The sequence below is a fragment of the Lytechinus variegatus genome, chromosome 5 (assembly GCF_018143015.1).
Source record: "Lytechinus variegatus isolate NC3 chromosome 5, Lvar_3.0, whole genome shotgun sequence".
Classification (NCBI taxonomy): Eukaryota; Metazoa; Echinodermata; class Echinoidea; order Temnopleuroida; family Toxopneustidae; genus Lytechinus; species Lytechinus variegatus.
Genome location: NC_054744.1, coordinates 42,047,603 through 42,119,691, shown reverse-complemented (window position 1 = coordinate 42,119,691; position 72,089 = coordinate 42,047,603). Strand labels below are relative to the sequence as shown.

Genomic DNA, 72,089 nt, shown 5'->3' with positions numbered 1-72,089 from the left:
CCTGGATTAATCCACATTTCACTTTAAAAAAGAATGTTCCGTTGATACTGGTGATATCAGTGATAGTCTTAAAAGCTTACAAAACATATTTTAGAAATGGCAGGGGTACGCAGGACGAATATTTTTTATGATCACGTTTTCATCCATACATTGATTAGATTCAAGTTGGACGATTATCCAAATTTCCTTATCGGCAAATTGCAACTTCATTTCGATTTCTATCTTTACTATGGCCATCATACTTAGAATCACATTGTAACGAATAATCATCTCTTAAAACCCCCTTGGCCCGTATTCTGAAGTCGGGTTTAACTTAAACTCAGGTTTAAAGTTGTGGTTTAAGTATGGACAGCCAATTATTACATTTGGCTCTCAAATCATTCATAATTGTCTAGACGGTATAAATAGATGATTGTCATCACCATCGATGCATCAGGGAAGAGCACAGTAAACATAAGAAACTTACAACTTAATAAAAATTTTGACACTTTTGGCTTCCCATACTTAAACCACAACTTTAAACCTGAGTTTAAGTTAAACCCGACATCAGAATACTGGCCCTTGACTCGGTTTATGTCTGTATTTTAAATGCAATGTGCCACAGCTATCTTGAATACTGTCACTAGTCGTTAACCTTTTCATGTCGGCTATTTTTTCGTTCCCATGATGCAATTTTAATCATGTCATCTTGTGATATATGCATATTAATATGATAAACCTAAATGATGAATGATGAAATTTTTAAAAGCAAAGTGCAAAGGAACAACAAGTTCACAGTATGCTCTTAAAAATCCTTTATTATCATACATCAAATGGTAATCAATACTATTAGATTTGACTTGTCATTACCATAATCTAATGTTTTATCAAAAAGCTCCTTGTAAAATACAGGCATGACAGGTGCCTATACCTCTTTATATAAAGCCATTTGGTGGTGCATCTTTCATTGGTGGCTAATCTAATTGCAGGTAAAATTCGGTTTCGCCACAGATTAATTTAGCGTGACTGCAAACATTATACATTATATTTTGTTTATATTCACAACCGATTTAAATTAAAATACTTATTCCTTTTTACAATACATTGTAGAAAAACAGCAATAAATGCTGAATATACCTGCAGCTGGTGTTGGAAACCCTTATGTTATATTTTTCACTTTGATGACTAGTACTACTTTGTAGGCCCCTTTCCAAACGTATTGTTTTATAACTATTGTGGCAACATGTAAGTGAATGACGCAAACAATCTTTCTTCAAGACAGTCATGTGACCTGATTCTGCGTGACTGCACCTCCTTGTTTTAGGGGGCCTCGACAGATACTTTAATCTTTCTTTCACTCGAGAACTTGTCGTTAAGAGATTAAGCCCCAACAGAACTCCTTTACACAATTGCTAGCAAAAGGAAGCGCTTTCTGAAATTGACATATTTATGTATATATATATTGTACGACAATGAACCGGAAGGAGAAGAAAATTATTTAATTCCAATCACAGTCATGAGTGCGGGAAATATATCAAGTTAATCGGGGAATCGATATATTTAGAAATAATTGTCTGGATTTTTTGCACTTAAGAAGACATCAGTCCTTGTAATCGTGTTATTGCAGTCTTAATACTTCTCTAGATTAGGGGCACTAAACTGGTATAATTTCTATGAGGTTATGAATAAGAATTTGCCTAATTTTGTAAGAGTATCTCTACTTTACCTTTTGTATAGGCAAATAATCGTGATTAGCAAACTTGATTTGAAAAATGGATATGAAGTAGATATAAATGGAAGCTGTATTAGTCTATAAGATGTGTTTGTCAAGTATACGATTAGAGGAGAGTTATATGTAACGGCAAAAACGGAACGACAGAATGATATACTCACATTTTGTCAATATAATTGTTCAAGCAAAAATTGTTTATGATTGAAACATTTTGGCGATCTTCATTTGAGACAATGTTCACTAAATGTTTCCATTGCAATATTCGTTCACAATAAACAGAGAACATCAAACAGGAGCCTCATGTCTCGTTGCATTATGAAAAGTCATGTAATTTCACGAGTTATTTTTGCTAACGTCTTGTCATCAAATGTCTTTATTCCTTAGAAACCCTATTGCAGGGTAGAACCTGAATTTCGCAGGGTTAGGGTGTGACAGCAAAACTGTTAGCGCGACAGAGCTTTGCTAGAACTTTCGTAAGCGAAAAAGCGCTTGTATGACAGCCCAGTACTTTTGGTGAGGGCGTGGGGGATAAATAAGGCTTCCATTCCTCCCAGCGATAGTAAAACTAAAATTAAAGCAAACCGATTTCCAGAAGCCAAGTGTTTTATGGTAACTACGAATATCATAGCTCCTCAAAGTTCCACTGCATCTCAGAAGTTCTGACTTATAAGGGACTGAACTCTGCTCTTGCTTTTGCTAGTTTTTGGATCCACTCAATAAACCTTTTTTTCCAAACTGGGAATACGATCATGGTCCATGACTATTTACGCTCTGGAAGGGTTATCAGGGAAGAATAAATTGCGTTCCTTGCTATAATGTGTTTTACCCTTTCAAATTTAATGTCATTTACATGTCTGATAATGTTTTTAGTGTCTAGACCTATAACACAACAGAGATGGGGAGACAGAGAGAGAGGGAGAGAGAGAGATTGAAAAAAGAGATTGAAATGAAGAAAGAGAGATTCACGATCTGAAACCAAATGCGTGTTGCTCTATCTAGGTATTAGATTTGAACTTTATGTTTTTAATCACATGATCTGCAGATATCATATTTCTTAGTTAGTATCTAAACAGGGATATCAAATTATCATTAATCTTTTGTAAATACGTGATTATCAAGATAGTAGATTCGATTAAAGAAAGCCCAGTTCCCCGCGTTAAGATTAATATCAAAGCCACATTGAATAATATTCAATTCACGTCCAGAGAGTTGGATAATCACTTAACTTTTAGAAATAATATAAATACGAATAAACTCTTCGATCCTGCCCAGAACTCACCAAGAAATGCAACAGTCAGTATCCCAAAAATATACCGTCTTTTTCCCATCGTGGAGGGTGTGTTAAAACCAAAGTGTTCCAAAGATATCCACAAGAATCGGAGAGAAGAAACAAGGCGTGTTGTCCGAATGTGAAGTCACGAGCAGTGCGATTGTTCAATCACTAGCAAGCTGCGCTCGTCTGGCGTAAAACCAGCAGTTAGTGTTTCAAAGCCCGTTCAGTAGGAGACTTCAATAATGGACAGAGGTGTTGGGGAAGAAACTGAACGACCCCAATAGAAAGTTCGTAGTTCCCGTTGACACTGTCCCAACCGTTGTGCCAATCTACAAAGATGGGACCAGGGATTGTACAAAGCCACAGCCCCTATGAACGAACCCTCCCTCGATGATTAGGCAGTCGCGTAGAATGCACAGAATGATCATCCAAGTAATTACCACTTCCACAGCTGGATCGCTAGGGGTTTCCGTTTATGCGCACAGATCTATTCTAGGAAGAGGTCTTTGCTATTCTCAGCACGGTGTTTTTTCCCCCCATGATATACTTTCTTCGGTATTCCCCCTAGTAATGGTCACGGGTTAATTTATATTCTTTATCTGAGTTTAGAGAAAATTGCCGGCTTTACGCGTTGCTTAGTAATTATAAGACCAGATTGTTTTTGACATTTTGCAAATGTTGCAAATTTTGGTGCATTAATATGGGTAATCGGTCAAACAGTCAATCCTACACTTATTAGCCTTTACATAAGTTAAGCGATATGTCCCATGGGTGGAAATACAAAAAAATATAGGTTCTATGAGACTGATCATGCTAATGACAAGTTGAAGTAAACTCGAGCTATATCTCTTCATGAAAGAAAGATCATTCTAAAAAGTGCTAAATTAAACACTTTCGGAGCTTGCATAATGAGTACACTTCGGGTGTTGATTTTCAGCATATATGGTGCTAAAAATAACACTTTGGGTATTTAGTATAGTATGTCACGTGCTGTTATTTGCACCCTAGGTCATGAAAGCAGAAATGCATTAACTATATCAGTACCCAAAGTCCTGAGTTTACCACCTCATTATTTTCTTTAGATATCATTTTCTTTAGATGTGAGAGAGATCCCTCACCTGAAAAATTATACGTATGAAGATTGGCCAATTGGAGAAATATAATTCGGATCGTATACTATAACAAGTGGCAATAGGCCTGAAGTATGAAAATCAATACAAAGTAGGGGAAGAGAGGAAGATAAATTTATTAAAATTATCATGGCAAGCAGATCCCAATATCAACATTATTCAAGAATCCCTGGGACAACTCCCTGACTGGAATCAGAAGCAGGATGAAACCAAAAGTAGCCAATATGGCTTCATTGGCCTTGGAAACAAGATGCTGCTGGCTCGGCTTTCCGTGATGGCAGACATCCTGAAATCGTAGAAGGCATAACCTTATTTCTTTATTCCTTAAGTCCAGCTTTGCTAAGAATATATCGAGATAACCATCACTTAAGGATGTTATTTCGATTCGCGCCAAGGCCCAAGGGAAATCTTTTAGTACGGTTTCAATGATGAGTGGCGATAGAACCAGTTATGACTTCTTGTCGTATGAATGGAGGAAAGTAGATAATAAAGTCTTTGACATGTACTATCCTTTGACAAAGCAGAATATCATTCCTAACCTTCACTTTGATATTACCTATTGGCTAATTGGTATTTGAAGATATCAGACTGATTTTATATCTGTGTAATTATTTCTTATCTTGTATTGAGTTGAGAAATGAAATTAAAACTTGATTAAAATGAAGGCAAATTGGATTTCAGTACATTTGAATCAACTTATCTTTGTCCTATTTTTCGCATTATTTGCTCACAAAATTTATTTAATTACTTTCAGATGATAGGTATCTATCTACACGACGAAGGTTTTAATGTAGATGTTTTGAACGCCCTCTTTTTATTTTTGCTATCTATCAGTTACTTACGATAATAAACTTTAACCACGATAAGTCAAGTTTGTGCTTGTCTTTCAACTAAAATAAAATCGTGTAGAATTCCGTAGATACTACACATAAAGGGCAATTGGTATATCTCAATCGATTTCCGATATTATTCATTGTCGTTACCTTCAGGTCATCCTTTATAGGTCAATCAAAAAACTCCACGAACGTCATGAAGGATTAAAAGCCCACAGGGTAAACAAAATATAGGTTCTTCCTTTTCTTGGTTATCAAATGACAAGTATGGACACTGTCGGAACATGACGTTTAACTGAGTTTTAGAAGGTAAATAATTAGCTTTGGAAAAGAAGTAACAGGTGATGATTAAGAAACGTGAAATTTCGTTCAGATATATTACAGATATATTGATTGGTACACGAACACGGTAAATATAAAATGAGTATATTGGCAGTAGAGCCAATGAAAGCTGAAATGGCTTATTAAAGGGGTTCTTACTCTTATAACTGATGACAAGCAAGAAGAGACATTGCTGATGAAAATTACATATGTAAAACTAGCAACTTCATGTACGTCAGCTATACCAGAATATGTCTTATATATTTTTCTCATAACTCGCAGTTTGTCAGAATACTAATCATAAAAAAATATTAAAAAGTTTTCAGATTACTAGTCAAAGTCAGCAGCTTAAAAAAAATTGATCTGAGTTAGATGACTGATCTTGTAAGGTGTGACTTTAAAAAAACTTTATTTAGCAGTTATAAGGGTTTTACATTTTTCGTAAAAGGAGTCGTGAAATATCTGTCGAAATTGTTTAATCATTTGCTTTGTTAACAAAATACTTCTTCACGCCTATCATTGTGCTATCAAAATTACGTTGCTTCAAAATTAATATACAAAATTATTATTTATTTGAAGAAGAAAAAGACATACATTTTGTTTCTCCTCCTGTGACGTGCTCGAAAGTAAATCAAAGTCATTTAGCTTGATATCGTCGTTTAAAACGTCACGAATGCTCGATACTCATGAGTATACACAAAGAAATCGAAATAACATGACAGAATGCATATGAGTCTAATTCTCTAGCTAGCAACAGACTTGGCTATGACGTATCCATCCAAACAAATATGGATACATCAGAGTCCTCCTTTCTTGCCAAGGTCAAATGCAAACTTTATATAACAGATATTTTATTAACATATTAAATGTCTCAAATCCAGTTGATAGTTGTAGCAATATTGCTATTGCTATTGCTATTTATTTCATTGATTTTATACGAAACCAGATCCACGTTTCTTTTAAAATGTTTTAGACGCTTTATAAAATATACTGATGATCCTGACGCCTCCGTTAAAAGAATGAGTAAAAAATAGCCAAAAATATGAAAATGGTCGTTTTAAAGCTTGATGATAAGCTCCAAATGGTAGTTTAAAATCAAATTGTGTGGTTATGATAAACATGTGGATAATAACAATGCATAACCCTTGGTGCTTTATCTTCTTGTCATTTTTAGAAAACAGGCCATATACTCACTAAACTTAATGATATCACATAAATCTCCTGGAAATGACGGAGATGTATCAAGTAGATGAATACTTCATGAATTTCTAGATTAAAGAGTACCACATATGATGCCAGAAATATATTTGTTTATTTTCTTTTTAAATATATTTCTCTTTCTTTAGACTATTAGACAGGTTGGTATTTTCGAGAGAGCCCGGCAGGATCAATTCCTTAAATGCATGAGCGCTAAAAGGCACCTCGAGCTAAAGCCGGGGTAATAATGATAATAACAACGCGCCTCGGAATAGAATATAATAGAATAGAATGGAATAAATGGCTATATACAAATGCCTATTTCCATTATTATTATTATACATGTGTGTTAAACACTTTATTCAAACTGTGGTTGTCATGGTTGTATAATGTGTCTATTACGTGAGATAAAAAAGGTCCACAATGAAACCTGAAGAAGTAATATGTAAGGTTTATATAAAATGAGATAAAATGCTTAATCCAAATTATATAAAGTATATACAACTGCTGTCATTCCAAATGATTGAGACGTCTATTTTGTTACCAGTTAGCACTTTCCCTGTTAAAGAGAAATGCCAGTAGTTGAAGTAAACACTGATTTCATGAGAAAGTCTGTAAAACCAGGCTTAATTGTCAGTATATCATCGAGGATCTAGATCTGGTACAGTTATATGAACTGAACTTTGTGAAATCTTGAAATCTACGCTGAAAAATGGTCACACTGAAGATCACAAACACAGACAGGCACACGTGGGACAGTGTATTATTATTGCTTAAATAAAGACCCGACGGAAGTGACCGAATCCGCGCTTATTTTGCTTATTTCTCAGCAATTACACAATTTCTTCCAGAATCCTTTTGCACATATTTTTTATTCATAAAAACAGACACTTGGGTGGTCATTATATTAGATTCTGTAAAATGTAATTTTGAGATCGTTACCAATACTTGAATTTATCTTTAACTGTAACAAAAGATTATTTTCTTCACGGGAATGAAAGGGGATAAACAGAATGAGATTAAAGTTCTGAGAGAAAAATCAAAATACATATTTCGCCATTTTTGGAAGCAATAGGGTACTCGGTCCCCCTTTTCAAATTTAAGTTTAACGCATTTTTTAAGAAGATGCACTAATTAGGAAAAACACACTGCTAGAAAGAAAATTGTAAAAAAAAAACAGTAATTACTACTGGCAGGTGGGACTTAGAAACAGTATGAACTGTTAAATTACGATGGTCTGTAAAAAAAGATAACATTCATTTAACATGAAAATCGCAGATAATTACGAACACTATTCATAGATATATGCACTGCAATCAACGTAAAACACGATAGTTCGTTGGTATTCTTACAAAGATTATCACAGTTTATTAATCATTGTGTCGTCTGTTTTTTTTAAGGTATAAAACATTCTGTCAAATTTATGATTTTTCTTTGTAAAATTACGAGTATCTTTAACAGTGCATCAAAATTATATATTATTGCACCGTGAAGTAGCATGCATGCATTAGTGAACAACAAGATTTAATGATTGAAATAAGAGATAAAATATGAAAGTGACTTAAAAAATGAACTTACAATATGTTGTGTCTGTGTGTGTCTATTTTGGTCATATCCTCCTTGATTGGAACTTGCGAATTTCTATTCCTTCCTAGATCTTATCTAATTTCTCCTCTAATATTATGATCGGTCACTCGAAATTTTGGACGTCGAGCCTTGATGGGTTTCATGTTGCGTGACAATATAATCGATTAAAATCTTATCGGTAATATTCTGAGCAAAATAAATGATGTCTAGATTTTCTATATATGATTTTTAGGCTTTTCAAAGCATCGGCCCCCTCTGCAAACAGCTTTGGTTTGCTGAAGGTGGTCTTTTGTGGAAAATGAATAAATGAAAATGAAGAAATGAGAACAAATAATTGTATAGGAAGATATTAATATATTGATAAACATAGGTGGATATCCAATCAATAAGTAAAACAAAAAAATGGAACAGACACTCCACTCCCTTATTTTGTGATTAATTCTCAACCTTTTTCCTCCATGTATAACTTCCTAAATAACTTATGATAGTCTGAGAACTAAATCTTAAAACTTCACCCCACTCAACCCCCTTTGCCCTAACTGTCCTTTTATATACCTCACTCACTTCCTTCGTAGTCATAGTCAATACTTACCCAGAATCCTTTGCCACACCAGGGTGTGTCCGTTTGTATGTCACTTTTAGGTGACCCGTCAGACCCATCATGCCCATGGTGACAGCCGGAAGTACTCGTAAAGATCAAGGGTCATGCAGATCGGGCATTGATACTGTATAGATGAAAACGTCATGGACATGTAACGCTCTGTCATGCCTATTCAAATACTGAAGGGCTAGGAAGCCAACCCTTTCATTCCGAGCTGTTCTAAATAAAACATGTTAAACATCCTCGGCCTGTTCTTTGTTTTTTTTTTCTTCAACAAGGCAAATCATTTTTCCTTGTTTTGGGGGATATCATTTATTCTAGTCCAGATATTTAAAAGCATTCCCCCCTTTGTGCTAATAACGAACGATGAATGTTTCCTATTTTGTAGAAAGCATTGTTTCTGTGAAATAGACTACTATTATTAGCATATTTTCCACCCCATTCATTCCTTAATATACTCCATTATCTTGGCTTGGTAATTTCTTTCGCTGGTCGTCCTCACTTGTTCGTCAAATTGCTCTATCAATAGAATTTGACATCTTTATTTTGTTTCTTTGTATTTCCCCTCCTCAAGATTCCCCTGTCCTGTTATAGGGGAGGTCATATTAAATCTTTTCTATTGTTCCCTCAGAGATCCGATTAACTTGTATCGAACAAATAGATTCAAGCTGTTACCACGTAAGAATACTGGTCACAATGTATTGTCATTTGAAGTTTACTTATTTCATTGAAAATCTGCATATCGAATTTCATCCCCCTTCCCATATCCTCTTTTCGGGATTCTAAATTTTTTTTTTTGGCACAGGTTCATGGTTTCAAAGTGTAATTGAAATAAGTCTTGAGTATGCGTTAGCGCTTCCTCAATATTGAACGAAATAACTACCTTTGGGTTAATGCAAGCGCATTTGATATTATCCATTATCCATATTCAATTTTGTTCACACTGTCTACAGTTCATTTTGTTTTAATGAGATTGTCGTTGGCCTTTCCCAGGCCATCTGTAGCATAATTTAATGGGTTTGACTATCGCATCACACTATATATTTTGGAGTAACCACTCAACTGCTTACAATCTTCTCTCCATGATATTCTTTATTATCACTTCCTGTCTTCGCTTTCTTCAATTTTTACTCTTCTTTCTTAAATCGTATTAATATTAATATAGATATGTCTAGCCTTAACATTATGGAACAATGCAGGTCTATAAACAATGAAGAATGACTCGCAATTGAAATTAATAAAATACTTTATTTCATCATTAGTGTATGCCCAGTTGTTTTATTATATATTTGATGTTCAGCAATAGATAATTTGTGTATCTTTGTTTTAAAAACATCTTCTTAATTTTAGCCCCAAATCTTATGGTTTCCTGTTGCAGGTCACGAGCACGCAGCTGCCCGTCTCAGCTTTCAATCAAGGGCATTTCCCTCGTTTCCATGGTGACGTGTGTCAGACATCCTTAGGTTTTGCTTCTAAGGAACCCCACATTTACTCCTTAACCAAGGGGGGGGGGGTAAAAACCAACTTCTGAAGTTTCTGGTTCATCTTTATGATTTATTTCAGGAATGCCTTTTATTAGATTTCCGAGTTTGTAAATGAAGGAAACCGCACAGGCATCTTCATTGACAAGTCAGTTAAAGGAATACTCCAGATGAGAATCTGACAAACAAAACACTGAACATTTGATCAAAATCGGACAAGGAATAACAAAGCTATGACATTTTAAAGTTTTGCATTATTCTGGTGAAATAGTTCTAGGCTTGTCTTCATGAATATTCAATGAGCAAATTTATGATGCAATATACCCACTTGTTCCTATGAATCTTATTGAGGTTTATTTTTTTCCTTCAAAAACTGAAAACATTTGATTGAAAACTGATCAAGTGCATTAGATATTCATTGCTGCAACTTATTTCATTATAAAGGAGACATATCACTCACACATTATGATTTATTGTAATAACATAAGAAAAGGGAAGGTGTAGATGTGAAATCATCAGCCCACCTTATGAATATTCATGGCGATGTGCATATCACTGTTTTCACAAAATAGTGCTTAACTTCAAATAATCAATAACATCACTATTTGATGAAATTTTCAGCATTTTGCTTTGTGAATTTTACTCTACTTAATTAGGTATAAATATCTTTAGCCCGGAGCATCCCTTTAGTACGTATTTCCACATTCTCTTAATAATTCAGTTGTAAAATTACATTGTACCATCGTTATTAGAATATGTCAAGCATTCTTTATAAGGGATTAAGCAAAAAATGAAAGAGGGGCTAACTCATTTCACCACTCTTTTGAGGCAAGTCTGAAATAAGAGGCACGTCATTTGAATTTCAAAATCAAAAGCACCATTTTAAAGTTTTCTGCAGTATTCATGAATTTGAATAATTGACATTCATTGACATAATTCTTTCGAATTGTCAATATGTCAATATTCTCTACCCTATTTTAAGCAGTTCGGTAATTGGTATGGTTATCTTAATGATACAATCATACTAACCAACCGACTCCAGACCAATCAGAACTTACTTTTCAATGAAATGGTCGGTTGATATGGATTCGGTTTTGTTGGTTTTATTGCTACATGAAGGAATAACAGGGCAAGAAGGCTGTCGCAGACCATTTTGAAATCTGTAATGCTGGACAAATTTGAAAGCTGATGTATGGAGACTAGTCGATTTATAACCTAAGAAACGCTTTTCAAGGTGATAACATTTTAGGTCTTATCTGCTTGTCTTGGTTGGAGAAGTGACATGGATTGATTGAAGAGACGAGATAATGTGTGCCATTTAACCAAATTCCCTCCTTAATTACAAATGTGCCCCCATTTAGACCCGGATGTTACTTAGAGTAATTTAGGTCAGGGTAACGATCATGATCTCAAGACGGTTTTACATACCCTACCCCCCCCCCCCACACCACCACCAACCTGTACCCCCAAACTGACTCTGATTGGAAACCATGATTCTTGGTACCTTAAGCAAAGTAAGATTATACATTATAAGAAATAATTTGATTTTGTAATTCATTTGAATAACCAGTATATAATGAACACTTTAACAGACAGCATTATAGAAAATAAATTGTACTCTTTATCAAGATTCAACAGAATTTCCACTCATGTAATGAATCCTAGTCATCCTACTTTTAAAGTACTTAGTTTGAAACAAACAAATCGATAATTTCAAAAGTCTTCGAAAAATTAAATTCCAACATGCATTTAATGTTAATTTAATGTGTTATACTCAGTGCTCCTGCTGGAGTCTGACTTGAGAGCCACCTCCATCAATAAGCTAGAAAAGACGGAGATTTGGTACTGGTTTTGGTACTTGATTGATTGATTGATTGATTGATTGGCTGATTGACTGATTGATTGATTGATTGATGATTGTATGATTGATTGATTTAATAATTGATCGATTGTTTGATTTATCAATTTAATTTTCGGTTGTTTGATATTCGAGTGATGTAATGAATAATTGAATATTTTTTTCATAGCAGGCATATGTCCCATTAAAATAATATATAATTATTCTATATTTATGCATAATTTCATATTGTTCCCCCATGCAACAAGCAGAATTATGTGCTGAATCCTCTATAGCTTTCTTTGCATTAGAAGTACTTTGCACAAGAATTTTCTCCTGCAATTGAACCATCAACATCAATTTATGTTGTCTGCCAAACATGGCTTACTCATCGCTGCAGTTAGACTCAATATTGTAGTAGTCACTGTACTGGGGCCTCTCTCGTTCCAGAGCGACATTTTGGGTTGAAGAATATCGACGAAGAATGGTAAATTACTTAGTCATGATTTACAAGACAATGCGTAATATTTCCAAAGTTCCTCTAACATCTGTTCTTAAATAAGTTTTTGTGCTTTTCTTGTCTTAGATCAAATTGATCTCGTGGGATCTCGTCTGGAGATTGGAAGCCATATTTCCTCTTCACCCACTATAATTACACGACATTAATGATTTATCATTTATTGTAAAAAACATTTGATTCAATCCAATGCAATCCGAATCGTCTTCATCACTTCCATTATAGTGGCTAATTGATTTGAAAGTGAGAGAGAGGAGAGGATATAAAAAAGCCGATCAAAATCTCATGGGCTATTTTGCGTCCAGAAACATACATAAAGGCTAAATCACGAAATGAATTACAATGTACCGGTCCATGAAGTCGACGTTTATCATTCACGGCCTGTATAATGGGATACCTCTGAACTTTTCTGGTAATATATTCGTAATTAACTATTCTATTATAAACATTTACCATTAGCGAAGCAACCTGTAACTCCATGAAAGGCCCAAACCAATTACATACGAGATGCCAATCTATTGGAACACATTTCGAGCCTTGAAAGTTAACTGAAAATCGCACAATTCTAATATTCCACCAAAAGCAAAGCCAATGTGTACAGCGATATACAATGTATGCATAAGCACAAATCACATTATGATATAGCTAAATCATATATGCATTTGCTTGAAAAAAACCCTTATGCAACCGATCCACATTTAATGCTGCTATAAATTATAAATCTCTACATGACCATGATGACATGAGATTGAAATAACTTCATTCACAACATACAATATTATATGAACAATAATAAAAGAATCAATACAAAAACATTAACATAATGACAAAAGAAAGAGTAGAACCAATAAGCAGTGGATGTAGGGGAAGGGCTTCAGGAATCTACTTTACTTAATTCAGAATGGATTAAAATCCTACGTTTGAAGGGTCATTACTGGCAAGAAAAAAGCTTGTATCGTCAGCAAATAAATGAAAAAAAATATTGCTAGCTTTTGGTAAGCCATTTACATATGAAAAAATAACAAGGGTCCTAGTACTGATCCTTGACTCGGAACACCAAGTATTATGTCTAAAGAAGAAGAATTCAAATAATCAATATTTACAAACTGTTTTCGATTATTTAAGCAATATGTAATTAATTCTAAAGCAATATCCCTTATAACTGTAAAAATACATTTTTTTCAATTAGAATGCCATGGTCAATACAATCAAATGCCTTAGAAATGTCTAAAAATATACCAGTTAAAATTTCTTCCTTTCAAAAGATTGAGCAATTTTGTTCAGTAAAATCAATAAGTGCATGGAAAGTACTATAACCTTGCCTAAAACCATTTGTCGACGATATAAAATGTCATTTTGATCAATAAAAGATATCAATTTATTGTAATTTTTTATATATATATTGCTTGATCTGATATTGGACGATAATTAGTTAAAATAGTTAAAAGCAATTTGCTTCATATCTTTCAATTACCTTTCAATCTTTAACGAGTCATGAAAGACACCATTCGCAATTGCAAGAGTGATAATATTGCACAAAGGTTTAACGATTGCATAGCCTGACTTTTTAAAGAACTTTTGGATGAATATTGTCGTAGCCTGGACTCTTATTTGGATCTAACTTATCTATAATTGATATAATCATTAGTTGCAACAGGTTCGATATCAAAATACAGATGATCTATAATTTCCTTTTAACCACTGTGAAATATCCATATGCATATCATTTCCAGTTTCTGTACACGTAGTACAGAGTTTATCTCGGTCAGTTTGTCCAATATGTACAATAAATGTTAAAAACATTAGCAATATCGAGTCTGTCTGAAATAGTATCCCCGTTAACTTCTTGTATAATATTCTTCTCTGATTCTCTTTTGTTCAAGACATCGTTAACTATTTTTCAAGTTGCTTTCCTATCACGCTTAGCGGTGGCGAAATTATTACAATAGTAAGTGCGCGTTTCACTTCTGATTTTGCTGTTCACACAATTTATACAACATAATTGTATTTTCCATACAGGTCTGGGGAAGGTTTTTTTTTACAAACTTCTTGTGAGGGGGTCTACTTGACTTGTAGGTAAAGGACACATCCACTCCTTATCTCGCCAGCTCAGAATTCCCATCCGACTACTTAACAGCATCGTGTGAATGGTCTGTGATGACACGGATATAATCTCGTATACACGAGGAACTCAAGTGTGTTCAAATGTAGGTCACTTAATAATTGAAACAGATGCACCACGTATTCCTCAGCATAAGGAACATTGCAAAATACTTTTTTTTTTTAAAAAGGGATAACAATTACTAGTATTAGTTCATAGCGATGTGGATGTTTTGATGCCTTGTTGTAGTTGTACACCTTTTACTATTTGCTGACAAATATTTATGGCTATTCATTCGTATACATACATCAATTATCGTTGTAATGATAAAAACTATATAAGTTCTAGATGATCATCCATACATGCAGAAAGACATTCCAATGAAAATGTTGATCTATGATGTCTGATTGCGTCCCTATTTTTCACAAGTTCAATGAGATTCAGGGATACTATAGACAACGGAAATAGAGAAACTAAATTCAATTTTCTGGCTGGGCACTTCTGCTCCCATAGTTACGCATGCTAAAGGCAACAACAGAAATAGAGTACATCCGATATTCACACTTTGTGTAGTCATCTCCGTACTTCCTACCACCTAAGTTTACCCCCTAATATAGCATCAAATAAATGCCCTATATAGCACGGGAAGCCTGTTGACTACCTCGTTGACTGTGTTTTAATGCAACTAAAAAGCGATGCATATCAAAAGATATAAGTGAATTTTGTATAGATCTGGATGGATCTTTAAACTCCATTATTGCACTTCACTTTCAAATCCTAATTTGGCCTTGATTCATCAAGAATTGAGTTTATACTGTACATTTATTGCATGGCTGACTGGGAACACAGGCACCTTCAAACACCCCTACCCAACACACGCCTATATTCACACACACCCACCCTCACGCACACATGCACACACACTTTCAGAGATTAAAATGTTTCACACATACACACCCAAAAAAGCTTCTTAACCATTCCTTTAACATTAGTCCGTGGCACTGATCAGTGGTCGTAGGCCATGAAGAATTTCGCAACTGGAATCCAGTTTTCTCAAGCTTTTACCGTCAAGTCTATTCTTACTTCGATGTAGATATTAAAGTTCTTGAATAAAAAAAGTACCGAGATGTTCATAGGTTTCATATCCAAACCAACATTGTATATGATTTAGTTTTGTATTCGCTGTGATTCTACAATCATTTGATGCTGAATAAAAAAGGTTGGTTGAGACTGATAAGTATTCTGATGATTTGGGAAATTTTCAGACCAGAATGTTTATTTAATCTTGGATTGTGTGGACGTTTATATCCCTTATCAATTGAAAACTATAACTGATAGACAATGGCGGAATACAGAGCAAATAAAAAAAAAATGGAAAAAACAGTCCTACTGTTATCAATAGCATGGTCGTTTATGATTCGTATTCCTCAAAATGTTTTCGCATTATTGAGAATAATGATTTGGCTGAAGACAATGGTTTCAGCAACTGCATGATATAAACCTTGAGAGATGCATACAGTCTTCGAGTATGAAGGTCGGCGATACTGATAACGATCATTCTGTTAATATTTCCGTCTTTTGAGAATGGAAATATACAAAGATTTGTTTCTGTGCTTTCAAGAAAAACAGGAGGGGGCATGTTGAGAAGAAAGGGAAAGATTCATGTTCACAATCCTGTTTAATCTCTCGCCATCGTACTCATGGTTGCTGTTCATCCTGTACGTCTAGACGTGAGTCAGAGATCGAGTTATTTCTGGCCGAGTATCTCAAGTGCGATGAAACATTAAGAAAGACACGCCTCTACGCGGCGCGTGAGTTTGCTTTTCTTTATCATGCCTGTATATATATAAAAAAGTCATTTGAACTTGAAGCGTCATGTACAGGATCGTAGACTCATGCTTGACAAAACCTTCATGTATTGGATGATACAAACTGGTTGCGTTTGGAGTTTTATTTACTTATTTTTCACTAATTAGTATCATGTATCATGACTTGTATCATGTATCAATATCATGTTTATGAATTGCTAAAAAACCTTGGAAAATCTGAAAGATATAATCTAAAAGACAATTTGATTCCCGTGGTAGAGATATCTTAGATTTTAAGATAATGCCATCAGTGAATTCAAAATTTGAGAAACGAACATAAATGTTCATGAATAGTCAATAAAGAAAGTTTGTTCGATCTGAAAATACAGTGAATATTTGTATGTTTTTTTGTATAAATATTGATGATGAGGGTGCTTGAAAAAAAAACATTCGGATACTCACTATCAACGAGGAGGGGGGGGGGGGTAGCAAGCGCGTATCCAGCATCAGATCTTATTTAATGGGCCCAATTTTCTGGGGACAATAGTAACTCTATTATGCTTGTGCTTGGGCCCATACATTTCTTTGCCACAATTGATGCTGGATACGCTAGTGGGTATATAGTGACTTCAAAAATTGTCAATGTTAATGTTTATTTTAGAATGCTTGAAAAATACATTTGGAAACTCATTAGTTAACGCGGGGGGAGGGGGTACTGACTTCTAAAATGTTGACCATATATCAAAGCACTACTCCTACATTTAAACCATTATGATAAGAGTAGTAAAGGGAATTGAAAAATCGTTACATGTTAACATATATGAATCAACTGTTTCTACGAAAAGAGATAAATGATGTAATAAATTTAGATTTAGGAGTTTGGATCAGGGATTCCTTCTGCTAATGTGATAAGAATGTTAGAAATTTTGTTGTTAAAAATAATTGATATTTTATGTTTATGTCTGTTTATTATATTGATTCAATAAAACACATAAAAAAGAGTATGTTAGAAATTAAATTATTCACAATGACATCTTAGTTATCATTTTATCTGAGATGCTACGTAAAGCATAACGAATCGATGAAGTTACTTGGTGTAATCGAGATGTATATTCACATCAAAATGATGAAAATCTGATTCTTTTTTTCATCTAGACCGTACAGAACTTGGGATTATGGATATGAATAGTACAAGATAAACGCAAATGCGAAATAAAAATCGATTGACAGTGGAGTAATCTTATTATCTGAGCTGATCTGATCATGGAGCTACGAGCCGTGATATTTCTTTAGAATAGCTACAGATCATTCGAAGAAATAGATGAAGAATCTTTTTTATGTCCCGAACGACTTCGCGACATACACAAATTGGAACTAATACCTCCCGTAATCAAATATCCAAAATAAGCTACCAGGGGACCGTAATATTCCCGAGACAATCTGATCACACCTTCTCAGAACGGATACAGATCATTTAAACTTTCGATTCTCTGTGACGTAAACAATCGGAAGCCTGAATGAGTAGTTCATGACTATTATAATATACAATAATATCACATTATGCAAACACCTGTTTCACATGACTAATCCCTAGACAATTTAGGTTTTTAAACTTCCCTCCGATAGTTGGTCATGGATGCACTCTTTGTTCTGAATGATATTGCCACCTCCCCCCCCCCCCCTCCCCGAGCACGGGCACTCTCTTTAATGTAATATACGTTACCTATTTTTCAAATGCACTATGCGATATTTCAATAGTGCTTTACACCTATAATTAAGTAAATGCCCTTCCATGCCCCTCCCCCTCCTCGAGTCTAGTCTCGGATTGAATAAGACTTGGTCTTCTCTCCATGGATCCGTTAAGAGTTGGTAAGCAATCCCCCTTGGCCTACTTTGTAATTTCCCCATGAAACCTTGACTCTATTTAACAAAATGTATTAATGGAAAACAATTTGCCTACGTTTTTTTTTATTTATAGCTTCACCTGTTTGGCATCTTACACTAAATCCACGTAACAGCAGAGCTGGTAATCAGTAAATCTATTGTTGTTATTATTACTAGTACTTGCATACTCATTTTTATAGTGTACGCATGTAAATGCGCTAACCCAAATCTTGCACTTTGTTATTTTTCAAACATGACATGAACAATTCCAAATAGCATTTTTTTCGGGGTTACTGTCACAAGTAACAAGTATCAATCTGAAAGAGAATTCAAGTATTCTTGTGCGGTCTAGGAAACCATGTCAATTGAGGCTGTTTCATATACATGATATAGTGAACGCATAGACATAGTTGGGACCTTTCGCAATCTTCACGGACGCTAATATTAGGGTCCCCTAACACAAAAGTTAACGCTTAAACATACAATTGATTTTTAAGGTTGATTGTGCATTATAGTCAATAGAATCACAATCAGTGCTAAGCTTTGTGTTACAGGGGTGTTACAGGCCCTACAGATCTGCTTTTCGTGTGTAAAATCCTTTCCGCGACACCCGCACCATACATGCATGTGTATTACGACTGATGGCTGGAGATATTCGAAATTTATTTATTTATTTATTTATTAAACAATATTTCAATAGGGTGCCCTTTCAGCAAAAGCTGGTATCAAAAGGGGCCCTAAAAGCATAAAAACAGTACATGTATATACAAGTGGTAAAACATACAATGTAAAACAAGGTAAAAACATATAAATCATGCATATTAGAAGACAGAAAGGCATGAACAATTAAGTCATTAAAATAATTGTGGTACAAGAATCGTTGACATTTTAACATTTGCTGGACATTATATAAGATTTCAGTTCTTTTTTAAAACTAGAGAGTGTGGATAGGGTTTTTAAATGAAGGGGCAAGGAATTGAACATTGATATTGAGGAAATAATGAATGAGCATTTATAGTATTCAGTATTGCATTTTGGGACATCGAGTAGTAGATTGGAGGCGGATCTTGTATTTACGTTATGTTTTTCGGATACTAATTTAAAATTTTCATTAAAAAAGTCGGAAGATAAATTATTTAAGCTCTTAAATATAAATATACATCGAAAATACATTACTCTTTGGGGATAGGAGAACCATTCAAGTGTTTTAAATAACTGATCAGACGGGGTGAGGACGTTTGCTTTGAGTATTATTCTGGCAGCACGTTTCTGAAGTTTTATTTGATTTGTTTGTGTGATAAATCTTAAACCCATACCCCACAACAATAGTCAATTTTACTTTGGATTAAACAATTATAGATTAGTTTAGCAGTGGTAACATCAATGAATGGATTAGCCCTTTTCAGTATGGCGAGAGCAGCACATACTTTTTTACTAACGTGTTCTACATGATCATGCCAAAGAAGTTTATCGTCTATTATGACACCTAAACACTTAGTGGAGTGAACCTTATTTATTACTTTACCATCAAACGTGATAGAAATGTCCGAATCTGAATTATTATATTTGTTCATTCTTTGTCTTGATCCCAGAATCATCATATTTTTCTTTTCAACATTGAGAATTAACTCAATTAATTTTAACCATTGGTTTAAAGCATTTACACCTTCTTGTAAAGCCAATTTCATACTATCTATATCACATCCTGATAAAAATAATGTTGTGTCGTCGGCATACATTGTAACTTGACCATTCTTTATTACATTCGGCAGGTCGTTAATAAGTACTAGAAAGAGTAGCGGACCTAATATGGATCCTTGTGGTACTCCGATAGACACACTTTCTTTCTCAGAAATAGATTTGTTATATTGAACACATTGCAATCTCATGTTGAGATAAGAGTTAAACCATCTAAGTGTTTTATCGGAACAGCCAATACGCTGGAGCTTATTTAGCAGTACATTCGTGTTAACAGAGTCAAACGCACGTCTAAGATCAATAAAAACAGCGCACACAAGCTGACCATTGTCTATTGCTTTAGACCAATGATCCGTCATCAAAATGCAGGACCTAAAATAGATTATGACATGGATAAGAAAGTGGTTTTTAAACAAATCGAGTACATATTGAGTGAGGAAAAACTTACTGAATGAAGGCTTAGATATAGATCATTACAGTCCATCGAATCGATATTGCATTTAATGTGGATTATTGGTGGATCACTGGCAATCAATTTCATGGGTCAGATCAACCTCTCCAGCCGAACATTTCGCATGCGTTGATATGTACACAGCACAATGTACAATACGTTTGAACTCGTTTTTTTGTTTTTTTTTTTTTACTCCTGCACAAACGATATGCCTCTCGCACACGATGTTAGGGGCATTATGTTTTACTTTCCCCAGAAATGGGGGATTAGATTCAAATTCCGGAGGAGGGGGACCACTTCCATTGATGAGTGGATACCAGGCACGACCATGGGGTTTCGAAAAGTACCCTAAACAAGGGAAGCAATTCTTTTCCAGATTATGAAAATTCATCTCTGAACAAGTATTTGGCTTGTGAAACCCTACAAGTATTGGATATATATCCCTTTTCTTCAGCATTTTAAACATCGTTTTTACACCCTTATAACGTTACATAGGCCTATACGTAACGTACCTGCCCACTCTGTCCCCTTTACGCGTGGTCGCTCCTGGTATCCACTAATCAATGGAAGTGGGCCCCCGGGCGGCCTCTCGAGCTCTAGGAGGAGTCAAATGTGGCTTTGGAAAGTCGTCCTCAATCGGATATATCGCTGTTACCATAGTAGCAACCAGAATTTTGCACACGAAACGCATATTGAATGTTTCCGTCGCAGAAGCGAAACGAAAAAAAATCTCATGTCACACAATTTGCATTGCAGGACAGAGTTTTACGACCATGATGACGGGCCCAAAAAGTCTCTTCCAAAATCAACTACCGTTGTAAATAAGCGTGCGCGTCCTCAAACGAAAGGTCGGGAGTATCTCCACGGTAAAGGCATGTAACTGTATGAGACAGGAAACACATACGTCTCACATTGGCGGTAAAATGATGTGTGTGTGGGGGGGGGTTGCATGGTGTATGGGGATCTACTTAGAAATAAAAACAAATGACATAATAGTAAAAAAAATAGTATGGGTGTCGTGGAACTTTCTTGGGGCAAGCTTCGTTTAGCCCCCCACCCCCCCTGTTTAATAATAACTTTAAGATATATGCCGTGTGATGTCGACTTGTTTTTTTATACTTTAAAATCTGGGGTTTACTGTACACAGCCATCTATCCGCTGTCGTCGCCCCTGCCTACCATCCCGGTCCATCATTGACCCCCTGAAAGGATTAGTCCTGATACTCTATGTCTGGCTTCTTCACCATAAGTAGTCATATTCATTAATACTCATAAAGACGTCGACAGTCTTTCAGTAATTTAAAATTCTTGTAAACCTCAGGTTGAAGGAAATATTATCAGACGATTTGACAGCATGAAAAAGGGAACATTTCAAACTGCTTTTTCCAATGTCGAAACAAAATATTGAGGGCGACCTACAGTAATATATTTGAGAAAGATTGAGTCAACCGTGACTGCATTATCTATGACATGTACAATGAAGCCATTTTCACCAACACACCATCAGGCGTAAATGATTTCATGACATGTCATGGTTGAGGGTGAATCAGGGGGCCGTCATAGTTAAGATGACCAGGAGTGCACTTTTTAGCTATAGACAGACTTACATTCCATTATATTTTTCGTGTAAATCATGCATATACACTGAGTGATATGTTAAAACCATAATTAATGTATTCAATATCACGAACGAATTTCGAAAGACAAAAAAAATCCAGAATACTGATTAAGAATAATAATGAACTACAAGAGGATCCAGTCCCCCCCCCCCCAAAAAAAAAAATGTTTTTAGAGGAAAAATAAAAATCAGACAAGATGAAATTGTTAACAATATCGGACAAATAATAAGAAAGTTATGATGAATTTTTCAAATGAAATGGCTAAAATGTAATTTTCCAAAGTTTTACTTCATATTTTATATTTTTCCTTCATGAGGACATTAAACAATATACTACCTGGGCTATATTTAGATTACTGCCCCTAGGGAATTGGTACTTAGGAGAAAATGGGAAAGTTATCCTTGCCTCTTGTTATAATTTGCTTACCTAGTTGCCAATAATTGCCGATGTGGTTTACAATAGTCTTAAGGACTTTCACCATTCTGTTTTATTTATTTTTCTTCTTTTCAACACAACATTTCATGACGAATGCTGGATTTTATTCGGAAAATTTCCTGCCTTTCAGCTACAAATCGATTTTTTAATATAGATAGTATATGGCCATTTCCTACCAATTTTTATGGAGTGTTTTATGGAAAAATATCTAAGCAAAAAACGCACACACACACACATACATATTTATATACACTTGAGCAGCTTATGTTGTTAGGTTTTAAAAATTGGAGAGCGCCATCTCGTGACACTCAACTTTAAAAATAAATATTGCTACTTTCTTAAAAGTGATTGAAATGACTATAGGGAAAATATCAAATCCTTTAGTATCTTTTCCAATCAGGGACAAGTCTGTTTAGTAAGAAAAAAAAATAAATACATTTCACAGACGTCACTCGTACGAACAAGTGACTGCTTCACTTCTACGTATGAATGGATGAGTGAAAACACATTTTTGCATTTATCTATCTCTTTTATTGGGGAGAGCAAAATGCATGATCACGCCTTAAATATAAATATTACTTTTGAGATATATTGAATGAATTTTTAAAAATAATCGTCTAAAGTGCAGAATTAAATAGAAAGTATTAATCAAGAAACGACTTAAAGCAAATCGCCAAATGACAAGTACCCTAATGAATGAATATATAACTAATAGGGAATTATGAAAATGAAAGAAAGACAAGTTAAATTATATTTTCCATCAAAATATTGAATATTGTTCAACTTTTATTCATTCGTGTGTTGAACTTCATCTTCCGTGTGCATAACCAGTACCATAAGATACTTAAACTATTGTGCGTATCCAAAAAACGGGAAAGTTTTGAAAAGTCTATTAAAAAATGCTTCGAATAATGATATGATATCTTATCTTAGAAATGCAACTTTAAAAATAAGTTATTTTCATGCTTGAGCAAACACAGGACGTTTTTATCGAAGGATCAAATAGAGGATTGCGCCAAAATGGCAGAATATGAGTAATATGATGATCAGACTTCTTGCTAATCAGCAGGCTTCCTCTTAACCTTTTCATTATCTTTGCCATAGTTCTTGAAATGTGCTGTCAAATCTTATTTACAAATTCATTTATTTACTTGAATTATTTTTTTTTTTCATTTAAACTTCTTTTACCTTTGAATTTTCCTTCATTACTAAGAAAAGAAGACTTTTTGTCAACCCAAGCAAGAAGATTTGCATTATCAATTGGGAGAACTTGAAATCATTCAAATTTTTTTATTATGTGCAACAAATTATTTTATGGTATCTTTAAAAGACATGAATCTTATTTTCAAGGGATCTTTGGTTCCTTGACCAAGTTGAATTATGTGTTTGACAAGACAAACAGGAAAGGATTCCGAGTGTCTTTCAATGGCAATGGTGTATTGAGTCAATTTGAAGGAGCTAGATATGGCATATCTTATTATCAGGTAAAGCAAAAATTTCCGATTTTTATATATGTCCAATTTTGACATAATATTCAGAAAATAATATCATATTTCACTTTCTGTCTTTCCTTTTATATCGTTTCCACTTTTTTTCTTGGTCATGTTTTTTTATTGGGGGGAGCCTCTAGCCCCGCCCATATGTATGGCGCTGTTCAACAGCACCATAATCTTTGTAGCACACGATGATAGGATAAAAAAAAATACCCGCTCTTCCATACTTCGGTTGAAAACATTATTGCTTTTGTTTAAAGAAGGAATATTCAAAGCTAAAGACAGCATACTAAAAAGCAACAACAACATAACGATTTAAGCAAATAAATAGACTTGAAAATTAATTTTGACCGCATAATTTGAAAATAATGGCAAAGATAATGAAATGGTTAAGAGGAAGTCTGCTGATTAGCAAAAAGTCCGATCGTCATATTTGTCATTTTTATGCCATTTTGGCGCAAGCCTCTTTTTTAACCCCAGACAAAAACATTCCGCGTTCGCTCAAGCATGAACAAAACTATTTTAATGGCACTGTATAGCAGCATAGTAAACAATAAAATATATTTAAAAATTGACAAATCTGGAACATTATCTAGAGTAAGCAATAGGTATCTCGGGTGACAAAGATGGGAGCTTGCTTTGTGTATTTCATGTTGCACTGTTCAAAATTTGTTCGAACTCTAACGAATATGACTGTTTTTACACATCACCTGTATGAACAAATGGTCAGTGAGGCCCATCAACAAGATCAATAGGGTAAAAGTTTGATTGAACATAGCGACACACGTAACTCATCTGTGACTCATCTTCCTTTTTTTTCATTCTTTTTTAAACCTCCATCCTCCCCCCCCCCCAAGTTTCCACATCATAACCTGGGTCTGCATTACTGCAAGGTGCGGATCATACACGAAGCAGATTCATGTAAAACCCCCGAAATGTCTACTAAGAAATTGACCAAAAAATACGATATACCGCTAACGGTATGAAGACATCAAAACTGATGTAAGTGAAAAACTGAGATATTATACAGATCACAATGAAACAAAATTTTACCCATTCCGTCCTGCCCGATTTGATTATATAAACCTTAATCAATCAAAAGTCACTGACAAATTTGGATAGAGGTTATGTTGGGGAAAGAACTTTTCTATTACTTCATCTCAAAATAACTGGGCATCACGACTATTTTATAGGTTATAACAGAGGTGACTTGAGTTTTCTTTTGAGCGCATATCTCTTTAGCATGACCCCAAAATATCCATAATTCTCGCCCAAGTTTGGGCCTCTCTCGCTCATGGTTATGAAATAATTTCTATTTCCTTCCAAATCTGATACCCCCTTCGATTCCGTATTACCCGAATGAGGAGCGTCATACCTCGTGCTTTTATCAATGTATATTCCGCTCGATGCCAGAAAGACCTAGCAAATAGAATATTGCTTGACTCGTCATACCGGGTGCACTTTTTGAGATTTATGAGTAAGACTAATGAAAAAAAAAGTGTGACAAGTGATACATCACCACATTTGTAAGGTTTATAAAAGGATAAAAGAGGTACCTGGTACTCTATATACAAATGAAAGAGATGTTTAACATAATTATATTTATTAAGAGTGACAAAATATCACTAAATGACAATCCACGCATGCTATTCTAAGCGTTATCTTATCATTCCGTGATACATTACAAATTACCGTGCGTAACTACAAATTAAACTGGGATTTTAGTCCTCCTTATTTTTGTTTAAAATACCCCGCAGATTACGAGCTATGTACATACGCCTTATTCGCATTGAAACAAACAAAATGTAAACAAAACTCAACTCTAACTGTATTCTCATTTTTTTTCTATTATTCCTTTTTTAATTTCTTACTCCTTCATTTGTTTCTTTAACTATTTCTTATCAATTACCTCAGTTTATGTGTTGATTACCTTTGAATTTCTTGGGCTCTTTACTTTATTTTTGCCTATCCCACGCGTTTTTTTTTTTTTTTTGCTTCAATATTGCCTTGTTATTCATGTCATTATTATATTTTACCTGACAAATTAAATCAATCAATAAAATTAATCAATTGTTTGCCTTATTTTAAATTTGTTCATCTATTCTTCCACACGTTAATACAATCTGCCCTTCAATTCGTATATACCCAAACCACCCAATGTGTAAACCTCATGTTGTCTATACCATGCGAGGAGTGTCGTCATAGCTAGAAGGGGGGTTAAGGGGACACTTTCCCTGGGCAACACACCTCAGGGGGCGTTAAGGGGTGTGTGGGAGTGTGTGTAGATGTGTGTAATTATGACTGAATTTTCCAGAAATGTATCAATCAAGTATGCGTCTGGGACCGACCTTTTAGGTCAATTCAAACGACGTGACTAAGGGTCGAACCTCGAAACCTCTCTTTCATTTTGTAACTTCCCACATGTAGCTTGGACAGAAGGCACAAGGCACAACGCCTGATATTATATGAAATATTGCCTTGGTGTCACACTTTTAAAATCAATTTAAACCTTGCTCCTAACTTGAAATTCTTTTTATCAATTTTCTGTCACACGCTCACACGCAAAACCCATCCTAACATACCCGCACATTGCAACGAAGGTAAATTTATAACCCCAGTTCTATCCATAATAAATGGGTGCACACTTCAATGCCCCCCCCCCCCCTTTATGTCAATACATAGTAACCGTGTCGGTAATCAGAGTTTTATTTCTAAGGTTCGATGTACATGAATGATATTTTACAGAGATAAACAGCTTGAAAATATAATTTTTTTTTTTACTAAGCCACTTTGAAATATCGTAGGGTCCCCAAAATGGGGACCCGCTCATTCATGGCTTAACGGATATATCATTTTTTTTCACTGAAAATAGAAACACTGTAATGGCACATCATTTTGCCTAAACTTGCCTTTTTATAAGTGTCGATGTTATCAGAAAGAGATGTTTCTGTATTGGTCTGTGTAGTAAAGCAACGGCACAATTATTTATTACATCTATTGATTTAACGATTGATTTCATGTAAAACCTAGTAATTAGTTACATCATGGTCAAGGGCGTAGGCTGTGGATGCACTGGGTGCAAGTGGACCTCCCGGTAAGGCAGAGGAGCTCCGACACTGGAAGAAAAACAAATTTTGAACTCATTCATCTGTTTTCAACTGCTAATCTTCCAAATTTTAGTTCCACCTCCCCCATATGTGCACCCCCATACGACTTAAGTTCCACCTCTCCCGGATGTGCACTTCCTATGGTCATGCCAGCCTACGCCCTTGATGATTGTAGTTAAATCATTACTATGACGTGTCTAAACACTCGCTTTAGTCTCATCCCCACCTTAATCATGTTAATCATATAAACACCCACTATATATTTATCTTTTCTCACCTCTCTCACTCTCACACGCAATAAACACACATCCACACTCGCACCCTCTCTTGTGCGTGCAAACACACACATACCCATCTATTTAAACATATACGTCCATGAAAATGACCGGGAAAAACTGATGTTGATGGAATATAGTCGTTTGTAGAATATTGCCCCAATGTATAATTTCCCATCGTCCTTTTAAAATTATTTTTGTAAAATATTTTTGAAAGTATTAATCAAAGAGTTGCTCATAAGTCAGAAATACGTGGGGCCTGAAGTTGCATAAAAAAGTAGGGCAACATTAGATATACAGGTTCCAGATAGTTAAAACACACAAACACAAAATTAACTTTAATTCAAAAAGCTTAGTATGCAGTTCCCCCACATTATCGCATTTTCAACAATGTTTCATCAAATAATGCATCACATATTCAAACTCATCACTCATTAATTTAAACAAAAAAGTTTAATATTGACAAAAATGTACAGGCCTTGTACCACAATCTGAATATTTCTTTCAACGAGAATACAAAAGTACACAAATTATTGCAAGTAATAAAAAAAATCAAATTAAAAAATACATCGAACCTTACTTTTAAATATAGATCTAAAATCAAGATTTACTTAAACACTTTGAACCCCATTTGTCTATTTATAACTTCCGGGGAAATTTCGTGAACGCCTCTCAGGAAAAGACACAACATTCATTGCCATTTACGTTTTCGGAAATTCATCATGTGTCCTTTGTAAAGAATGCGATAGAGGGATTTGAAAATAATATCAAAGTATATTTTTGTATCGTCGAAGATTTTAAAGAAAATATACCCTATACATTTTATGAATTTACGTTATTACTTCGTTCATCTCAAGTTACGTGTGATTTTTCCCAAAATGACTTAATTTAAACATGTATTAAATGATCTAAGCTTCGAACAATACCCTCAAACAACGACCCGTTTGCATATAGTGTTATAGACGGGGCCATCGAAATTGAAATTTATAAATATTGTTCTTGATTGAAACAGGCGACATTATGCTAAGGCATAATTAAAACTTATTTAACTTATTACAACTTTATTTCAATAGAAGTCGGAAAGTGCTCTGTTTGACTTTACTTTATAAAATGATGGATATGTACGATATGGATAGGTTCTTGATGTTCTTTTTGACAATATCATCCATAATTCTCGAGTGCATATAGATAATTTTGGCAGTGTGTATGAGAACAGGACAGAAGGCCCGCCAACTGTGATAGATGATTGACCAACGATAATGTCTTTCAGTCCATGATTTTTTTTTCTTAGACAGCCGCTGCACCTCCAGCAGCCGCGGCGTTGCCAGCGCCACCTCCGATGAGACCAGCTTTGAAGGCCAACCCAGCTCCCACGGCTGCGATTCCGACTACTCCAGCAGCACCGGCACCTGCAGCAATCGCCGTGGTCTTTTTCTTTGACATTGTCTGCTCTTGAGGTAGGTTTTCACTGGTTTCAGCAGCAGCGATTCCCCCGCAGCGTCGTTTCCAAGGATGGGCTCTGGAGTGACATTCTGGGTGGTTAATCGCACCAATGGAGGACCTGTAGTAACTGGTGACATACTGAAAGAGGATCCCATATATCCGATGGATCCACCAACTGATCCAATTGATCCACCAGCACCCATCACCTCTTCACTACTGTCTCCTGTAACACCACCTAGGTTCTGCTCTCCTCCTACCGCCCCCATTCCTCCCAAAGCTGCTGCATCTTCCTCACTAAGATCTTCTTCTTCTACTTCTGCTACACCAGTACCAACGTCCTGCTGATTTGCAGGATTGACCATTGATCCGCCGACCCCAATCGAGGAGAACTGAGATGGGCTACTCGATTCATACTCTGGCTCTTCCATTTCCTCGGCGTCTACTTCTTCCTGTTCAGCAATTTCAAGTGCAGCCTCTTCTGCTTCCTCAAGTGCTGCTTCTTCTTGTTCTTCGGCAGCCTCTAGGGCAGCCTCTAGGGCTTCCTCCTCTGCCTCCTGTTGTTCCTCAGGGTCACCCATGGCCTGCATTTGTGGCTCCTCATTGTCGAATTCTTCCATATCCATCTCCACATTGTCACCTCTTCCCGTGCCGAGTTGGGCAGGGTTGTCTGGGTACAATCCCATGTAGTATGCCTCGTCCTCTTCTTCTTCTTCAGAGTCCATGTCCTGGGCGAGGATATGTGTGCAACTCACTGTTGAAGAAAAAAGAAAAAAAAAATTTGAATTAAGAAAAGCTCATATTGAATTCTTCTGTTCTTTTCGCTGCGTAATAAGACACTACAACTGCGACTAAAACAACTAGAACTACCCAACGTAATCCCAAACAAAAATGCATTTTCGGATCTTTCACCTCATCATATTTTGTTTCTTATGCCACGTGATATCCATTTACATAATCAAAATATTGTATATATTTCTACTTTAATGTTGTTTCGTCATTTCCTTTAGCATCCGCAAGAGTTGAAATATATTATATTCCAAATTGATTTTATTACATTATTTTTGAGACAAGAAATTTATTGTCATTTGATCCCTATCAAAGGCAAAATTCACCCTGAAAATGACTTTATTGTAAAAATAGCTAAGAAAATAAAAACATCAGTGGGGGTTTGAGAATTCCTTCAAAGATTCGAAAAGTTATTAGAACTGTGAGGTCACCTCCGAGCAACTTCATATGTATCGTTAATTATTGAGAAAAAAAATCAATGAAATGTCATTTTCTAAAATAAAAATGAAAATGGGTTTTATTGTACCATCAACATGATCAACAGACAAGTTATTTCACGCTCCTGAAAGAAGAAGTTTGTTATTCACCATGTGCCATTAGCAAACTGAAATTTATGCATTCTATATTACATAACATATGGGGCAGCTGCTCATATACATGTATGACGTCATAAATTAAAGAATTAATATTTTAGTAGCCTTCTTAAATTTTGATGAATTTTACTCATAACGTTCAATACTTTTTATAAGTTTTTCTCCTATTTATACAATATTATTTCGTCAGGGTGAACTTCCCCTACGAAAAGCAGCAATGCGGAGAAGGATGCTAAAATGTTATGTTTCTAAGCAATTTTTTTTTTAGTTCATGACTTAAATCGTCTACAATTTTCGAATTCCATAAAGATGTTGCGCTCGAGCAAAGCGAGCGAGCCAAGAATAACCAAGAATGCTTGAAGATTAGAATCAATTGAAACGCTGAGTTTAAAGAAGAATGACCACACCTTTATCATTAAGGCGTAGGTTATTGTCATGACACGATCATACCCTCTCTTTTCATGAGTCAAAACTTTCTTGTAATTACTATTTCCTCTCCGTCATTCTCACCAGAGAGACTCTAATAAATGAAAACAAAATCAAAGCAAAACAGAGTCTCCATGTGGACCCTATTACCAGACGTGGAATCAAGAACTCATTAATTAGATTATAGCCTCTCAATTTAATTAGCAAAAACATTATCAACACGCTAGAATGTCTATTTTTGGCAAGCAGATTAACGTACAGAGATAGTTAGGGATATGTTGTAATATATATCAAATAATGAATGTCATAATGTTTTATTATTATTATTATTAATATTGTTATCATCATCGTTATCAATTACTATTATTAATATTATTTTTATCATTATTATCATCATCATTATCATTTATTATCATTATCAATATTAATATTATTATTTGGCAGGATATTTAAAAGAAATCAATTTTAACAATACAAATGATTGTTACAGTAACACAATAGTAATACATTTAAAAAAATAATAGAGACGATTCTGAGTTACATGATGTATTTGTTAAAACAAAAGATTTTATAAAAAAGGAAATTGTACTTGAATGTTCATCGAATGAAATGCTTTTTTAAGAGGAACACATAAAGAAGGGGCAGGTTTCAAAAGCTTTTAGTAATGCTACAGTCACAGTAATGAAACCGCCTCCAGCACGACCGATGGTAAAATAATAATAAAAGTGATATCTTATTGAGAGCTCGCAACGTCCAGAGATGCTCATGGCGCTAGCCCACCGACAGTATCTTTTGATATATATATACACACAACAGCAAGTAAAAATGTAATGAAAAATCGATTTTAACAAATACAACCGAGTACATGATTTTAGAATTTTATTTGGTATTAACTGTAATAAATTTTGTCACCCTGGAGTAGATTGAGCCGTTGTAACTGCAGCATAAAGGAGCAAGCGATAAATGACTTAAATGCGATTCCAAAATAAATTTTATGAACAAATCAATTCAAATTATTTTATTTATCAAAATGATCACAATCTAATAGGTATCACAGTGATAGTCTAAAAAAATATGACAAAACCCCCAAATAAATGCAGCGTATTTGATTGGAAAATGGTATATGGCTTGTATGAAATAAACCAATGAGATGAATAATCCAAGAAATGTAAACAACTAAACACACAAAAAAAAAGAATAAAATGATAAAAATAGACATCAATATACAAACAAGAGGAAAAAGAAGGCAACACGACGCTTGTTACAACATTATCTCACACTTGATCGTAGGCCTATACATGTAGTTTTCGCGGTGGTGCACGTGTAATCCAGTCATTTGCAGAGATTGTTATATATATTTTTTTTTTTGGGGGGGGGTGGGACGAATTGTCAAATTTGCGTATCTTTACAGATTAAACGGTTTAATACAAAACATGTGAAAGGGTCTTATAGAGTTTCATCTTGGCTCAATCTTTAGCACCCGGATTGGGAAACGGACGGCGGCTAAGAGGTGTAAAAGATCAAGCAAACTGATGCAGGCATGTTACTCAGGGGAACTTAAGTCTGCCTGACCAAAGAATAGTCATGAGGGTTTGTTTCATGAAACTAGCTGTTTGTGCGGTTACACTGAAGTGTGAAGTGCCGAAATGAGGGACGGATTTTTGTCCCTCTGAAGTTCTTACAATGTATGATTTTTTTTTTGAGCAGATAATTCAAAATGAAGGAAGTGCACTAGATGATGAGTAGACGTAATGAGAATGACACCCCAAAAGAGGTTCAGGGAGTGGCACTCAATGTAAAGATGAACTAACAATGAAACGAGATGTTACACGATGATGGTGAGGATAGTAATAATGGAGATGACAAGGATGATGCGGATGATGATGATGATGATGACGATGATGATAATGATGATAATGATGCTTATAACAAATCAGGAGATTGCTTTCGAGGGTAATTACAATCATCCATATACATCCTTCCAATTAGTTGTTCCAAACAAGGTCACTGAGCCTGGCCAGAGATTTGAACCATCAGTCCATTGGTTATAATTCCGGAGAATCCTTAAAAGTGTAACATCAAGCCGTTTATCTTTTGCCAATATGACAGGCCTATTACTCCTTCAGAAATCCACCTAACATTTTGTTTAACACGATGGACATACTAAGGATCTGAAACAGCGATCGTTGAATAATATCAGTCCCTTGGTACTCAGCCTTGCCAAGTAACCACATTCCTAATATAATCGTATTTGACATGTTTGATAAAGGTATGCCATTTTGGCATTGTTCCTGGTTGTTTTAGAATGTTTCCGTATCTTAGCCTAACACCTTCACAAAGTTCTAGAAAGAAAGATAAAAGCAAATTAAGTTTGGGGCATGTTGAATAATGATAATCATTGAGTTATTTGCCAGTTTGCATTTAGAGTCTGAGGAAAGACAATTATAAAAATAATTTGTTTCTTTAAGGGGACAAAACGTTGCAAGTGAATGAAATCTTCCCGTTTTTAAGACGTCTGAATATCAATGAGTATTTTGATGGAGTAATTTATCATCTTAAAAACTCAAACACTATAATTATTTTCAAAACACTATCAGAAGGGCCTATCACATCGTGTGTTTTATTTTTATTTTTTGTAATCAAAGCAAATTTGTATTTTTTCTCTAATAAACATGAAAAATTCAAAAAGAAAATGAGCCATAAAATAGAAAAGCCACCTTGATAGTTGGAATGAACGAGAATGTAATCTTTTATTTTTTTTCTTTTCCGGATCACTAGTTCACCCTCTTCTATCGTACTTTCACGATTAGGTCTCACGTGCTCCTTGGACGGCTGCTCAAATTTAGTCATCTCCTTGTATTATAATTAGATTATGTCTGTGGTGTGTGATGGTAGGCCAACGAATGTGCTTTGGAACGTCAAATTGTCATGATTGTAGTATTAAATGTACACCGAGTTTTCTCGAACATATCATAATTTCTATACGCGAAGTGATGAATAATTGTTTGATAAACAGGCAACATAATCAAATTTTAAATATGAGACAAGGCTACCAGTAGTAAATGTTTCCTAAAGGATCGTCGATGGCCCTTTACAGAGCAACCATCTTTCTTACAATAAAGACTAAGTAATATGTATTTATTTTAATGGCATTCAATTTAAATGCCATCTAGCGATGATTGGCTGATGGAGATGATAATTGTGATAAACCATATACCAAAGTTAAGGATAATGATTAAGATCACGAAACTGGTAGTCCTCTGGGTTCATTTCCATGCGAAAACCATCCTAAGCTAAACTACATACATGGGCCGCTGAGCATAGTAAGGTAAAAGCTCGGCCGAGAAAGGTTTCTGAATATGGTTAGTGAATCGGAAAACACAGCTGCACTCCCCTTATGCATCTCGTATCAATTGGGGAGGCCATATAACATGAACAATAAAACCAGATGAAAGAGATATAAAAAGAATAAATTTACTTCATTTTTTAATAGAAATATTCAAGTTTTCTTATTTAAAAAATGGGAGAAGTTACCTAATAATTACGCCAATGGTTAGCTGTATCGACAACTATTGCATCACCATGACCAGAAGAACATCGCTTTTGGTGTTGTCAGATATATTTTTCATTGGCAGTCTTTTTTCTAAATCGTTTGATGCAAAAGCGTTGCTAAAAATGTAATGACCTCGATTTTCTAAATTTGTTTGCTGATACGCCTATCTGACCTTACAATTGTATGATTTCTAAGAAATGTATTGCGATATTTTAGATTTATATTCTGCTTTTATATAGCGCTTGCTACATCGGAACGACGTGTCTAAGCGCTTTACAGATATATCATGGCCCCGGTCAACGGATTCAATCAGTCATTCCCGCACAAAATATATGCGCATCTTCCACTCCCTTGGGGGTATTCCAGTCAGTCGCCGGTGAGGCGCACACAGCACTGGGCAACCTACAATGGCTTTCACATCCTACTGGTTACCTATTTAGTACCTGGGTCGAGAGTGGCAAAGTGTGGATTAACGCCTTGCCAAAGGACGCCAGACCGCGGTGGGATACAAACACAAGACCCTCTGTTTACAAGGCGAGAGTCAGAACCACTAGAAAACGGCTCCTCCACCTAATATATATCATAGTTAAAATTGACATTGAAGTTTTTTTTAACCAGTGAAAGAGGAAAAAACACTCAATACAAGATCATACAAGTAACCATTTGGAACTACTTAAGGGTCCCAGTGTCCTCTTATCAACATGTTAACGTTACAAACCTTCAACGGATTCAAAGGTGTGCCTACGGTTTAGGATTGTAAGAAAATATTAATAACAAATTCCAACTTACCGATAAAGAAGAGGAGAGTGAGTAACCTAAACTTGGTCATGATGTATATGTGATGAATGAGTTCTAGTCAAACTTGAAGAATAGCAGAGTTACAAAGAATAAACCGTTGCTGATGGTGAGTGCCTTTTAAAAATTAATGAAGATGCAGAGAAGCGAAGCTTGAAAAGAGGTGAAGTTTATCAAGGTTCTTGCGTCACGCATATGCAAGCGTTTGGTTAAAAGCGGACGGCACTTTTTTTTCTGCCCGTCACCGTCTAATATAGCCTGAAGTCAGTCAGCGTTTCGTGCGCACTAAGGGGAAGGGGGAGGGGGTCGACCTTGGCTACGCTAAATCAAGATGTAGGGATGTTCGAAGCTGGGATCATCAACGTCTCAAACTAAAAGTGGGACTACACAGGAAAGAGGGGAATTAATTTTGAACCAGGGGACATTTGATATCGCGCCGTTGCGGAAAAGGTAGGAAGTGTACTATTAAACTGGCAAAGAACATACACCCGATGGGTCAGCAAATATGGGGACCCAGGGTGGGAGAATCAGGGATGGGGCGGGGAACAACAGGGCTATGACGTCATTGAGCTATTTCAGATACGTTTCCCCCACCTTTTTCGTGATTTGATTAATCACTTTGAAACGGATCCAATGCGATCATATTGACGTAGATAAACACGTGTATAGGTATCCCGATGAATTAATTCCATGAGTGAATAAGACGGAAACCCACTGTCAAAATTAGTCACACCTTGAGGAAATTGTGTATCCTGTTACCATGGTAATTCAGAAAATATATACTAAAGTCGAGGATGGTAACCTTGACTTCATTATTAAAAATTGATTTATTTTGTATTTCTTATTTGTATGTTCTAGTATTAAAATTAGTTTAGTAGTGTTATTAAATTGAAAAGCATACTTTTTAGAAAATGAAATACGCAGCAATTCAATTAAACATGCGAGGTATGTTATAATGATGAAAAAAATATGACAATAATCATCACAAAATGGTGAGCCAAAACTGTACAATGTTACACTACAAAAAATATATATGTTTTTAGAAGGTCATAGTCGTAGGTATGTGTTTAGCTCAGAACTAAACCATCACTCTGTCGCCAAAGGAAACACTCTTTTTTTTTTTATTCTGTAGAAGCTAAAATATATGTCTTCCCTTTTTTGTCTGCAAAAAAGGGGCGGAAACTTTAATTTTCTTAGAATACAAGGTCTTATACAGTATACTGGAAGAGTATGAAATAAAGCATAAAATGCATTTGATCCATTTGATTAGCGTGTATATTCTTCTTATAATGACAGTGCTGTAAATAAAAAGAAATGTCCAGTCAGTATATCACAAGAAAGTACGGGGGTCAGGGGCACCAGACAAGTTGGTTTAACCCCCCCCCCCTCTCTCTCTCTATTTGTACTTCACTCCTAATTTTCTTTCTTTTATTCCAAACTTTCAATTATTAATTGACATTATCAGATGTATTGCCCAAATAAACCATATTTTCTTTGATGACGTCTGTTTGTCATAAGAATAAGGGCGCATGTCTCATTTCTCTTCTAGCAGCACCCATCAAATGCCATTCATTTGGTTAATAAAAGTTGGATTAGGTTCGGTGAGAAAAGGAGTTAAAGAAATGGCAGTGGTCCCATTTACCCTCGTACATGATGGTGCCTGCCAACAAAAACTGACCTTTCCATGGCGATGATCACTAATTGCTGCCATATTTAGAAAGAACCAAGCTATTTTTGAGCTGGATTACATTTATTAGTTGTGTGTGATGTCGATAAATTGGTGATTAATGAGTTTCAAATGAAACACATGTTTAGGGGAAATACATTCAAAATTATGCATGTTTGTTTTGGGGGTTAATTTATAACGCAGCGCTTATTTTGCCTAAATATTCTAAAGCATAGCACTGCTTTGATCTAAGAGAAGATGTTATGGGTGGCAGAAACGCATGTGTTCAGCCACACGCCTGTCATTTGAATGGCGTCACTTGGTTATATTCATCACCTTGTGTTCCGAAGCTTGAACGTGTTGAAATTCGGGCGACATATATTTCCATTTTGAACAATCTCAAGGAGGATACTGCTGAACCCCAAGTCATCGGATACATAATGCAAGGGAAATGTCATTTCTATCAAGTCTATAGCAGATCACACAAGCTAGCTTTTGGCAACATGTCTTCAGGAAACTTTGCAGGATATACGGTCTATCATCCCGCCCACGCATAAGTATCTATGACCGTTCACCAATTTTCACCAATGTCTTTAAAGGACAACCCAACCCCAACAAAAATTTGATTTGAAAAATAAGAGAAAAATTCAACAAGCATAACACTGAAAAATTCATCAAAATCGGATGTAAAATAAGAAAGTTTTAAAGCTTCGCTTCATTTCACAAAACAGTCGTATGCACATCTCGGTCAGTATGCAAATGAAGGAACTGATGACATCACTCACTCACTATTTCTTTTGTATTTTATTATATGAAATATGAAATATTTTGATTTTTTCGTCATTGTCATGTAAAATGAAATTGCATTCCTCCCTGGACACATGGAATTCCGTTATTCTAACATTTTGTGGTTCAGGCAAGGAGGTCCTAATCGTCAAGGCGTAAAAATGAAATATTGTATAATTCAAACAATAAAAAACAACAAAAATAGTGAGTGACATCATCGACTCTCTCAATTGGATGTAACTGGTTCGTTCATATAACTATTTTGTTAAAAATAAGCGAAACTTTGAAATGTCATAACTTTCTTATTTTACATCCGATTTTTATGAAATTTTCAGCATTGTGCTTGTCTGATTTGTCTCTATTGATTCAAATCAACATTTTTCTGAGGTGGACTTGACCTTTAAATATCCTAGGCTGGGAATATCGAAAAAAAGGCTACAAGGATTGAACTCGAAAAGTATAATCATTACATGAGACAATTTCCAAATCAAATAATACAATACGATTATTTTTTTCTCTGATGTGATGTAGATATGGATGTGAAAGGGATTCAAATAATCCTTAATTATTTGATATCTATCATGAAATATTAATCAGCTACATTATTACAAAAAAAATGCCCCCTCCCCCACCTACTCCCACCCTTAACGTACGAAATCTACGCATTAGAGGAGTGTTTGAAAAGTTGTTTAGCTCATTGAAAACCTTTAGGTTTTCATCTGTTCCCAGCGTATGACGTAGATACAGCCACATCACCGTGATGCATCGACTCTCGATAACAAACTCACTTTGATTATTATAAAATGATATGAACTCGTGCTGACCTGTATATACTAAAATAAATATTTTCAAATATGACTGACAAATAAAAATTTGGTTTGATAAAAAATAGATTCCAAGAGAGTTCTACTGCATCGCAGTAATATATTGAACTCTACAACAAACAGGCAAACTGCCTTTAACTCCACTTTCGAGGGCATGGGGGGGGGGGGGCTCTTTGAAGTAAGTAATTTATTGTAATTCTGACTATGTAGATACTCATATGTGTTCTTCAATTAATGTAAGGATGATAATTTCAATAACAATAATTTTATAGTAATATTATACCCCAAAAAGTAACATCACATCTCTGACAAAGAATTTGCACTCATTAACATTACTAATGACCAGCGAGCACGTGACGTTACAAGTGACGCATATAGGTCAAGAAGTGCCTTTCTGAAGACGCCTGACAAAGAAAGATCCTTGAAATAATTACCATTATTTCCTCGTGATTTCGTAATTTTCCTACGTTCATCCAAGACAGAAGAGCATGTCAAAATGAGAGGTTTTGGTTGTTAACTAAGTAATACCCCCATTGTAATATGTAATACGCTACTCAACCTAATAGTAATCAAGCCATGCTATTTTGATATGAATAAAAACAATAATTTTGATTAATGATTCATCTTCATTGTAACATTGATGATACTTTTTGCCATTCCATTAGTTTGCAATGAACGTCTGTACTGCAAATGTTCCATAACCAATTTAGTGTATTGAAAGATACTAATATTTATACTAATATTTAACGTTACACACATATCTATATGCTAAAGCTATGTTTTATGGCCTATCATTTGCTGCCGATATGAAATATGATGAAATATATGAATCGATATCGACTTCTCGTAAACATTTTCATGAACGTGACATAAGTCAAAACACTTTAACCAAACGCCCTCTGAGGAAGCCGTAACCGAGCAACAGAAGCTGAAAGGAAGGGGTTTATTACCTGTAAGCTTAAAGACTTAGTAAACTGGAAAAGGGAAAAACATGAACGATTGGTACACACATTTGCAAACGCACTTATTTTACTCTAAAATTATCTGGTGACTTTTAGTTTCTATTTAAATATCTTAGTTGAGTTTAGGTGCTATGATTTCACTTTACAGTTTTTTACATCATTTTTCTTTCATTTATTTCTATAAATGAATGATAAAGGAGCAGTGAAAAGGATGTAATTCCCAATAAACCATGGCCTGGAACCGAATCTCGGACTTAAAGGTAGTCAATAGCTTAAAATGGGAAGAGAAACATGTTATCACCCCCCCCCCCAATTTATCATTCATGACTAATGTTTTGTGTGTTGTTGCATGCAAAAACATATTGAGACAGACCAATATAAATCTTCTGAAATGCTCTAAAACTTTTTATTTCTTTCAAATGTAAAAAGTGAATGATTATTTCAACAAAAAGAAGAAAAATGGGCACACAATATTTCATCATTGTTTTTTTTTATGACGGTAAAAAAGTAAACTGAATTAAATTATCACTTGAAAATTATCAACACTTACAAGGTTTTTCTATGTGGACATTAATCAAGAGTATTTTCTTTTAATTAACATTGATCATTTCGTCACACTATGTATCTTTCGGTAACGAACGAACAATATTATTAATTCCTTAGTATTGGTATAGCCAAATCTGATAAATCTCTGCTTATGATGAAGTAAGACATTTTACTTTCCCGTCAAATGTTCAAGCAATTTATTATTTATGGGAAGGACATGCTGGAACGCGTAGTGGAAACCCTATTCTAATTCAATTAGCAGCAGTATCCCTTTACTGTGACAGACATAACTCTCGAGATTTTTAAAAAGGGTAAGATTGCTGTTTTGGTCTGTTGATCAGGCGTAGAATTAAGGAAGGAAATTGGATGACAAGATGGTGATAAGCTGATGGATGAAATGTATGGAGTTGTGATCTATGTGTGCTATTGCCTTTAACAAATGAACGTTTAATGTGCAATCGTGTTTGGTTTGTTTTTTCTGGGGGGGGGCTATCCAACATCTAGAGAATTTAGTATAGAGTGATAATATTCTAAATCACCCATGCTTGATATCCGGACAAAATCCGTCATGGATTTTCTTTAATATTTGCCGGTATTAAAAAGTACAGTTTTTAAGAGCGTGATTGATTGCGTTTTGGGAGAACAAGGGAAATGATAATAACTGCATTTCTAGTTCGCACGTATATATTTTCAATGTTCAATGTGCATAACATTTCAATAATAAAATGCTAAGTAAAAATATATACAATTATACATCTATAAAATTATGATACAATTCATAAGGACAAGGGATTGATAGGGAATACAATAGGTTATTTCTTTAGGAATAATGTGGAATTGAACTACATTTCACTTCCCCGAAGGCTTATTTTGCTCGAGTAGCTATAAAACACTTTCTGGGTCATGAATTGCTGCCATTTGCATTCATAAAATCTCTCCGTATTGAGATTTGGCTAGCATCAACAGATCAAGATAAATAAGCTGAATAAAGAAACAAAAACGTTTAGCAGGAAATGGGTGATAATGAGGGAAAATGTCGAATGTTTGTTTAAAGGGTGCCTTTGTAAGCAATTTTCAAAGAAACGATCAGTCCCAACTCTGCAGTATAAAAAATGAATAAATGAATAAATTAACAAATGAATAAATAAATAAATAAAAAGTGAGCGTAGTTTGTGTAACTAAAAGTAGGTTCATTCGAATGCAATGATTGAATAATGGTCAATTCAAAATTTTTAGGTTGATGTTTTGTTTAGAATTTCTTGAATTGTGTATTTTAAGTTCAATATCAAATAATCATGCCAGCATGGTAAATTAAACTTTAATCAGAAAACTATAGACTTTACGAGATTCCAGAATGATTGAATACAATTATCATAATGTATTCTGATTCGGTACCCACTGAATAAGATACGTTTGAACACTCAATCCTTCGGAATAATCACAGACTGATTCTATCAATCAGACTGTGTATATTAGATCCCTGCTCGCATGGAGAGAAGCGCATGGAAGAATGGTTGTTCCTATTATGTTCCTAATAACACTTTTCGAAATATTGATCACGGTCCTAAAGCCTTGACCCTTTCATGATGGTGTGGGTATTTTTATCACATACACAAATACATCCTCCCACCCACAACAAGCACACACACACACACACATCCAACATGTTTTATCTCAGTAATTGAAAAATTACTATTTTAAGGATACTACTGTTGAAATTTACTATTTTATGATTGCTTTAAACAATGCATGTACATATAAAAATTGCCTTAAGTTTACTTAGATTAGTACAATTAATAAACGTAAATCAATATTACCATTTCCGTTGTAATTTTCTTACTCATCTCATTAATGCGTGCACATATAGCAGCTTATCCTTGCTACAACGGAGAGAGACGCACGGAATATTTTATTACAGATACATACCCGTGTGGTAACGATCTAAAAATGAGTTCGAACAGAATCCAACAAAATTACCGCCAAAGTGTTTGTATATATAAATAATTTTGAGGATGGTTTATGATTAGGTGATAACTGCCATCAGTAAACGTTAACCATGGTGCTGTTACTCCTTGATTTTTTTCGGGATAAGAGAGATTCTTGAAAATACATAAGGTTAAATATGTGTTATATCAAAAGTGCAATCGAAAAGTAGACGAGGTGAAAAATCTAATATGCATTGTACGTAAAGGTGATTAGGCTTAGCGAGTATTAGATTAAGTATCGTGTAGACCCAACGGCAACTAGACCAAACAGCCAAAAGAGTTTAGCCTACATGACATTAGACTATATGAGATATAGAAAACTGTGTGTACACCAATTGAATGTATACCACATCAAGCACCATTCTGAAATGGCAAAAACTGTCAGGTCTTATCACTCTGTAAAAGCCAATGCTAGAAAAAAAAATTATATACAAATTGACAAATATCGTTTGAAGACTTGAAGAAGTTGAATTACTATTTAAAGTTTACTCTTGAAATGTATGCCTATAGTTTTGCTGGTTGAAAGTACTGAACACTTAATATTATGGAGAATTTCAAAGGTCTTACTCTTTAGATTGACAAAGTCAATGCACATTGGAAGCCTGTTTAGGATTATTCAATTTTATTATAAAAGAAGACATTATTTTTTTATTTAGAAGCTTTTTAACACGGCAAATTCGTACAATTGTATAAAGTGCACACGAAAACATAACATTAAGTAAGATTTTTTTTTTTGCAAAAACAATTAGTTCATGTTTAATCTATGCTACAAAGGTGTTCAACATAATAATGAGTCATCCATACTTATTAGAAAATGCAATTTGTACACTATTTACATGAAAATATTGTAGATATTGATGCACATACTCATGAATATCATGTAATTTGTAGATCTTACAGCTGAATCAAATAGATTGATAGTGAAAGTGAAAATAATGAGGATTATGATAACAGTGGATTAATGGTAGTATTGACAATATCATTGGCTTCGTTTGTTTGTCTTTAAATACTGTATAGTTTATGCACACAGTTTTATTGCTACAAATTAGAAAACTTATTTTTCACTTTATTTAAGATGCATTATAAAATACATGCCATTTCTTTTTTACTTTTTTAAATCCATTTCCTTAATCATGAGACAAAAATTTACAAGATTAGGAAAATCAATTAATTTCGAAAATATTAAAGGAATAATTGATTTTAAATACGTCAATTAAACATGATTTCATTTTTCCATGATTAGAGATAGACAGGTTCATATGCTATTCAACAAAGTAAAATACTATAATGAGTCTTAGGTTGAATGTGCATTGATATCAGAGCCACTTATGAAATCATGAATCTTGGGTGGGATATGATATACAAGCTGTAGCATACTCCGGATTTTTTAGTATGATGAGGGAAAATAACATTTATTTGCATCTTGTATTCATCATAGCTGTATGAAGCAATAATAACAAACATTTATATTATTGTATATAGAAAAGAAACGGCAGAATGAATGAAAAACTATGTACAGACGTTGGTTAACATGAGGTATTCATATGAAATCCATTTCCATTAATTTGTCATGTTAATGATTGGTAATACACTCGCGACATGACAACGAAAAAATATATTGATATTCGAGATATATTTGATGTACCCCAATTAAAATTATTACATTTTATGAGTATCAATATCTCTTCTTTTTTTACGTTAAGGCACTTAAATGTTGAGTATTTGGAAAAAATTACTTCTCGAATTCTCATGTAAATTTTCGGATATAGCTTTGTGACTCAGGCATGCTTTAGTGTTGCCTAAGATAAAAGTTTTACGTAGCAGGTCTAATACAGATATATTTTCCTTTTTCATTGACGCCTCCCACCTTGTGAATGTAATTAGTGTACTTTATGATAACTAATTCTTTGTAGCAGAAAATGAATTTAGGCGAGCAAAGAGGCCGTCATACAAATACATCCGACGTTTTTTTTTTATCTAATTGACGGTGGTATATAGGGGATTGCTTTATAACGTTCGGAAGTAAAAAAAAAAAAAAGAATCCATTACAAAGTGAAATACATCGTTATCAACGCAGCTTTATTTATTTAAAAAAATAAAAAGTGAATACTGTTCAAGAAAGATTGACGCGATTATCATGCCTCCTCTGCCTTAGGTTTCCGAACTCTTTTGATAAGTCTTACGGCTCCAAGTCCTATCGCACTCAATAGAGCCCCCATGCCGACAGCCACAGCAACCATTACAACACCTATTACAGCCGTGTACTTCAGGACATTTGGGGGTGCGTTCCCCTTCCCTGCAACAGCCGACTTTTCCCTCTCTCCGGCTATGTTGGGGTGTGGCTTCACTCCCTTTGGATTAGGATTAGCCTTTGCCCGTGTGGAAATCTTGTTGATCTCCTTATCAGGTCCAAGTTCAGCGTTAGCGCCATTCTGGAAGGCATCGGGTATAGCGTTTGGGTGGAATGGCATGTTGTTATCAAAGGTGTTCTGGTTGTGGCCGTCAATAGCTCCAGTCCCGAGCTCGTTGTCGCCATCATATTTGTTGTTCGTAGACTCCTCGATGTGGACCTCCTCTTCGGAGTCAATACCATCATATTCGCTCAAAGATGCCTCGATAATGCTGCTGCTCATGCTGCTACTGCTACTGGTGCTACTGCTGCTTTCACTTGATGGAATAAAGGAAACTGGATCTGTTTCATGGTCCACTGCGATCAAAATATCAGTGAGATCAAATCCTTCTTGCTTAACTGGTTCTGATGGATTATCACCGCTGCCTTGTAAACTGCCGAGTATGCTTCCGAAGTCACCACTGGATTCTAGGTCAACGGGACCTGGTCCTACATAGATTCCTGGAGAATCAGCTAGACCCATCGCCTCGAGCCATCTGTCTTTCTCACTTCTTAATGGCGAACCCACGATACCGGTTATCACTGCATTGTTGTAGAAGAGAGAAAATTAATTGACATTTAGTATTTTCAGATCTTCATGGGCAAGAATATTAATAAGGAATTGGTCGAATGTTGATTTTAACTTGTTTATTTTCTAGCAAGAACAAACCTCCCTCTTCTATTTCCTATTAATATCAACAAATTACAAGGGAGAAATAATATCTTTCCCAGGGCCCTCTTTAAATCAGTTTACGTAACTGAAGGGGTTACCCTGGTAAAAAAAACTGAAATGAATGAATGAAATAAATAAATCTTATATCGTATTTATGATAAGTATTATTTGTGACATGAGATTAAGGCGTTGATATTTTTAATATAACAGCATGAATTAATACAAAATATTTAAAAGTGAACATAAGGATTACAAACATGTCTGTTTCTCCTGCTGTGTACTATTTACACAGCTCTCATGTTTTTCTCGCAGTAGCGCAAATTTAATTCAAAAAGTAAAACTGATATGGAAGGATTTTTCAGATGTTGACATCATTTTATAAAAAAAAATTATCACGCAAATTGAAAAACACGATAGATCCAAAACTAATTATGTGGCCTACACTATGTGCTTAAGTAGATTGTACTTTTAATTGAACAAGTAGGAGAAATGGAAAGGAAATTTCAGTTTAAAAGAAAAAGTTTGCATGTCTACTTCAAAACAATATTTTTCTTTTTCAGGACGTAACACATCAGAAAGAGAAATCTTCAGGATGCATTTCTCATTAGACGCTCAATAACTTGCAAAACATTATCTGCACGAGTCTTATGAGATTACGCTATTGTCTAGCTCGATCTACAACCCATGCATGGTTTCCGGTAATATCACCATGTTATTTGATCACTTGTTTGCAAATTTATCCATGATCAACACTACTAGATCGGACAATGTGTCTAGTTTCGTGAAGTAATGGCCCGTATTCTGAAGTCAGGTTTAACTTAGACCATGGTCTAATTCTTTGCTAAAATTCTGGGAGGCCAAAAGTGTCAAACTTTTCATTAAGTTGTATGTTTCTTATGGTTACTGTGCTCTTTCCTGATTCATCGATGGTGAAGAAAGTTATTTATTTATATTTATAATTATGAATGATTTGAGAGCAATATGAGCTAAAATATGATATCGCTACTGTTAGTGATTTATGTAACAATTGGCTATCCACACTTAAACCACAACTTTAAACCTGAGTTCAGGTTTAGAACACGGGCCAATATATTTACTAAAAAAAACTTTTTCGAATAAATTATAAATTCAAACTCAGACTATCTTCATCCAATTTATGAAGAAGTATTAATCTTAGGCCTTATTTTTGCTTAAAAAGCTATGATCATTTGTGTATTGAATACTGTAGGCCTATATTGTATCACGGCCCCTTTGAAAAACAGCTATGCTGAATGGGGTTTTTAACCGTGGTGAAGTAAATAAATGAAATGAAATGTCATTTAATTCATTATGCTAAGTACATCTAAATTGATAAAAAACTACCATAATTACATCTTTGACGTAAATTCTAGTCGGGAATAAGCTAATCGTCCGGAGATTGTACTTATACAGTAAGCAATTTAAAAATTCGTAAGATATTTTGTTAGAAAGCAAAATTACATTTATAATCAAACATGGCGGTATGATTGTTTCCGTAATCTATTTTGGATACCGTGTCAAAATAATCCCCGATTGAAACGTTAATGCTTTCCTGTATTTGAAACGTGCGTCAGTGATCCGACATTAAACATCGACGAGTAATTTCCTATGACTGACACGACTCGAGCATTTGTATACCGAGTTGTTGACAGTACTCTAAGCAAGAAGAGAGGCCATTCCGAAAAACACTAAATACCCCCTCCCTCGGGTCTTTTGCACCAAATACTAACAAATCACTCAAAATATCCTATGATAAATAATAATAATAATAATAGGCATTTGTATAGCGCCATCTATCTAGAAATATTCTATTCCGAGGCGTGTTGTTATCATTATTATTACCTCGGCTTTAGCTTTAACCCCTATAAACCCAATATTCACTTTGGGGATATTATATTACGACACATTTTTTTATAACTTCATGAAACAAAATTTGCTGAGGGCCTATGTGTTTATCATTCTTAATGTTCGCATTATCTATTCGATGAGATATAATCCTGTTTTGAAATCATTGTACACCAAATATATTTTCTCGTACTTCGAGTTATTATTGTTTTATGTTGTGATATACATGTAGATGCTTCTTTTTTATGACTACTTAAAGTGATTTCCCCTTTTAAGATCTGAATATAAAACATTTTCAGTCCGTCTATGTTCGCATTATTGGATTAGTGAGATATGTGTGCTCTTAATGAATTCCTAAAACAGTCCTTAAAATGCCCGTTTTTCTGGTCTGAATACCAAAAAATTTCAGCTCGCGCTTCGCGCTCGCATCATTTGATTAGTGAAATACGTATGGTCTTAGTGATTTTTTAAGCAAGCCTTAGAATACCCCTCATCAGATCTGAATTTTAGCTCGCTCTTCGCGTTTGCAATATTTGATTAGGGAGATAGATATAACGTTCATTATGAAAATGACTATTAAAAAGTGCTTCATGTGTTTCTAACAAAAACAGCACTATGGCGAGCTTATGAGATATGGATGCTCTTCATGAATGACTTAAAATAGTCCTTAAATATTATCATTTGGGGTCAAATTATGCAAAATTCCCTTTTAAGAGGTCTGAATATCAAACAATTTTCCGCTCGCATTATTTATTCAGTAAGATATCAGGTTAATGGCACAGTCTTTGGAATGTCTCTATTAGGTCAGCATACCTGGCAATTGATCGCGCGAAGCGCGCCCTTCTAAGCGACTCAAAAATTTTGCTGCTGCCCCCAATGTCGTGACCCACGGCACGCCACTGCTTCCAGTGCTTGTTTTCGCCATTTCATTATCCCTGAATGACACTTCAGAGAAAGGGTGAATCTCTCACAACAGCGGGGAAAGTACTGGCTTTGGATTTTGACACGAATATTAACTGGAATAGTACTTACAATGGGGAGGGCCTACTACATTATGATCATGCATTCCGTATTTTCTTTAGCAGATGCAATCAAATTCAATAACATTTCTCGTGAGGACTTTGTTTAGAGGAATATACAGTCGTAATTAATTGCGGTTGTTGTATCACTGATAACCAACCTTATGCTATTTTCAATTTCCATGAAGTTACCAATCTTGATCAAGACAAACGAGAGACTTTTTCTCCCTCAAACGGATTTCGAGTGAGAAAGAGGGCGCTAATACGGATTCGTGAAAATATTACAATTGCATTATCTTGCATATTTGGCAGTTGCTACTAATACGAACACAGGAAAAACCTTCCTCGAATCTTTATAATTATAGGGAGACAATTATATATTCCCGATTCCAAGAAACATCAGCCATTCTCCTTGAATAGTCAAGACATTTTAATTCAATATCCAAATTACTGAAGATTTCTCGCTGTTCGACACTTCACCTGTCATTTGGGACTAATCTACCAAAGAATTAGGTTTCTCAATTATCGTTTATGATAATAATGTGTGTGTGTGTTTCATAGCGGGTTCATACTTATCTTTCTTTCTTCATCATCATCTTCTTATTCGTCTCCTTCTTTTTCTTCTGTAAATGGGTGTGTGATTCTTTGGTTGTTATTTATGTTGCTTCATTGCTTTGTTCAGCCATTTGATGATAATATTTTCCCTCAAGCTCCGTTTTAGCCCTATTCATTATCTTTTTTATTTTACATTCACTTACACTTTGAGAAAGTCATGGGAATAAAAACAAATATACAATATATATTCTTGGGTTTGGGTCAAGTGAAAATGAAAATGAAAAACTTTGACAGTTAGCACTGTCCACTTTTGTAAAGCTCGCAGAAACAAGTTAAAAACAAGTTTAAAAAAGTAAAAGGTAAAAAAGGTCAAAGATATCTTATAAGCTAAAGTCCCTGTGTTCTTCATGATTAACTTTTATTCATAAACTATTTCCAAGTTTTGCGGAAATCATTTTTTTACAAACGTAGGTTGTGCTCACTCAAGCGGAAAGAATTTCGACAGTAATATCGTAATTTGCTTAATAAGATCATCAGACCTGTACCAATGTTTAAATGTGGAAAAAGCATTAGAATATTGGAAATATATAATTTACAGGATTATTTCATCTACAGTGATACGCACTGTAGGGCGTCTTTGCTGAGATCTTGTTGATAAACATGGATCTTACGGGGTCTAGCATTATAAAATCTGTCGAATGTAACCTATGTTCAGTCATGTCACTCAGTCTGAAGGTTATATAATTTGATTATCCATCATGATGTCAGTTTAATGCTCTGTTTTATAGTAAACCAAAAAACCTTGCTGTCATTTCTTATTACCCAATTCCTCACATATCGTCTACTTTATAATCAAATTAATCACCTCAACCTCCACCATGCCCGACAAAAACAAACTCTGCTTTACTACTAGTATTACCACCCCACGAAGCTTTAAAAGTAGCAATATGAAGGGGCATTGTGTTTAAAAGAGCATTTCAAAATGGGTGATGATATTGCTATGTGATATCTTATAGATGGTTTGCGGTCGCATCTGAAAGGAATGTGCTCCGTAGAAATGTCGGATATCTCAATTACCCTTTGATAAAATCTCATTTATTTTTGGAATGATATGAACCCGCTTGACCATTATTCATAATCCCTATTTTTCTATTCACAAGTGTCAACGACTTGCAGTTTTGGCCAGTCATTATGCATGTAGGATTATTGATGTAAATGCTTATCTTTATACCGTTGCAACGTCTAAGTGAATAGTCGACAGGGACCTGGTTTAGGGTTCGAATCTTTACTTAAGTTCCATTTCCAAAATGTTCTTTTCTTTTGTTGGAGTTTTTACACTTGCTTATCTTATTAGTGATTATGATGAATATCACGCTAAAATTAGGAACATGCCTTCTAGTGATAGGGGTTTTGTTTGTTTGATTTGTTATTTTTTTTTGGGGGGGTGTTATACTTCGATAAAACCAACTTAAACACACGATTACTCAACGGGTTCCATGGTTTCAATTAACACCACTACCAACACCATTAATGTAGTAAACATCATAATTGTTTTAAGGAGGTAAGCATCGGTAAGTCTAAGTAAGGTATTTTCTAGTAGCATTTCACCGACTACTATTCAAGAAAAAGGGACACGAATATAGTATTTTCTTTTAAATAAAGATAAAAATTGACAAGATTCAGGTAATATTATTTGACTAAATACAGAGCCACTTGGGTTCCAACACGAAAATCGGCTAAATTCTATCACAAAATGACCAGAATTTGTAGTAACACTTTGGCGATACATGTATATTGTCGTTTGGTAAGATTCGAGTCAACATAATAATTTGACTATAGAACAGAGTCGGTGGATCTTCAGCAGTGAAAATCTGTTAACTGTGACAGGAGTCGAGCAGGTGTTTCTTGTGTGACGCATTTGCAGAATAAAACACTTTACTTGGATGGATTTCAAGAAAATATCATTTTAGTACCAAAGGATAACTTTGAACCCTTCTATCATTAAATAGAATGTGCTAAATGCAAATGCATATGAGGGAATCGAAGTTGATGTTAATTGTAGTCGTGATCATATTAGCTCGTCCATGCTGATGAAGGCCATATTTTAATAACAAAGTTCAATACATCCGGGTAAATATTGGCTACCCTTATTTAGGAGTTGATGACTTAATCCACGAATCGAGGTCAAATGATTAACTGAACAAGGTGTGTAATTATTTTTGATACAGTTAAGCTTCTTACCTGCATAAAACGATCTTTGAATATATTTTTCTTCGTAATAATATTAGTTGTAATTAATTGGGCCCCTTTCGTTGCCAAATAAGATTTTTGTCACTGGTGAAATTTAGTTCAAATGGGTTGGCTACACAGCCCATGTACATGCCAAACGAATCGTGTGGAATCTAACTTAAATGCCAACGTAACAGTGAAATTATTATTTTAGGCATATTATAACTACTACTCTGCCAGAATATTCAAAAAAATTCTCACCGAACCTATGCTCCGTGGTTTATTTCGAGATTTGACATATTAGTTCCGAATAAAATTCTGACTGAAGCCAATATTGTGTCTTATACCTGTGCTAATTACACATTTGATTCGTGGTTTACATGGTTTAAATCGAATCTAACATGGAACAGGCACTGAATGTGACCCAGGTATCATGATATACGAATGCATTTTTACTTCATGTTCCCAAAGATTTAGTGTAAGCAGTTTTCATAAGCAAGAATTTTAGATTAACAATTAGAACTATGCTGGCTATTGATTATTCTTCGGTGTTCAAAATGCATTTATTCTTATAATCTTAGAGGTTAAACGATGCATTCTTAGATCCGAATCGGAAGACTTGAGCTTCAGGTTTGAGATGATATCATAAGATTAGCAAAAACCCATTCCCAGTAGATTAAATGTCTGGCTGAGGTAGTTTGTAAAAGTCATTGTGGCACTCTCCAATTTTCGTGAAAAATTAATGGTATTCTCCTAAAGTAAAGCATAAACTGATAACTAAAATCCAAATAGAATGCTTCTTTTGTTTATCAAAGGCTTTCAAACTTTGATAGCTTTCATACTTTATTTCATATTCACAAAATGAAAAAAAAAATCATAAGAAATGAAAGAGAAAGCGTATACGCAGAAGGTAGAAGGTAGAGAAAATAAAATGTTTTCAGATCCTCAGATCAGATCCTATCTGTAGAATTCTTGTTCTGCATGGGATCAATGAATAACCATGTGCAGAACATCAAAGGTTTTATACATAAATAAAACCACAATGAATAATAACAAATTATACAATAATAACAATTTCGTGGTACAAATAATAATGATCTTAATTGTATCATGATGATCGTAAGAAAAGAGATATATTTAGCCAAACTGGGAAAAGAATTACCTTCATTTACCACAATTATGTCGGCTTTAACACTCAATAATAAAATGGAAAAATATATTTATGAAACAAACTTCAGAGCAAATACATGTAAGTTCAGAATAAAATGGTTTCATTTCAGAAACTTTTTCGAACAAGCTGGCAATCTGTCACATTAACCACCATAATTATTACCAGTGTTTATTTCTTAAATATATGTATCAGATCTCTTATTTTTCTTGCCAAATTTGCTTTGGCTGTGACAACTTAATAATTGTATAAAAAGTCAGTTTGACTATATGTCTATGTATTAGAAATCATGCATATACCATGTTTATTTACTGTTTGTCTGAAAAAATTGTAACTGTTTATACAGTGTACTTATGCTCTTTGAAAATAAATGTGGAAGGGGCAAAAAGAAAGAAAAAAATCATAAGCGAAAATAACAAAATATAAATTCAGAACAATCATTTTGTATTTGAAATATTTTCGAGATGGTTAGAGTGTGCAGGTGACGTAAATCAAATGGTGATTTATTTTTTTAGAAGCTTTTGACACGAATTTCCTTTAGCACAGATTTACGTTATTTCGAATGGCAATTCATTTGACCAACATAACGCCCCCCCCCCCCCTTCTATCTTTCCTTCATCAGAAAAAATATTATTCTATTTTACCATGAATATCATCTTCATTCTTTCGCCGATATATTAAGTATTGAAAGGTAATTTTTATACATGATTTCTCATAGTGCATTTTTTTTTAAAGTTTTGTTATCTCATGAGAATGTACATGTTTACTATTAAATTTGTATTATGCTTTTGTGTTAATTCCTATGTAGAGCGCTTAGAAACGCTCGTTAAAAGCGCTATACTGTATGAATGCAATATATTATTATATTGATATAAACAATAATATAGCAATGTTATTTTCAAAATAAAGATAAAGGTTATTTTCACTCTCTCACCCCCCCCCCCCCCCAACAGGTCAGGTCCTGGACTGTTGACAGATCGAGGGTCCTATAATTTGGATTACAGCCCTCCTCTAACACTCGAGTCAAATACAGTAATTGCCAGCGTGCACAACTCTTTAGTTTTTACTTTAAATGGCGGCTGGTACCTTCTTCAAAATTGGGAAATTAAAGTTACAACTGGAGCACCTGTAAGAGCGATTCACTTTCATACGCCATGTATACGCGGAGGCAGGAGGTATGAGGAGCGCGGTACTTATAAACGACAATCAAATGAGGTACTAATATGAAAATATGACATGAAAAGGTCAAATGGGGCAAGAAAGGAGCACCTTAAAATAGCAGCCCCGCTGAGATTTTAATTCCAACACAATCACAAACGCAAGTTCATCGACCTCAATACATTAACTGGGTTATTATTGGAAAGAGAGGACGACGTGTAATGGCCATCGCGTGTAGACCAATTAAATATATCACCCCTTGAAAAGTGGAAACAGATACGGTTGGAGTGAAGCCGAATGAGCCCGAATGGCGGGTGTATCAAGTTCTCCAGACAATGTAACTGCAAAGATATTATCGAGTAATCTTGATAATGGAGTAATAAGTAAGCAAGGAAAGTAACGCCTTTTGTTCCTAATGTTAAGGACGAAGATTTGAATCGACAACCTATATATACGTCAAGTCCGAACTCCATCCTCCTTCTAACACAGACATGTTTTCTTCCAAGCGCTTTGAATTTTCTAGTGCACCCTCATTTTAAAAATGTAATATGACTGAGATGGAAACTGGATCGAACAAGGTTTTATGTTTTATATTTACGTATATGATCCAAATCATACACGATTTGCTAAACTTCTAATAACTAGACAATATTTTTCATTTTAATACCACGTGTTCCTTCGCACAGGTCCTCTAGCAAATGCCACGCCATACTGACACAATAGAACTTTATTTTGTTAAATAATCGAATTGTCTAATACTTATATAAATGCAGTGTTTTCTTACCTGTTAGAACCAGGATAACCAGGGCAGAAATAGGAGAAGACATATTGCGATCTGTGGTTGTGCAGTCGGACTGTCAGTTGTCACACAGTATACTGTTGTTTGATGTGCGAGGCGGAGTGAAGAATCGAGATGACACGATAGGTCAGTTATTGGTGCAATTGGTCTCTTCCTATTACTTCGGGGGTAGTTCGATATTAGGTTTAACTCCCTGTAATTAGCCAGTCAGACGTCCCCTTCAAACACCTAATATGTACGCTCAATTGATATCCAACCAAGATGCAATATGCTCATTGTGATGTATAGTTTGGGTAGGGAAGTTCCCCTGGAAGAAATCAGTAGGTAATACAGTTTAGCGTAAAAAGGGGAATGAAACGGATAATTTATAGTCCATGGTACCGAACAGGGGTACACTGCGCTTATAGACAGACTATTATTAAGATTAAACATGAAACTCTAAGTGTTAACACAAGATGTGATCCTTAGCAGAATGTTAAATGGAGTATATCCTGAAGTGAAATATTTAATGACGAGAGGCGTATGACTGTCCTTGATGACTTTGGAGGAAAAGATGTAATATGATAAAAACGGGAATTCGATTGCAGCTCTTTAGCTTGACAGAAAGAGGTTCTCTTTTTTTATCTTCCTTAAGGAAGTGTGCGGGGTATGGCTTCAATAACACAGCATTTATAAATAGCAGCAGCGGATGATGACCATTCGATTGTGCATCAGTTTCATGCGATGTCGGATCGGATTGACTTGAGATGTTTGCTTGGTGACTTGGTGGTCGACAAATGGCGAGACAAACCTCTGTATGGATGGCACCTTCGGTTGTGTTTGGCTCCGAGCTTAAGAGCTTCACACAACGATTCTGGCACTAGATTGCCGAAGATGAAAGACAGGTTCCAAAATCCTATTCAGCATCCATCAAAATGAAATTACCAACTTCCTCCTTATTTCAGTTGGTGGCGTTCACTCTCTTTCTCTCCCTCTTTCTGTCTCTGTACAACGAATTACATTAACATTCATAACTCACTAAGCACTCATGGATGAATGTTAACCTCACCTCGTTAAAGAGCCATCGCAGTAGGGGAGGGGTGTAAATTGCACCTCTCTTTCAATAGGGGTAATCCTAAACGGCCCGATGTGAACCTGAACCCCCTTTCGCGGCGGGCATATTATTTTCGAGACCAATTAGTAGTCGTTACTGGGAATATTACCGCCATTTAAGATCTCTCGGCATGACTAGAAAATTGCTCTTCAAAGACTTTTCTCCCTCGGGTGTTGTCTTCGTTCAAGGTTAATATCCAATCTTATTAGCCCAATGGGAGGCTTTATGTTTCGCTTTGAACATGCTTAGAGTCTACTGATTCAGTCAAGGGGAGTATGTAAGAAGGTCATTCATTAGCCAGATTTTTTGCTCCTGTTATAATTTTGGGGTCTTTTTTTCATTACGAATCTTAAGCCTTATAAGAACTAGGTTGTAAAGAAACAAGAGGAAATAATGATAAATAAAGCGAAAGACTTATCTGTATTATTCATTACATCATCAATAGACTCGTTTTGCAGTTTTGATTAATCAGTATGGTGTTGTTAAATAGCTTCACCTTTAAACTTACCAATAATGTTAACTGGAAAATCAATATCAACTTCCATGGACACATTGCTCAACAACCGATCATTTTAAATCAACCATTTAAATAAAGTTTCCATTCGACCTCATAAATGGGAATGTCAATGTATAATTCATAAACCAGAGAAAGGGGAAGGGATTGCATGAAATCGAAAATCATATCAACACAAAAGTTTTATTATCATTATTATTATTATCATCATCATCATCTGACTCACTAATTAAAGCTTTTCACTGTGGTGCTCGAGAAGTGAAACAACGTTCTCTAGCACGTAACACTGCATTAAAAATGATTTCATCTATTTTTAGCTTGCCGGACGAATTCATTTTCACCGCAATGACAATTTGCGAAGATCAAATGGAAGGTAGTCTGCCAAATCTAGATGGGATTAGATTTCATGATTTGGGAAAAGACCACACAGGCAAAATTGAACATTTACTAAACATCATAGAACTCCGACATAAAGGTTACATTCCACAAGGTTCTCATTTCACCATTCATCCAAAACATTCCCTGGAAGGTCAAGACCTGTATTGTTTCAGAAAAGGCCCATGCAAGGAATCAAAGATACTACTTCAGTGAAGGTGTTCATACAAGATTTTACATCAATAATTCACATTCCTTATCATATCATTTATATCTAAAATATAGAAACTTCGCAATTTCAATTTGAAAAAAAAGAAGTGTCCAAATATGAACATGCTTCGTAAAAATCAGATACATCTAATGAAGGTGCACATTCAGTATTTGACTTCTAAAACATAATTGTTATTCATTTACCGATAAATATGGATTTATAACAAAAAATATAATTCTTTATCAAAAGAGGAAAAGCTTCTTAACCATTATATATATTAAAAAATTAGTTTCTCATTCTCAAGTTCATTGTACACTAAATCCAAAAATTTACCAAGCAAGTTTCCAATTTCATTCATGATTTTGTGAAAACAATAGGTAATAACTATCCGTGGAATGCAATACAACCGCAAAAGGTTAGATTCAATAGTGTTAAAAATAGCTTTACAATGAACATGATATTTATATTTTATATTGAAAATTCTGCTGTTTTTGGAATTGCGTGCAAGATTCATCGCCGATATTCTATGATTTCATTTTAGAACAATGGTTACTGAAATATAGTTTTTATATATTAGTTTAAGTGACATGACTATTGCATATGATCTTATTTTTCAATGTGATTCATATTCCTTTTGTGAAGAATATGAAAGGCAACATTTTCCTCAACATCAGTTTGATTTTTATACATGCCCTAGTAATGAAACTTGTACTAAAATCAGATGTTAAATTAAATTTCAAATATTTATTTTTAAAAATTCATAGATGCACAAATTGTGGTAAATATAGCACTAGCATTTAAAAATGGGGAGTCGATGGTGGCTCATGCTAACTACTGTATTTATTTTGCATGTTATTCATTTGAAATATCATACATCTTAACTCTTGGTAAAAAATGAAACAATGGGTCGACTCCATATCCAACATACAAGATAATAATCACTGCAAATGAAGTTCCTAAAGGTAAGCTTTAAACTTTTATATGATTAAATCATAGAGAAAAAAGTTCCAGGAACAAAAATATAGCACCAATTTGGAAAATATTTATATCCAAAAAGAGTTAGTGAAAACGAAAATGCAGTCAAACAAAATATTGTAACGAAATAAAAGGTTTATTTAATGTTCGTCATGGTTTTGGAACGGTGAAGAGCGCAGAACAATGTTTTAATCCATGTATATAGTTGCATAGGGAAATTCAGTAATTGTTTGTAATCGATTATGTAGTATTTTCTTTAAACTGTATTTAAGCACTATTTGCTGAGAAACAACGATGTTTACAACTGTTTGATTATGTTAGATGTTCACATTTAATTGTTCTTCACTCTTTAGGTATAAATAGAAGTGACAATCACCATTGTCGTTGTTGAAAAGATTTATTTTATTACGTTAACTGTTTTTAAAAGATGATTAAATTTTAGTGCTTGACAATCTCCCTCCATCGCCGCACGCAATCGAGCTCCATGCTCAATTGTCATGATTGTGAGCCATGCCATGTGCTTGGAAGTATAAGATTTCTGACCGACACTTTGTTCAATTTACATTGGAACCTTGATCTTGAGCATGATTTCTTCTGTGAAGTTATAAGAACTGAAAGCCTTGCTTCCTACTTGATGTTATATCGTTGTACGGAGCTACAAGTATACATAGTCGGAAAAGCAGAAGTACTGACTAGAGAAGGAGTGACAATACTGACTTTACTGAGATACGCAAAATACTGAATTACTGAAAATACTGAGATCACTGAGATGAGTGAGGATATTGGAAGCACTGAAATTACTGAGATACCGAGATACTGAATTTACGGAGATACTGAATACTGAGTATTCTGTCTTCAACATGGTCGTGCAGTTCCATGAGATATAATCTAAGTTACTGAGGAGCAAAGAGTCAGAAGTGAAAAAGACGGACTTAACACCAACTGGTTGTATATTGCAGCCGAAACGAGCCAGCTCGTCAGGAGAGAAAGTCGGTTCGGCTACAATATTGAAGGAGAAACTTGTTTTAATATCCTATGCAATTTTTGGCGACTTCTTTAATATTATCCGTGTATATCCCCAAAAATTATACATTGATAATTTATTATACATGAAATAGACATATAACTGGGTTCGCAATGATAAAAACGTTCATCACTTTTATTTGATATGAGTATAGAACGAAAGGAGAAATAAATAATGGACACTTTTCTTAAAGCACAGGATGATGACCCATTAACATCCTAGCCAGGTTTATGACTTGAAATTCAAAATAAAAATCATTTGCATGAGCAAATTTTTGATCGTAAACACTCGGAAATTGCAATCATTAATTCCAAGTATGGCGGCTGTAGATTCAAAGAAAACGTTTACTGGGGCGGGTGAAAGGACGTATTCTAAGCTTCCCTTTCCAATTGGGTCTACTTTCTTCCCCGACAAGATGACTCTTCGATTTCTTGAATCATGACGAGGGCAAAATAACAGGTAGCTGTTAATGCCAAACAGGTGGGGGTTCGAGGAACGGCATGAAAGCAGAAGGATTGCTGTAGACGAAAAAGTGTGGGATTTTTTTTCTGGAACTAAATTTGGGAGCGTCTTTAAGATATCAGAGAAAAAACAGTTTAAAGATTAAGCAATAGAAGCTGCATTTCGAGGGAAGCTATCTTGTAATATCTCAAGGATACACCTTACTTGTATAATCTGGCTTTCACGATTCTGACCTGAATCTGATTCTTGGTCTAAGTAGTCTGCATGGTTGTATGGAAATATAGCGAATGTTTGCAGCCATCATGACACATATTGCATTAAATCCCACATGTATATGACCCACTTTCTAGAATATTGTGCGCTTGCTCCTCGCGAAGTATGAAAGTTGTATATGCCTAGACATCGCCGCATCTCCCATCCCTTTGAAAATGAAAAATCAAACGAAATTCATTGAAATTCCTATCAACGCCTCGAACCAGTTACCACATATACAAGTAATCGTTAAAAATTCATATTTATGCTGATAACATTAACTTACCATAAGTGCAGCATTATCATATAGAAATTTACCCCAGATCTATCTCTTTTTCCCAGATAAAGTCATTATCAGCCCTCTAAGAAACAACAGTTGTTCGAATTGGAGAGCAACGAGAAAACTAGAAATTTGCCCTGAGCATATGCTTCCTAGTGAGAGCTAGCAGATATGCTTAGTAAATATGCAATATCATATGGGCGATTCCACACTAGAACTTCAAAAATATCATAAATTTCAACATGCTTTCAATAAGTTATAAGTAGTGTAATATTTTACAATGATACCTAAATTTTATGAAAATTATGAGTTTTAACCAAAAGTGAAGACAGATATAGGTTTTGGGGGAGAACAATGGAATTTTAAATTTTCAATAATTTTGCTCATTGAATAGTCAAGTACAAATTCCACCTGAAACTATTATTTGCAAAGCAAGAGAAGATTGAAATATTGCAGGTCAATAGAATAATATATCATTGATGGTTCCAAATAATATCTACAACATTTTCATGATCCATAATAGGGGCAGCCCTGATTTTTCCGAACCTATTTTTGGCAATGTCCCGTACGACACATGACAATGCAAAAGTTTTTCCTTCAATTTTATTTTTGATGATGCAATTTCATAAAATGAGTTTCTCTTTGTTTGACCCATGGGTGATCGATTTATCCCATAAGGATCTAATTACTGCCCTTCATTTTTCAATTATTGTCCTATTGAAAAATGTCCCGTACGACACACGCTGTGTCGTACGGGACATGTCCCGTACGACACACAATATAATAATGCATTTAATTGCAGGATTTGGATTCAGAAACCATAAATAGTAGGCATATTTAAATTCATTTAATTGATTTAACATAAAGTGAACTGAAAAAGTACTTTGTTTATCTCCATAGAACATGAAATAGGTGATTCTAAACATTTTAATTGATTTCATGTAGGCTTATTCTTTTGTGAATCCCTTCAGCTAAACTGATGATTTTCACTGATCAGAGCAGGTTAATTTCTTTTCATTGAGCATGAAAAGAAAACTTTTATAATTATTTCAACCTAGCCTGGAAGATGACTTCCTCTTGCATGCTAATGTGGAATTATTATAAGATGTAAAAAAATACATATCAATCATCATGATCATCTATTTGGACTTCCCTTGATGATCACTATTTTTTATATACAGTATTGAAACTCCTTACTTTTTTCAAGTTGTAAAAAAAATCTGGAAAATAAGACAAACCATATGGTTTCATGAAATGCAGATGGGTTTGAAAAAGTAGAACCGCATTTCTTTAGAAAAAAAAATTGTGACCAAAAAAAGCAAAAAAAGTGAGTTGTGACATATATCATGTAGATATACATTTTATATAAAATATCATAACATCAATTTACACAAAGTTTCATTCATTTATTGTTTAAATAGTGTTTGGAAATCATCAATTAGTTCCCTAAAATATAACTTCACACAAAACTTGAAGTTTTTCGGCTCGTAAAAATGCTATGAATACTTGTACACTTTCCATCATGAAAAAATTATAACATATTGCTCCCAATTGTATATATTGAGGTTACTTAATTGTATTGTCCTGAATGACTGCTTATTAAAAGATTATTCATAAATAAGCAAGAATTTAGGGGCAATGCTCCTTCTGATTGATAAAAAGTTCATGTTTATTTATTCAGGCTGCCCAGTACAACACGCAAGAGCCTGTACAACACACAAGTGTCCCGTACGACACACAAGTGTCCTGTACGACACACAATTGTCCCGTACGACACATTATTTTGTTTATGATATATTGACAGAAATATTCACCTTATAACGGTTTCTAACCTGATGAATGTCTTAGATTGATGGGATTATCATTATCATCAGCCAAATAATGTGATTGAAGAAGTCAAAGTGACATAAAGTAAGAAAGTTTGGCTTCAATTTAGAGATGTCCCGTACGACACATTTTGAATGTCCCGTACGCCACAATGTTCTCGAAAATTATAATTTGCTTTATTTATTCATGAATGTTTATTTTGCTTTCTTTTATAAATGTGTTTGTTCTTGGGTAATTGAGTGTCAATTTGAGTTCAGTTTCTATGAAATTTATCTGCCCAACTCACAGACTTTTGAGTACAAACTTGAGGTTTCTAAAAAAGCCACTTTTTCTGCGTCCGTACGACACATTACTATTTTTAATCTGTATTATACAGGATGTGAATTCAAGTCATGTTAAGTCTTGGTTTTTCTTACACTCTGGTAGTAGTTGATGACTACCTATAGTTACTGGAATATTTTTTGTTTTTTCTAGTCAAAAACTGTGAAATGTTCTCTAAATGTCCCGTACGACACGTATGGAATCACCCATATAAGCTAGGGTTCTAGGTTTGTAGCATTTGATTGGTAAAGTTTATGTGTTTTAAACAACCGAGTGAAATGCCCCATATCCAAATCATGTCAATAGCATTGATTCATTGATGGGGGGAAATATAAAAAGAATTCGGTACAAACATTGGTGTGATGGCGGCAAGGGGAATCATGCACCCCTCTTGGTCGAAGAGGAGAAAAAAAGCCCCCTAAAATCAATGAAAAACAGAATATAATGTGCCGTTAACATTTCTCAGTGGTGAGAAAATACCAACATCCTTCCACTTGCAGTATTATGATGAAATTTTCAAATGGTAAACCGGAAGATTTCTCCTTCGTTCGCTACTTCCGCTAACAAAGTATAAAGCTCCCGTTACTGCTATGTCATATCTGTTCATACTGTAGGGCCAACAATGCTATGTTACAGGCAGAATAGCCGATTTTATAATTCGGTCGCTTCTCTCTCTCGTAGACATTCCCATTAATGAGAATTTCCATTCTGCAGGCCTGCATTAAGCTGTAGGCTCGTTAAGTTAATATTCATTTATGAAAGCATAGAAAAGTCTTTTCGTTCAGTTTCAGTTTCATTTATTTCACATCTCTCATAAAAACATTCAAATAACAGATACAATGTAAAAACATATTCATACAAATATACACAATAGAAAACAAAGAAAAAATACAGAACAAATCAATTGTAAAAAAGTGGACAGATAGGAGTGAATAATATAAGTAGCAGCGGATGTAGGGGATCAGCAATAAGCCATTGGCCTGTCTAGGCTGATCCCTTGTATTGTTACGAAATTTATATAAGGGGATTGGAAGTTATTAAATCATTAAAGTGTAGGCTCTCACAGATCTCACTGAGTTCACAAGTGTTCGTTTTCTTCCCTCTCACTGTCTCTGTATAAAAGTTCTCACTTCAATTCTTTCAGTTCTCTCAGAACGTAAATCAACCATCCGTACATCTATTCTCTCAAAAGTGTGGAACAGCAGAGTGAAACAATCAGAGCTGACTTTTAGGTTAGACTGTCCGTTTATTATAATAACGCGTTCGAGGAATAAGACACAATCCAACTATACAATCGATTGAAACGGACTCCAAGACATGCCCCGAGAATCTCTTTCGAAATGCGAATTACCACCCCTTTTATAGAGAGCTAAATCGAGCAAAGCATCCTTGAGCTAGTTTCTATCCCTCTCCCAAGAACAACATTCGTCCTCGGCCGAGATGGGCTGCACGCGACTGAGAGTCGGTCCTTGATGTTGCATAACACAAGGGCAGACTCTGTTTACGAGCGAGCGAGACCCTGGACTTATGCAAAACAGAACTGTCCTCGGCGTGAGGTCAGGCGAGGTCGCACGCGACAGAGATCTGTCATCGCTGGGCGAGGTCGCACGCGACTGAGAGACTATCCTCGCCGTTACGTAAGCGAAGGACAGTCGCTCTTGACGAGCGAGGCCCAGGTAATAAATAATGTTTGACCTCAGCTGGGAATGTTGGAAGGACGCTCAGGCAGAGCGAGATGTAGACATCCCGCAAGTTGTGCGATTTACAAGCTCAAGAAGGCTCTGCTCTCAATGGATATCAAGAATGACAGTATAGTACAAATGAATACCAAGAATGACAGTATAATACAAATACAAATTCGTGACACTATCCCCCCTCCCCGGAAAAAGTCACTGTCCTCAGTGACAGATTCAAACCTATTGACTGTGCAAAGCATAATGACGCAAAATCATCTAAAATAAACATTACCAAAAAGTAAAGAAAAATGGAGTCGTAATTAACCTCTACCTACAACATACACTATTATTATTAGCAGTATTTAACTCAATTATATGTGTGACTGGGTCTGTACAAATGGATATGCCTACTAAACATAAGCTCATTATCTAAAGCTAGCTATATGCATTGTCGGATCTCTTTGCTGAATTTCGTGCTTGACGGTTGCGTGTCGCCAACAGCATTAGTGACAGGGCAGTAAGTCCGACATTCAACACAAGAGAACCAATTAAACATTAAGAAATGTCTACGCAAGAAAAATATCAACATTAATAAACCAAGAAAGCCAGGAATATCCTGATCTATATGTAAGTAGTATAATAGACACGTATGAATTAAAACAAAATAAATGAACAGTTTAAACCACCAACTACTGAATAAAACAATAGATAACGTTATCAACCATGACATAAGTGAATAAAACAGAGCAAGCCGATAGAGGATGAGAAAGAATAATAAAGAATGGAGGATTAAGACAGAGAGTAAAACAAATTCAAGCAAAAGTTAGGGCGTAATATAAAAACAGACACACCAAATTTAACGAAAATATTGTCTCCATAAGAGGAAGTGTTAAGCGAGAGATGCACATCACGCATCAGTAAGTACAAGGATGAGGAGAAAGATGGAGACGGATGTGAATATAGAGATTATGACAAAAACATAATGAAGACAAAAAGAACAATACTTAAAGTCCATGTATACAGCGACAGGGAACAGTTCTTCATTACAAAAGTTTCTTCTTTATGCCATGAGATAATCCAAAAGTCAATTCAATGCTCGCGGTTAGTGTTACGAACTTGAAGTTCATGACAAGCCGAGTTGGCTGTCGCGTCTTTCCGGGGATAGGTCTGTCCGGGGACTTGGTGAGCCAGTCAAGCACAATCGACACACCAGGATCATCTCGCTGAATTTTGAGCAATTCCTCATGTGCAAGATTTCCAACTATGACACCCTGGTTTACACTAATTATATGCTTATACACCTTTGTCTTCTTCTGCTGCTTTGAAACACTACTTGCTCTCATAAGCCTCCTTAGAATCGACCGGAACCTCCAATTTAATGACCTTGCTGCTCCGTCCTTAACACGGGCAACACTAACATTATTCCAGCGCACCGCGACGACTCCAATTAAACACATTAACATACTACCAAACATAACTCTGTATCTTGACAATACACGACTTACACCTGCGGCTAACGCGACGACGACGACAACTACGGCAGCTAACCACTTAATACAAGATAAATTCTTCACATATGGAGCCCCTTCTTTTGCAGAAGAAGCTGTTTGAGTTTGGGTGGATACAGACAGTTTCTCTGTTGGCCGTGCACCCTCAAACACCAATGTATCAGATGCAGAACTACTTTTCACCACTTTTACTGGCAACGGAAATACCTCATCCATACATCTTCCATGCACATCGTCTCCTTGTTGAAGGTTTGCAATATTTTTCCCAGCATGCACATGATCCTTATCAAGTGCATTGGCTACGCGCACTGGTGAATCGATATCCTTCCTACTGATATCGACTAAGCGACTAGCTTCATGTATCGGCTCTAAGGTCTCCCTGTCACCCATTGGTTCAATTAATCCATAGGGTAACTCTTCTGTGTCTAACTTTGAAGTATCCGAACACCCAGCAATGATAACCTCTGAGTTAGCTGGGCTGACGATGTTACTCTTCACTGTCACACTACAGCTTACGTGGTCGCCCACAATCTGAAAGCGAAACAGGCGATCGTTCAGGAGTAGCCCACGTCTCGGTTCGAGAACAAAATTGAAGTGGTGTATGAAATCAAATCCGAGAAGGCCCTCGTCACTTATGTCGGCAACAAATACATTCCACCTGAATGTTTTGTCCTCAATCGATATGTCAATATCGGCAGTTCCATGAATATTAAGTATCCCATCTCCTGCTGCCTGAAGTTGGATGTCTTCTGTCAGACTCATCAGATTTGGGCGTGAGTCTTGGGCTATACTATGATACATTTTGGATGATATGACAGTTACTGCTGCTCCAGAGTCGACCAAAAATTTAGCATTAGCACCATTAACATTCACTCCAATAAAGGCAGAAATCCCCTTAGTTTTGATGAGCTTGATAATTCTTCGTGCACCGCCAACTCTATTTTCAAGGGCCGAAACCTGGTCGATTGGATCGGCCCCTCCTAGTTTCCCGCGTCCGTATGATCTCTAGAGGGTGGGGGAGCATCCTCCATTTGACATGTTTGATGCATGGCCTGAGTGGGTGGGGGCTGTGGTGATGTCTGACCCCACATCTGTTGTGGGTAGGGTGTAGACTGCATGTGCTGTGGCGGAGCCCATGGCTGGGGTGCAAATGTTTGTTGTGGTGGGTAGTGGCGACTATCATAGGGATGAACATTAGGGCAATTACGAGCTAAATGTCCTTCCCTATCACACTCATAGCATCGGCTGTGCAGTGGTCTATTACCCCGAGGAATGCGCCCTCTATCGTCATTACCTCGTCTCCCTTGGCGAACGTCTCCCGACTGCGATTGCCTCTCGACCTGTTCTTTCAGAAGAGAAGAAAGCGTATCGAGTCTTTTGTCAATGGAGGTAACTCGACGCTCAAAATCAGCCAGACGATCATCGGATACGTTGATCGAAGAGGATGACAGAGCCATAATCGGTCGGTAGCTGCTGCGGCTATTCTCCTCTCTCAAATTCATATACCGTTCCGCTACTTCCCTGGCCTCTTGTAGGGATTTAGGCTCGTGCATTCCGACGGAAAGGATCATATTTTGATCACCCAGTCCTCTTAAGAAATGGCGCGTACTAATGGTCTCTATTGTCTCGACGTCTGCACTTGGGTAGCCGAAAGTTGTGAGCCTTCTAACGTCGGCGGCATAATCGGCAATTAGTTCTTTAGACCCAAGACGTCTTGCTTCCAGCTGAGAAACGAATGATGCTGGGGTCTTCCTATTTTCAAATCGTTCACTTAATGCTGCTACAAGCTTATCAAAGTTTCCCGTCACATCGGAAGTCAGCTGTTGGAAGGCAAAATCGGCAGCATCTCCTCGTAGACATGCCAACATCCGAAATCGTTTTTCGTTCGCATTCCAATCACAAGCTTCAGCGATGTTGTGGAACGAAAATATGAAACTCTCCCAGGGGCGCGTCCCATCAAAATATTCCTGATGTGGAAGTTGAATAGCAGCCCTGCGGTCATGGTAGTTGTTGGGGCCGACAATTTTAACCTCGCTGTCAGAATCATCCCCATCTGAAACTTGAGAATGTAGTCTCGCCTGATCAAGCTCAATTTTCAGCTGCTTGATCTCTTGTTCTAAATCTGTTTTTCTTCTCCTTCCAGGCATATCGACAAACGTGTTGAAGTCCAGTATCCCACCGCTGCCACCAGTGTTACGAAATTTATATAAGGGGATTGGAAATTATTAAATCACTAAAGTGTAGGCTCTCACAGATCTAACTGAGTTCACAAGTGTTCGTTTTCTCCCCTCTCACTGTCTCTGTATAAAAGTTCTCACTTCAATTCTTTCAGTTCTCTCAGAACGTAAATGAACTATCCGTACATCTATTCTCTCAAAAGTGTGGAACAGCAGAGTGAAACAATCAGAGCTGACTTTTAGGTTAGACTGTCCGTTTATTATAATAACGCGTTCGAGGAATAAGACACAATCCAACTATACAATCGATTGAAACGGACTCCAAGACATGCCCCGAGAATCTCTTTCGAAATGCGAATTACCACCCCTTTTATAGAGAGCTAAATCGAGCAAAGCATCCTTGAGCTAGTTTCTATCCCTCTCCCAAGAACAACATTCGTCCTCGGCCGAGATGGGCTGCACGCGACTGAGAGTCGGTCCTTGATGTTGCATAACACAAGGGCAGACTCTGTTTACGAGCGAGCGAGACCCTGGACTTATGCAAAACAGAACTGTCCTCGGCGTGAGGTCAGGCGAGGTCGCACGCGACAGAGATCTGTCATCGCTGGGCGAGGTCGCACGCGACTGAGAGACTATCCTCGCCGTTACGTAAGCGAAGGACAGTCGCTCTTGACGAGCGAGGCCCAGGTAATAAATAATGTTTGACCTCAGCTGGGAATGTTGGAAGGACGCTCAGGCAGAGCGAGATGTAGACATCCCGCAAGTTGTGCGATTTACAAGCTCAAGAAGGCTCTGCTCTCAATGGATATCAAGAATGACAGTATAGTACAAATGAATACCAAGAATGACAGTATAATACAAATACAAATTCGTGACAGTATACTGCAAAGAGGAAATAAGTAATCGATTTAGTAGAAATAGAAAAGAAAGACCCTACAAAAAAAAATTGAAAAAAAAATGATTGAACGGGGGGTGGAGAAGGGGGTTACATGCAATAAGTTAGATCTACCTATTAATGTAACAATTCAATAAAAGTATCTTAGATTTTCTTTTCAAATTACTTAAGGTTGTGCATTGCTTCATATCTTGGGGCTAAGAATTTCATAAAACAGGTCTACTGTAACATATAGTGCTTCTAGAAAATCGATAACCCCATGAGGGGATATTCAGATCATAAGAGTTACGACAATTATACCTATTTAAAAAATATCTATACACAAAGTAATCATTAAATACTTGAGGTAGGAGCTTCTTCATTGCTGAAAACACAAAACAAGCCGTTTGCAAATTGTACATGTCATGAACTTTTAAAATTTTAAGTTTGTTAAAAAGGGGATCAGTATGAGCAAGATAATGACTATCTGTAATTACTCTAATTGCTCTTTTTTTGTAAAATGAAAATTCTATTGATCAGGTATTTCGCACAATTACCCCATACAGTAATACAATAAGTTATATACGGTGAAATCATTGTGTGGTACAAAGTAACACATACATTTAATGGAAGGAACTTTTTTAGTCTATTCAAAATGCCAATGGCCTGAGATATTTTGGTACATAAGTTATCAATGTGCACTCTCCAAGAGAGGTTGGAGTCAATGGTCACACCTTTAGTGCCCATTACTAATACAACGTTTGTTTATTTGTTAAATAATTCGCTTCGCTTGACATGCTAGAGAATACACGAAATTTTAATGATCGATCGCTACCCTATCTCACATATGTACAATTTTTCCTATGTTATATGATATATTCAATACTATATTATATCAGTTCTTTTAAGTCCAAAATATTACTCTTTCCCGATAAAATGTAACAATCCATATACGTCATTGGATACCCTCTCCCATTTTCACTTGTATGTTTTCCAGCCCTATCCTTACAGCCTTTTTTTTGTTTCTAGTAGACTTTCTCTGATCATTTGATTTTGAAGTCAAGATCCGTTGGTCATTGTTATTTTTATTTTCACAAACCTTACCTCGTCATGTTGCGTTTATATTAGACAATTTGTGACAGTTAGACGGTCCCGTGCCAATAATAGCTTTAACCTTTCAAATTTGTCATGTTTGTTTGAGGTAAAGTTATGATTTTTTAAAGCCACATTGAACTTACATCAAATCTCATACTAATCTGATAAAGAAGGAAATAATCTTATTTATTCTTAGTTCGTTGTTTATAAAGGATTATGACAAGGCATATTCAATTAGAGGTAATAATATTATAAAATAACAAATAGAATTTGTGACTCAGGTTGACACGATTTGAGTTATTCTTGTTAGACATTTGGCATGCACTTTCATTAGGCTATGCATTAAATGCATTTAATTTAACCTCCCTCCCCTTCTCTTTCGCGCGCTCTCTCTCCCTATCTCTCTTACACTTTATCACGGTGTACATGCATGTATGTCATTATTAGCGTAGATTTATATCGACAACTCAGTTTTTCAAAGAAATGTAAAGTTCATCAAAATGGGGGACTCCCCTGTCAATATCTCAGAATCAGGGGGAAAAGGATATTGGAAATTTTTCTGAGGCCAACAAGTTTAAATGACGTATCTTTCGTTAGGATGAAATCTATACCTCTGACGGCCTATGAGAAGGATCTATTTGATTAAACGGGGGTCATAGTCACAAATCTTGCGGAACGTTAAAAGAAGACTTGCACCATTTTTGTCCGAAATTTCATTGAAGGAAAGAAGTCAAATCCTTTTCGCGTTTTCATGCAGAATGCCATGAATTATCTTGTTTCTCTCAAAAGGTTAATGAGGAGGACACAATCAATGATGTTTTGAGATTACAACACAACATATATATTTTGTAGAGCAGTTTTCTGAAAGATGAATATCATCCAATTTGATTGCAGTGGCAGTGAATATTACGATTCAGAGGAAAATGAGAAAAAATGGTTTATTGGATGTTATTATACTGTATGTTGAAAAAATACATTTAAAAAAAATCACTAAGTCGATATGCTCACTTGCATTAATTCAAACTTTATATATGTTTCATATTCCTCGGCTGATGGCCGGGGTACATGAAGTCAACCTGAGTGGCCCTTCTATTCTCAATAACGTTCCGCAGACACTCTGTCACACGTCTTCCTGCCGACCAAAGTCTTGCTATCTCTCACCTCCTGTCTGGCATCTTTTCTGAATATTATTCAGATCCAGACTTGGCAAACGGCGACTAAGGGAATCACAGGAAATAATCTTTAGGTTATTCAACACATGCATATTGCTGGATGCTTTGTTAGTGTTATGAATGATATCATAAACACTGTTCACAATATTCTGTGTGAAACACTTTTTGTTACTTCATGAATGGTGAAGTGAAGGATGAACGCAGTAGGTCCATGATCAGACACTGTAGTTTGTAAATATGTTTACCGGAGATTTGATCACTGAACTAGATGTACTGCCTATGTAAATTGTGTGCCGGCCGACAGAGATAACACTGGAAGGGAGCTGCCCCTGTTAAAGCCTACCCCTCCCTCACCCGTTTAGGATTGGACGTCTCTTTTTTTACATGTATCAACTGTACTGCAATGTCATGTCTAGTTGATGTCTCGAAGGTATAACATGTGCTGCGATGGTTTCCTGCCTATACTAGCTATTCTTGAATATCCTCCTTCAGAATAAGATATTTGAATTGGCTAGAGCATTTGGTGACGTCACTCACCGAATTTAGAAAATCGAGCGGTCCGTTTTTATCAGTGATACGGCGTGTCTTATAAATGACGTTTTCAGTTCATGGAAATGTGCACTCAGATATCTATCAAAATATAGGAATAATACGATTTACCCTAAGTACGTCGTTGTAACACAAATGATAGATCTATCTTTGCCTTCCACAATAGCTCCATATATGTAAATTTTTTAAATGTAAATATTTTAAGTAAACATTGCACAGTTAATATTGAGGCTACACATTGTACAATTTATATATTTTACATTTAATGAAGCAAAATGGATGTGAAATGAATTGTGTTGATATAAAATTGCCTTTTGGTTCGTCATCTACTATACTCAGATAAGGGTGCTACTTTTACTGAATAAGACAACTTGCATGTATTTAACGGTTTTTCCGTCGTGATTGATAGAACGTCCGTGGTAGATGGCGCTATATGAAACAAAATTTTGAGACTCATTTATTAGAAAAGTCGTCAACTTAGTTACCAGAAGAACGAGTTTAATAATAATAATAATCCGCTTTTATATAGCGCTTAATCCATCGGAACAACGTTTCTAAGCGCTTTACAGATATATTATAGTTTACTGACGTACAATCGAGAAATCATTTAAAATAGACTAGTTTTTGCTAAATTCAAACATGTCAGAACATTTGACACCAATGCTGCAAACTTTTAGGAAGCTCTATCGAAGTTTCTTTCAACAGGAATTTTTTTTTCAAATACCTGCGAAGACTACATTCTATTTTTGTTCCATTACACGATAACCTGAAGGAGCGTTTATATGTTTCATCCCTCCTTTCTCTATATATTCTCCCTCATATTCTTCCTCTTTTATTTCTTCTTCCTCTTTTCATTTTCTTCTCATATTTACGTTTCTATTCTACTACTAGCCCTTCTTCCTCCTCCTCGTTCTCTTCCAATCTCCTTCTTCTTTTGTCGTTATTATTATTATCATTATCATCATTATTATTCTCCTTGTCCTTTTCAACCTTTCTCATTCTCCTTCTTCGCCTTCAAGCACTTTAAGTCCGAGTAGGACTGTTGAAGTCAATCTGCATTGAAATATTTGTGTTGTAGCGCCATCAATTTCAAGCCAACCTCATAACCCCTTCTCCTTGCTTAAAGGAGAATGAAACCATTGGAACAAGATAGCTTGTGTGAAAACAGAAAAATCAAAGAAACAGATCAACAAAAGTTAGAGAAAAATCTGACAAATAATGAGAAAGTTATGAGCATTTGAATACTGCGATCACTAATGCTATGGAGATAGCAAATTGGCAATGCGACAAAGATGTGTGATGTCACTTGTGAACAACTCTCCCCATTACTTTAGTATATATTTCACTTGAATTGCCTCTTTTATCACATCTATCCATAGATCATGTGTTCTTTCTACATGAGGGCATGTATTACATATTTTTTAAGAATGCATCATGGATAAAGAGTTTGTATCATAATTAGAAAAAGCAAAAAGAGACATTTTGAGGGTATTTTATAGTCCACCAAAGGGAAAGTTGTTCATCAGTGACATCACACATCCTTGTCGCATTGCCAATGGGAGGATCTCCATAGCATTAGTGATTGCAATATTCAAATGCTCATAACTTTCTCATTATTTGTCCGATTTTTCTCAAACTTTCTTTATTCTTATTCTTTGATTTTTCTGTTTCTACACAAGTCTATTTGTTCCAAAGGTTTCATTCCCCTTTAATATATCCATCTCTCCTTGTCTCCGTGTCTCTGTTCTTTCTATAATCTACTTTTAACGATATCTTAACCGTAGATATCTCTGACCCATCTCCCCTCGGTGCCTCCTGTTGCGGCAATCAATAAGATTTATGGTTGTGTTAAAGTTTCTTCATTATGACGAGGGTGGCCCCATGGATTGCTACTGTGCATTAACCGTGATAATCTGAATCTAAGAAAAATAATTTGAATGTCTTTTTTCTCCTAGCAGCCCCATTAATTCTAAGAATTTTCACTTTTATCCTCCCCCTTCCCTCTCTTTCTCTCTCTCTTTCTCCCCTCCTCTCTCTCTCTCTCTCTCAGTCCTCCGACTCCTCTTGTTGCATTTAGACCAAAGATTTAGACCAATAGATCAATACGCGTTGTTACCCCTGTCATAAT

At 35.5% G+C, this 72,089-nt stretch overlaps 2 protein-coding genes and 1 pseudogene across 2 annotated transcripts in view; all 3 read right to left on the bottom strand.

The window, feature by feature from the left end:
* LOC121416198 (glycine-rich protein DOT1-like) overlaps positions 1–3,410 on the bottom strand; it is a 7,226-nt gene extending 3,816 nt beyond the window's left edge. The window contains exon 1 of the mRNA XM_041609691.1: positions 2,991–3,410. Coding sequence (XP_041465625.1) covers positions 2,991–3,039 — 49 coding nt within the window. The 5' untranslated portion in view covers positions 3,040–3,410. The remainder of the gene's footprint in view (positions 1–2,990) is intronic.
* Positions 3,411–27,792: 24,382 nt separating this feature from the next.
* LOC121416197 lies at positions 27,793–35,307 on the bottom strand (annotated as a pseudogene).
* Positions 35,308–42,333: 7,026 nt separating this feature from the next.
* LOC121416196 lies at positions 42,334–54,395 on the bottom strand. Its single transcript, XM_041609690.1, has 2 exons — positions 53,562–54,395; positions 42,334–44,655 (listed from the first exon to the last, which is right to left on the bottom strand). The coding sequence occupies exons 1-2, from the start codon at positions 53,602–53,604 to the stop codon at positions 43,859–43,861; spliced, it is 840 nt and encodes a 279-aa protein (XP_041465624.1). The 5' UTR covers positions 53,605–54,395; the 3' UTR covers positions 42,334–43,858.
* Between the last annotated feature and the right edge of the window lie 17,694 nt (positions 54,396–72,089).

Bases quoted from the DNA above. Each gene is read 5' to 3' on its own strand.
- LOC121416196 (XM_041609690.1), bottom strand. From the start codon at position 53,604: ATGTCTTCTCCTATTTCTGCCCTGGTTATCCTGGTTCTAACAG. The intron at 44,656-53,561 runs GTAAGAAAACAC...ACAACAATGCAG, and splicing joins GGTTATCCTGGTTCTAACAG to TGATAACCGGTATCGTGGGT.